The sequence below is a fragment of the Asparagus officinalis genome, chromosome 6, assembly GCF_001876935.1.
Source record: "Asparagus officinalis chromosome 6, Aspof.V1, whole genome shotgun sequence".
Lineage (NCBI taxonomy): Eukaryota > Viridiplantae > Streptophyta > Magnoliopsida > Asparagales > Asparagaceae > Asparagus > Asparagus officinalis.
In genome coordinates, this window is record NC_033799.1 from 7,765,206 (window position 1) to 7,837,294 (window position 72,089).

The following is a 72,089-nucleotide window of genomic DNA, read 5'->3' on the forward strand; positions in this document are numbered from 1 at the left end:
GGTTCTTTGCCTGCGCCGGGGTTAATCCGTGGACCACCGCGCGATCTAGATCCGGTCGGAAATACATGATTTGACGGGTATTATTCCACGAAGGGAATAATAGCCGAGAGGGATTAATCCACCAAGGGAATAATCGCTCGGATCTCGAGATCTAAGACCTATGGGTGGCTCGGCTTTGGCCGAGCCACCCATGGGTGGTTCGGCCTTGGCCGAGCCACCCATAGGTAGCTCGGCTTTGGCCGAGTCCCCTAGGTGTTGTGGTTTTGTGCCATTTTGTCCGGTCTCGTGGTTGATTCGGACTCTGATTTGTTGATTTGATTTGGCAGTAGATCCGATTCCTGATTTGGCAGTAAATCCACTTCTGAGTTTAAGTTCGAATCCGTTCCGTAGTTGGATGACTCGTTGACTCATCGACCCGTTGGCTTGATTCCGCACGCGAATGGATGCATTCCGTTGCTTGCATGCGATTCGTTAACCTCGTCGCCTCGTTAATCCGCTTCGTTGCGTGTCACTTGGCCTCGGCGTTGTGGACTGACACTCGTGTTTGGATATGTCGTCCGATGGTTCGTCGGTTTGTGCCGAGCCGTGCTAAGGGACCTATAAGCAATTTTATACGCCTACAGTCATCATCGTCAAGTTTTCCCGCATCTTTTTTCCTCTTCCTGCCTTCAATCAATAAATACGCTGCTAGCTTCGCACGAACCACCCATGTGTTATGCTCTATGGGCGTGACGTGCAGGACATCTCTACCCTCGATAATCACTTGTACGAACTGGTAGACATAGATCCCACAGTCATACATGCACACAAAAACAAAGAAGCATTGAGACCACTGTTGCTTTCAAACAAAACATAACAATAAACTCGTAACCTTAACAACCAGTTTCCAACATTGAATTCCAACAAGGGTTCCGGTAAACTTACGACCCCTTTTGCTCCTCGCATGAGACTTTGATTGGGTCAAATACGCTGCACAATTGGTTCTCATTGAGCCAGCTTTAATGTAGTTGAAGGCTTTGACGATTTTGAGCACAGGTTCCCAATGTCCAGATCTCTCCTTCAAGGAGTCATAATGCTTAGCAATATCATTTTCGAAATCAAACTCCAGTAGATGCCAATGATCGCCCTGGACAATAGGAACTAAGAGGTTAGTACACCCTGCATCGACCAAGTGTTTGATGTAGATATCATGCAATTCTTGGTAATCTAGTTTCGCCACATGTATCTAGTGTTGCAATAAAGAATTAACCCGATCAGGTTCCTTTTAGCATAGATTATGTGCTGATAGGTAGGAGATCACCATCTAGACATAAACTTACACTAAACCAAACAGGGACCACCCCAAATTTTATACTGGACGGCGCTCTCTTATTTTCACGAACTAAATCAAGCAACGTATCAACAAGCTATCATAAGTTGACAATAAGTAATTAATAATATTATTGTTAAATATGCTAATGAATAAATACCAATCGAAAATCTTACTACATCATCCAGTCACCCACTGCGTAATATATTGAGGATATCAAGCCGGCTAATATACCCCATTGATCCAGTGTACGCTTTAATAAAACTGCAAACAGGGACAAAACAAAAATTATAGTTAGCAACTAACAATTAGCAGCAAGAACAAATCAATAACTATAACAAAAAACCCTTAACCTAAACAACAAAAAATAACCATAACAAAAAAACCCGTAACCATAACAACAAACCAGTAACCTTAACACCAAACCCGTAACCCTAACAACTAACACGTAACCTTAACAACAAATCAACAACTATAACAAAAAACCCTTAACCTAAACAACAAACAATAACCATAACAAAAAAAAATCGTAACCATAACAACAAACCCGTAGTCTTAACAACTACCACGCAACATTAACAACAAATGAATAACTATAATAAAAAACCAGTAACCTAAACAACAAATCAATAACCATAACAAAAAAACCCGTAACCATAACAACAAACTAGTAACCTTAACATCAAACCCGTAACCTTAACAACTAACACGCAACCTTAACAACAAATCAATAACTATAACAAAAAACCCTTAACCTAAACAACAAATCAATAACCATACCAAAAATATCCGTAGTCATAACAACAAACCCGTAAACTAAACAACAAACGTAAATACTTGAGATATGAGGTAAATACTTACTTGTTACATCTACAAATACAAAAATGATTGAGAGTTTTTTCTCCTCTTCCGTCAGCAGTGCGGCAACATCTGCTGACACCTTATAATTATGTACAAATGTGTCCTTGTCGCCCAAAAACTTGATGATGAAGCCTCCTGGAAAGGGAATCCCCTCATTCAGCTTATTCCTGTACATTTCTTCTTCTGAACTCATAGGGGAACTCATGTGTTTTTCCCAGATAGAGTGGGGTTCACTTTGTAGCCGAGCAGGAGCCAACTCTGCTACCTTTTCCTGCACCTGCTCTTCCTCCTCCCCAGCCACTTCTATTATAGCCTTGTCCCCTATGTTGTCTTTTTCTTTCTTCTTCTTCCCTTCAGTGTAAGGGGTGACTACCCATTTGGAAGGCTTCGCCGCTCTTTTGCATCTCTTCCGTGTAAGAGGTGCAACAGCGGCCACCTTCTCGCATGTCCCCTTTGCACTCCTCTTTCTCTTATTCAAAGCCCTTGAAAACACAATAGGAGCATCTTCGTCATCAGTTGATGTGTCAGGTATTAGTGGAGGGGCATCCTCTGATTGCTTTATTTCCATCCCAGTGTCCTCCCACAGAGTATCTGATTCCAAACAATCCATTCGAAGTATAAATATTAAGAACGCCCCTTCTATCTAAACTTAACAATTTCATAGTAACCCTAACAACTGATGCCTAAACACATGGTGAAAAAGTTACTAACCTATACAAGTTTGCGTCTCCGTATCATGTCCTGCAGAAGAGACATCAACCGCCGGCGTTATTTTCCTTCCAGTGTCCTCGCGTTGAGTGCCTGTTTCTGATAATATTTAGAGTATAAACAATCAAAAACTTAGTAACCAATACGTAGACATAACAACCAATCTCTAACGTATAGTGCACAAGCAAGCTAACCTATAAAAGTTAGCAGCTCCTTCGCTGGCGGGGACACCTTCTCTCCCTCGTCTATTTCTGCCTCAAGAGCTGTGTCAATGCAATAGGCCTCTGGTGGAGGTACTTCTCCTGGCGGAGCATCTTCGCTCTCCTTGTGGATATCGGTAAAAAATGGTTGTGGAGAGGCCCTCCTTGTTAGAGGGTCCTCGCTCTCATTATTAGCTTCATCAAATAATGATTGATTAACATCCCGCTCGTACTGTATATCAATGCCACCCACGGTGCCTGGAGTGTCTAATTCAAAAAATAAACAAATGAGCTTAGGTACTTCATTGTTAAAAAAAACATAGCATCAGTTATATAACCCTAACAACTAACCTAGATATTTAACAATCAATCTCTAACCTTGGCAATAAATCCCTAACCTTAACATTAGATCCGTAAAGTTAACAATAAATTCTTAACCTTAACAAAAAATCCATATACTTATCAATCAATCTTTTAACATAACACGCAAACGTAATTGCAAGCCACCTCTAACCTGTACAAGTTTGCGGCTCCATCAATGAGCCGGACACCAATCCTTTAGGGCTCTTATCCTTATATACAGAGAGGGTTCTGGATCGTGCTTCGCTTAGTTCCCCTCTCAGTCTTCTATTTTGAGCAGACAACTTAGCTACATTCACAGAAAGAGCACTTATCTTTACACGGTCTGCAGCAATCATACCCTTGACTTTATTCTCGTTCTCGCGATGTAATTCTTGGTTCATTGCCGCGATGCTCTTCTAGTAGATAACTTTCTGAGGCCATTCCATTTGCTCAACTGCCTTATTTGGCTGCTCGACATCTTCATCAATATATTGTGGCATCACATATGCAATGGACAGATAGAGTATTATTAAAAGGATTAATTAATTAAAAAATAAATGAAATCCACGATTGCTAAATTCTCACAACTGCATCAATTGGGATGTCGTCATCTTCTACTCTCCTCTTCTTCTTGTGAAGAAGGTGTCTTGGGACACGAGCCCTGACGGCGTTTACTGCAGCCGGTCCCTTAATCCTCCTCTTCTCTCTCTCTCTCATCTTCTCTTTCTCTATCTCCTGCTCCTTCACCCACAAACCTCCCACGATTCTTTAAAATTGGCCATGTTGCTGTGGAAGCTTTATTGTAGCTTTGCTTGCTTTAGCTACAACAGTGGCTAATCTCAAAGAACCAGCAAGCTCTCCAAGTCTCACCCAATTTGTTAGGGGAGGCCTCATCGTACATCTAACTGTTGGCTTCTTGATGCCGGTAAGTTTATAGTACCACAACTACACATTAGAGAAATAAAAACTTAACAAACACCTTTATCCGTAATAATTAATAAGTAACCCTAACAATAAAAACGTAACATTAACAACCAAACCGTAATATTAACAACCAAACCGTAACCTTGACAACCAAACTGTAACATTAACAACTAAACCCTAACCTTCACAATCAGTAATAAAGGACATAATTACTTACACAAATTAGAGGGGTACACCCTTGCAGATATAAAGTCGTCTTCCCTAGCTCAGGACCCTTCAGTGCCCTCTCTATCGTGTCAGATGTCTCACTGAATATATAGGTCCCCCAAGCAGTGTTATTGACCTGTTCGATGCTGTTGACGTACTTGAATAAATGCCTAGGAACGCCGGAAACACTGCTTGGACACCAAATCATGCTCAGCTGATAGAGGATCTGTAGCAGGACAAAGTTCTTCATATCTCGGCGATCAGAAGATAGTACTAGCTTCAAGAGCAGGTCTTCCATATTGCATCTGGTGGGGCCTCCTTTGGGGGGAGCTATATTGCTGGAACCCCCGGCCTCGGGTTTGTCAAAAAACCTGGACCAAATCCTATTTTTCCTATCCCGATTATGGTCAACATGAAGCCCCTCATTGGAGAACCATGTATGCTCCATTACCCACTCAAGGTTGAATGAGCAGGCGATCTCTTCTCCATCATTCCTACCAGTGAAGACGAATTTTTTGCTTTTCTTGTCCCACTGACTCAAAATGTGGTTAAAGGTGGGAAGATCGACACCAGGTGGGCCAAATTGGACGTAGTGTCTGAATACACTATCTTCGTAGGCCGTAAAATGCCTTGACCCCATACGCATCACCAAATTCCGCATGAAGTCATGATAGGCACTGAAGCTGGTGGTGGGCCGCAACGTAATAGTTGGCTTTGCCCTTTTTCTACATAACAAAAACACAAGGCAAGAGTATTTTTGAGTATAATCAGTAAACATAACAACTGTGCTGTAAACTTTGCGGATAAACCAACAACCTTAACAACAACCCCATAACCTTATCAACCAAAACCTAACCTTAACAACCAAAGCCTAACCTCAACAACCTTAACAATAAAAGCATGAACCTTGCATGTTAACAGTAACCTCAACAGCTAACAGACACCCGTAATTTTGGACCTTCCCACCAGACTAGGAGCATTATCAATCAAACCATAACATTAACAACATAAAACTTGCGGTAAAAATTATCTTTTAGGTGTTGCCACGTGCTTCTCTTTTTCTCCTCTCTGTAGACCAAGGAGTGCTCTAGTGGCATCGTTGGACGCGCCGGTGGTGCCGGTGCTGCCCTCTAGACCTTCGCGGGGGCCTACACTTAAATTTTGAGGTGAGCTTCTGGGTTGAGAATGGCTGGTTGCGATGTCCTCTAGAACATCAGCAATCGCAGCTCCAGCTTCAGATTCAGTCTGCACTGCAGTTGTATGGGCTCTTTCTGAGATTTCGAACTACTGGGCGTCATCGCTTTTGCTGTGGTCGGCATGGAGGTTGGCTTTGGGGGTTGAATCGCCCGCCATTTTGATCTCTTTGCTTTGATTTGGTTTGCGTTGGAGTCGGTTGATTTAGGGCTAGGGTTCTGAATTGGGTTTCTGGAGTCGGTTTGCTTTTAGAAGAGAGAGATGACAAGGTACGGACGAGGAGGTAACTCATAACGGGGAATTTTAAATGGAAGGGTATTTTGGGCATTTTGAGTGGGGTTTAAACAGAGTTACGCCTGGAGATTCGTTTTGGGGGCTAGAAGAAAATCGCGGGCGATTTTGGGGGCAAAGCACCCGTTGAAAAAGTCTTAGGGGGAAGGGGGGGATGGCATCTTTTGCCTCTAGTGCTCCCTTAAAAACCCTAGGAGCCTAATCCCTAAACTCCAGCATCACTCCCTCTTTTTTTGCCTTCCAACACATTGATTGAACGAAGCACACCATATAAAAGACATGTAAAAAAACACAGGAATATATTGATGTATAAACAAAGTTACACATATATTACGTTTGAACGATAACAATAAGTCACAAAGTTACACATAGAATGCCTTTCTGGTGAATTTTGACCAGCAAATCTAACATTAACAGTCTGATGGATGGCTTCCTGCACAGAAATTGAGGTTAACTAATACCTTCTTGCCAGCATGAAGAGGCTAAGAAAAGCTATTACGAAGCAATTCTTTTTTTTTCCTTTTTAATTATTCATTGTTTTCAGTAGAGATGGGGAGAATTTTCTGTTAACAGATCAGTTGTAGGTAACTCTTAAGAAGTCATGATTACAGAAAACTCGCATGGGTATCCAACGAGGCACAGACTGGAGATTCTCCCACATGAGAAATTGAACAAGAAGTGGCTGCATATATATGCGGTGTGCACTAAGTCACCAAGTCGCTTCATTCTGCAAAACATTGTCATGACATAGCCTACTCGATCTTTTATTCGGTGTTCGTAATTTAAATGTTAATGGAGATTCTCCGACATAAGATACATGCGGTGTGCACTAAGGCACTGGTCCATCAACAGTCAAATTTCCATTTTCTGGCTAATGCCAGACACAAGTGGCTGCATATGTGGTGTGCACTGAACCACTTGGTTCTGCAAGACCTTGTCATGCAGCAAATATTGGTATAAAAGACCGGTCATAGTAAAATGAAAACACAATCTAGTTACTGAACTATGGCCTCTGAGTTTGTTGCCCAAGAAATGCACAAGGAAATTTTCCTTAAATAGCATTATGATTCAACATGAGATCGAAAGTCAATCAATTCATGGCAAGCTTTATGAATAACACAAATGCAAAGAGAATTATGATATTCTATGCAAAGAGAATTATGATATTCTATGCATTACTAGGTACTGGATGGCATGCCATTCTTATAACATTTATAACGCTAGAATTCAAAATGCTGTGTGGATTTCTTCTTAGTATATGGCTGGATTACAGGAAGATATTGCAGTGATGACTCTGGAAATGAAAGTTAGACCGGCTTGTCAAATTCATTGGATTATGTGAATATAGCTAACCAACATAAAGATTTATTTAAGTAAATCAAAACGTCAACTGTAACCAAACCTAGCTCGACCAAGCCTACGAACACTAAATAAAAGAGTAGGCTGTGTTTACATTAAGGAGGAGAAGGATACAAAAGCGAACAAATTTTCACTGTAGCCTGGTTTTAAATTTTTATTATCAAAATCGACTGTGTATCGTTTTATTTACTGAAATCGACCGGTTTTCTCGCCACGTCAGCGTCGTGGCGAGAAAGCTGGTCGATTAATTTTTAATCGTCTTCGTAAACAGTCGGGGTTGGCAACCCTGACTGTTTAGTTCAGCGCCCGCTAACAGCTTCAGTAAATGGTCGGGGTTGGGAACCCCGACCAATTCGTAATAGGACTATTACAAATTGGTCGGGGTTCTCAACCCCGACCATTTAGCAGAGCCCAGCCAACGCTGGGTTAGCCAGGGACGAAATGGTCGGGGTTGGGAACCCCGACCATTTCGAAGCTCATTTTTAATTGGTCGGGGCCCCAACCCCGACCATTAAGCAGAGGGCAAGGGCGAGGCCGAAAGTAGTCGGGTTTGGGAAACCCGACTACTTATTCTGGGTCCCCACCACCGTATAAAAGCCACCGCAACCCCCTTTCCCCTATCCCATCTCATTTCTCCGCCTCCCTCTTCTCTCTTACGTCTGTTCTCCCAAAACCAAAGCTTCAGATCTCAATTTTGAGCTCGTTTCTTCGGCGGAACTTCAAATCAAAAGTTATCTTAAACGTTTTTAGGTAACTTCTTCTACTCCTCTCCTCTTTTAACATGTAGAAATGTAGGATTTTTTTCTTAAAAATAATTTGCTAGGGTTTTCATTCATAAATGAATTTCGTGGGCTAGATTTATCTGTGAAATTCGTTTGTATGATGATTATTATCGATGTAATTAACTTTTAGGGCATATAATGTTCAATTGTTCAATTTTAGGGTTTAGGATTTACAATTTGGGAATTAGGGTTTTTGGTTGAAATTATATAAGATTATTTGCATATTAATTTAATTTTTTTATATTTAAATGATATAATTTTCTTTTGAATAGGTTGAACAATATGATGTTTATTGTTTGTTCTTATGGTGGGCAAATTAATTATGGGATGAATAATATGCCAATGTACGTCGGAGGGGTAACGACGCCATTAATGATCTCGGAATCATATAGTTACTACGACTTGGTTATGGAATTACACCGAGTTACGGAAATTGACCCACGAGAATACCGACTGAAAATTATATGCAATTGGCCCATAGCTATTGATAGAACATCCGCAGTGGAGATCTCGAACGATTATCATATGAGTATTATGTTTAAATTGGGCAAGTCGCAACAAACGGTAGAATTGTTTATTGAAAAGTTACCACATAATCCGTGCCAAATATTCAAACCTCCAGGAGAATTCTCACGCATGTTAGATATGAGAGTTAATTCCGATGGGTTTCTTTCTTCTTCGAATGAAATGGAGCGGGCTCAATTCGGTGGAACGTCAAATATCATGAATAACGAAGTCTCTTATGAAAATATGGGGCCGTTAAGTAGGGCATCAATCGAAGAGGATGAAAGAAGCAATGACTCGGGAGGTGAAGAACAATATAGTGCACCAGTTGATAGCATGCAATTTGTTACCCAAGATGTCGACGATAATCCGGAATGGCCTGATGAGGCTTATGTTAATAATGACTACGTTGAGTACAAAGAACCACCCCCCGACGAGTTTGAAGATGATGAGTGGATTCGTTCTTCCACAGTAAAAGATATGTGCATCGGTGAAAGTTCAACTCGTAGAGGAGATGATGACACCCCCTTTAAAGTTGGTGATTTGTTCGAGACTAAAGACCAATTGGTTGATGCTATTCGTGAATACTCTTTCGAAAAGAATTTCAAGTTCAAGCAAGTTAAAAGCAATCGCACAAGTTATGATGCAATATGTTTTATGAACACACAAAGAACAGGTCTGACCGAGGGAAATGAAGCTGATTACTCATGTCCTTGGAAGTTATATGCATTTGCAGGAAAGAAACACAATTTTCAATTTAGGACCAGTGAATACTGCGGTGTTCACACATGTGTCAATCCAATATTAGAGCAAGATCACAGTGGTGCATCTGCCTCTTACATAGCGCGGTTGATTATGCCAAAATTAAGGAAGAAGCTTGATCTAACGCCCGATAATATAATTGAGAAAGTGCTTGATACCAAGTTCATTAAAATCTCGTATATTAAAGCATGGAATGCAAGAAGAATTGCGATGACAAAAATATTTGGTGATTGGGACAAGTCTTACGCGACACTAGCTCAATATCTTGATGCGATCAAAAGAAGTAATCCTGGATCTGAATACAAACTCATAACCAAAGAGATCGATCCGGGAGTTCATCAATTCACCTCTGTTTTTTGGGTATTTGGGCCTTCGATTGAGGGGTTTAAATTTTGTCGGCCTATTCTTAGCATTGATGGCACACACTTATACGGTAAATACAAGGGTGTACTGCTTGTTGCTACAGGAGTTGATGCAGATGGTGGCTTATTTCCTTTGGCCTTCGCCGTTGTGGAGGTCGAGAACAGTGAAAATTGGGAGTGGTTTTTTCTTGCATTCAATTATATATTTTTAATGTGTTGCCTCCTAGTAAAATTACTTTCATATCTGATAGGATGAAAGGTATTCCAAAAGCATTGTGGAGGAGATTTGGCTCTCATCACCATCATCGCTATTGCTTACGACACATTAGAGCTAACTTCAAAAAGAGCTTTAGTCAGATTCATTTACAAAACCTTCTGTGGCAAGCGGGTTGTACGCCGGAAACATATGTGTATGATCGGATACGGGATCAAATCAAGGCAACATCTCAAGCTGCACATGATTGGATTGAGAGAAGTCTGGGCAGTGATTACGTCGACCGGTGGGCACTCAGTAAAGATGGAGGGAATCGGTTCTGCATGATGACAACCAATTGTTCTGAAAGCTTCAACGGGGTACTTAAGGGGGCTCGGGCAATGCCCATACAGGTGTTGGTTGCGAGGACATTTTATAGGCTCAATTACTATTTTGTCAAGCGGCAAGAGGATGGAGCAATGTGGGCCTCGTTCTTGACACCAAAAAATGAGGCGATTTTAGAAGCTCGAGTTAAGCAGGCGAGAGGCACGAAGATTGTTAGATTTGCTGTAGATGAATGGGAGGTTACAGACAAACATGGTCACAATTACACCGTCAATTTGGGAGGTGCACATTGCACATGCACCTGTAACATACCAGAATTGCAAAAATTGCCTTGTCCACATGTCATAGCGGTTACGTCCAAGCAATCGGGGGGTGCAAATATTTCGTATTACACATACGCTTCTGAGTGGTATCAATCAAGCAACTATAGAGAGGCATATAAGCAGTGTTTCCACCCCGTACATGATAGTCGTTATTGGCCACACTATAACGGGCCGCATGTGGTGCCTCCAAGCTATAAGAGACAAGCCGGACGCCCACGATCAGTACGCTTAAAAGGTACTATGGATGAAGGCCGGGAAGGAGCTCCGAAAAAAAATAGATGTGGATATTGCAGACAAGCCGGGCATAGAAGATCTCATTGCCCGACCAATCCAAGTAGATAGCAATTAATGGGTACAATTTTATACATTTGTAATTTCATTCTAACTCATTTATAGATCAATGCTTATAAAAAACTCAAACAATGCTTATAAATCAATGCTTATAGTAAAATCAATTTTTTTCTAACTCAATTATAGATCAATTAATGTATCATCGTTATATGTGCAGATATTTCAGTTATGGAGGCGGGTCCATTGACACGTGATGTTCTTTATGACCAAGAGCGCCACCGATCCGCGAAGATAGACGCTGGGGAGGTAAAGTGCAATTTTATTATTTTCAATTATATATAAATTTCAATGTAGTTGATTGTTACTGAACATTTGCACTGTTTACTACATGCAGGCCCCGAGTATTACTATTGTCGATCATACCCGTGCACATTCTAGCTGGGAGTTGACGGATCCACAGATACAATATTATGTGCGTCAAGCCGGCTTTTTTGAGTGTTCACAAATTAAATGGGTAAGACTTGATTGGGCACTTTTGACGGCATTGGTTGAACGATGGAGGCCCGAGACAAATACTTTCCATCTGCGCCAAGGAGAGGCGACGATTACCTTATAGGATGTTGGGGTTATACTTGGCCTCAGAGTAGATGGTGATGCAGTGACGGGCACCGATGACTTCAATTATGCGACCAAGTGTGAAGAATTGTTGGGTCACACTCCTACAATGAAGGGGGGAAAGATCAAACTCGAATGTTTAAGGAATAACTTTCAGAATGTACCGATCGATGCGACTGATGAGATCATTAAGCGCTATGCCCGTGCATATATTTTACATATGATCGGTACTATTCTATTTCCGGATTTCACTAAGGATTCCGTGCACGTGAGATGGTTACCGCTTCTTGGGGACCTAGAAGAGTGTGGAGAGTTATCTTGGGGGAGTGCAGTGTTAGCCTACTTGTATAGAGAGATGACGAAAATAGCACTCGTACAAAATAAAGAATTGAAGGGCTGCCTCACTTTGCTGCAGATATGGTCATGGAGCGATTGCATATGGGAACACCTGATTTGAGGGAGGCCCGCGCTCTCGATGGCCATATTCCGTTAGGCTGCAGGTATTATTAAGATGCATGTAATTTTAGTGCTTTATTTCAATATATACTAACCCGTTGTATATAAAATAGATGGAATGTGTCCAGATCTTGGAATTGAAGGGCTGCCTCACTTTGCTGCAGATATGGTCATGGGAGCGATTGCATATGGGAACACCTGATTTAAGGGAGGCCCGCGCTCTCGATGGCCATATTACGTTAGGCTGCAGGTATTATTAAGATGCATGTAATTTTAGTGCTTTATTTCAATATATACTAACCCGTTGTATATAAAATAGATGGAATGTGTCCAGATCTTGGCAAACCTCTCCAAAGGGGCATGAAAACTTTTACAGAAATGAGCTTGATCAGATGGAGGATGAACATGTATAAAAATTATAATATCTAAATATATTCAATTATGCGACCAATTGTTACCGATATCTAAATATATTCATTCAATATCTCATAATATCTTCTTTATAGGTCAAATGGATGCCCTACGAGCTAGTGTTGGAGTCACTACCGGATATTTGCCGAGAAGGTGAGGATGTATGGCGTGCTCGCGTCCCCCTTATATGCTTTGAGATTGTCGAAATGCACGTGCCTGATCGTGTGCTTCGACAATTTGGACTACGGCAACATATTCCAGCGCCTGTGGAGAGAATAGAGAGAGATCCAAGAAAAGGTGCACATCGTGCTAATTGGCAAATAATTCGCCAAAATTACATCCATAGGTGGGTTTTAAGGGAGGAACAGGTAGTGATGGAGAGGGCTGATGCACCTGACATAGGTGTGTACCTACGGTGGTATTGGGGGATTACTCACCGGTGGATATTTCAGGAAAACAAAGCCCCGAAGGAGTACATACCAAGAGGCCCAGTCGAGAGAGAGTTGGTAAGTGTATAAGAAAAATATACAATTATTTTCTGAGTTTTATTTTCTCACCATCCACTTGATAATAATTTTCTTTCGGTTTTTATTTTATAGGTACAAGAGCTCGAAGAGCTTTCTACTATGGCACATGACGCATTGCGCACGACTACCGAGCAGGAGCCGAGGAACATGTTCCTTCGAATGATAAAAAAGATACGGTCGGCTCTTCAGAGGACGCGTCATGCAAGCCGTGATGGACGGGAGGAGCGACCAATTGAGTACGGGCGGCGACGTCGACGAGGACACACGGGGGCGGGATCAAGCTATGTGCATGATGAAGCTGGCGGCTCACAGCAGACTTAGGCCGAATGTTCACAGGCGGTTCAAGACGACGCGGATGTCATGCACTCCCAACTTCACACACAACCGGACGAGGAACTTATCCGAGCTCACGTCGAAGGTGATCGAGGAAGGGGGAGAGGAAGAAGAGGGAGAGGGAGAGGGAGAGGGAGAGGGAGAGGAAAGGGCATTGTTGAAATTTGTTAAGTTTCGATGCACTTGATAGGATGTTTGCGTTTGAGTTGCAATTTGGACTTGATATGTTGTTTGTGTTGCGATGGATTTGATATAATGTTAAGTTTGCGAATATGAATTGTACGTATTATATTTGTGTTTGTGATTGTATTGTGAATTGATAACAGGAGTATGATTGCATTTTAGCATGTGTTATTTGTGATTACATTTTGTACTACAGGAAGTATGAGTTTTCCAAGTAAATGTGGGCTGGAATGGGGTCTGCAAAATGGTCGGGGTTGGGAACCCCGACCATTTTGTGCACCCACACTGGCGTTGCGTCTGGGCTCTGCTAAATGGTCGGGGTTAGCAACCCCAACCATTTCGTCGCTGATGCTTGCTGGGCTCTGCTAAATGGTCGGGGTTGCCAACCCCGACCATTTTGTCCGTGGTTCAGCCCAGCTAGCGCTGGGCTCTGCTAAATGGTCGGGGTTGGGAACCCCGACCATTTCGAAATAGGTCTGTTACGAAATGGTCGGGGTTCCCAACCCCGACCATTTAGTGAAGCTGTTAGCGGGCGCTGAACTAAACAGTCGGGGTTGCCAACCCCGACTGTTTACGAAGACGATTAAAAATTAATCGACCAGCTTTCTCGCCACGATGCTGACGTGGCGAGAAAACCAGTCGATTTCAGTAAATAAAACTTGCTACAGTCGATTTCGGTAATAAAAAGTGAAAAGTGGCTACAGTGAAAATTTGTTCTACAAAAGCTCGACAAAAAGGAACATAAATCCTCTGTTAAGCCCACAAAATTTGAAGAAAACAAATACCAACTATAGTTTGATTTGATTTCTAAGTGGTTAAAATATGTACTCTGATAAAATTGCAGTTAAGCTGTCAAAAAAGAGAGATGAAGTCATTGTTGGATAGCAGGTTCCTAATTTGTTTTGGTAACAGTTTATTAGGATTCCTAATCTGTTTTGGTAACATGATTCCTAATCTGTTTTGGTAACATGTTATTAGAATTCCTACTCTGTTTTGTTTTTGGTTTTAGAATTCCTAGTATGTTTTTGGTTTTAGGATTTCTATATATATGGAACGTTATAGAAGAGAAAATAAGTAAGGGGGAATTTGAGAGACTTCTGAGCTGTATGTTTGGGAGATTTTGTGAGAGATTTGAGAGCTTTGTTTGATAGATTAATTTGTGAGGTTTTGAGTAATTTTGTAATCTCTATTTGTACACACACTCTCTCTAATAATGAAAACACATCTCCTTCTTGCCCAGTAGACGTAGGCAACTTGTCGAACCTCATAAAATTAGTTTGTTTGTTTTTATACCGTTATTTTTGATCTTGTGTGGCCTTCTCTTGGCGTTTGCGTTGATTTCCTCGAATCCCAACAAGTGGTGTCAGAGCCCAGGCTACACTTGGGGATTGGTGGAGGAGTAGATCGCTTTGGAAGCTCGTCTAGGATTTTAATTGGAGACAAAGGTAGGATTTTTATTATTGTGGATCTTGTCTTCCATCGTGTGGGGGTAAGATATTTTGGAGGCTATTGTTAGGGTTTCAATTGGAGGTAAAAATCTACCTTTCTCGCAGTTTGGATCTATTTTTTTCAGTTTGTTCTGCATTAGTTTGTTGGTGCTTTGAGGAAGATGGGGCTAAGAAAGAAGGAGTTGAGGGTGGTAATTCTTGTATGAAGACCGTCCAAAGTTTGAATATTCACTCTATGAAGATAGACGTGGAGAAGTTTAATGACACGAACAATTTTGATTTATAGAGATGTGAAGTCTTGGATGCACTCAACGCGTAAAATTTAGAGGATACTTTATAGTTGGATGGGAAACAGGACGACATTGAAGAAAATGTTTGGAAAAAGATGAATCGAACGGCGTGTGGTGTGATTGGTTCTTGTCTAACTCAAGATCTAAAGTATGATGTGATCAATGAGACTTCGGCAAAGAAGATTTGCGAGATTCTAGAGAGTAAGTATTTGACAAAGAGTATTGATAATCGATTGCATTTGAAGATAAGGCTTTATCGTTTCCAATTGAAGAAGAGAATCTCAACTAGTGATCACATGAACCACTACACGAATCTTCTTACGGATTTGATAAATGTGGATATTATGATTGAAGATGAGGATAATGTGTTGTTGTTGTTGAGTTCCTTGCCTGACGAGGAATATGAGACCTTCGTTCTTACTCTTATTAATGGGAAAGTATCTCTTTCATATAGTGAGGTCACCGCTGCTCTTGTGAATTATCAGCTTAGGAAGAAAGATAAGGAGACTTCAATTGATACAGTAGCGGGGGCATTGGTCACAAGAGGGAAGAGTCCAAACCGAAGTAGGAAGGCGTAGTCTAGAGGAACACATCCTGCAGTTGGTAGGAATCAGTGTGCTTTTTACAAAAAGATGGATATTGGAAGTCTGAATGCCCAAAGTTGATAGATCGAGCCTGGAAGAATAAGGGGAAAGCTATACAAGCTTCAGAGGTGAATGTTGCCAAGGCTAGTGGCGACAATTCAGATTCAAATTCTTAAGATTACTCTTGCTCTGTATTGCTGTCAGTTTATGTTGCCAACTCTACGGAGTGGATGTTAGATTCGGGTGCTTCATACCACATTTACCCTAGGAGGGATTGGTTTTCCAGCTTTGAGGAGTTGGAAAGAGGGGATGTCGTACTCATAGGTAATGATCATGAATGCCCTATTGGTGGTATTAGTATAGTTCGGATCAGGATGTGTGACGGGGTAACTAGGGAGTTGGAGGAGGTGAGGTTTGTTCCATAGTTGTCGAAAAACATCATTTCGCTTAGAGCTTTGGAGGCAGTAGGCTATAGAGTGATCTTAGAGGATGTATCTCTAAAGGTCACATTAGGGTCCATGATTGTGATGAAGGGCATCAGGAAGAATAATTTATACTATTTGATTAGGAGCACAGTGACAGGTGGAGAGCTGACGACTTCTTTTGATTAGGCTAGACGCATTTGAGGCTGGGATATTCAACTGTTGATACCGTGCATGGATTGGTGAGAGGTGCTTTGACCTACAATTTGAATTCCTGTGAACATGTTGGTATGAGCAAGAAGACCGAGGTGGAGTTTAGCACTTCTATTCATCGAGCGAAGGATCTTCTAGGTGGTGCTCATATAGGCATTTGGGGGCCTTCTAAGGAGGCATCATTAGGAGGTAATAGGTATTTAGTTTCTTGTGTTGAGGACTGTTCTAGGCATTTGTGGGTTGCAACCAAGTCCCGTTGGAGTGAAGTCCTAGTAGTCAATAACAGGTGGAAGAAGTGTATAGGCAGAAAGGTAATACTTCATTCTGAGTTTGGTAGGAAGTACAAGAGGGATTCTTTTCTGCATTTGTGCCTAGCTCAAGGGAGTTTGAGACACTTTATTGGAAAGGAAACATTGTGGCAACAAGATGTGATGGCAGATTTGATGAGTTGTTTCTTGCTAGAGGAAGATCGGTGTTTGATATCGAGCGGTGCTTTGCAGAGGAGTTTTGGTGATGTGGCTTTAACATATTGAAGTCATCTTATTTGTAGGTTGTCGTCTGTTTCCATTAGAGTATTTGGACCTGGTGGAACTGCTTTAGATTTTGGGTTGCTTCGGATATTTGGATGCCCAGTATATTGTCACATCGAGGATATGAAATTTGATCTGAATGCACATTTGGGATTCAGAGGCGTGTTTAGTTACCAAGTATGGGACTCTGATATTATTCTAAGCAATATTTTCATATTTGACTCTCAGCAGGTGGAGAGTGTTCGACAGATCATTGGGATATCGCAGCGGGTGGAGAGTGATGCTACTCCACGTTAGATGGAGATTACTCCGCGTACTCCAGATCATTCTGTATTGTTTGGGATTCCAGCTGAGGTGACACGGATTGGGGATCATGTTTGTGTGGATGCAGATGATGAGTTTGTTGATTCGAGTACAGCTGGTAGACACAGTTCTAATTTGGCTATGGCCGTTGGTTCACCTCATGTGGAGGTGTTTAGTTTGCTTCACTTTGAGGCCAGTGGGAGAGTTATCAGCTACAGATTTGTTGGTGATGATCGTAAAGGATTGAGAATCCTTCTAGTTGATTGAGGACCTTTGGAGGCCATTGGGTAAACTACGTGATGCTTGATTCCTTAGGCAAGAGGATACGTAAGCAGTCAATTATGATGCAGCCGGTTTGGTGAGTTGATACTGACATTTTAGAGTTTGTTCGCATTCTCGTTTGGGTCCTAACTTGTTGTGGATTGAGTCTGTTGTCGTGAATTTGTTTTCACTTCATACTGGACGTAACAAGTGGGACCTTTGGTTGGTATTGGTGTCGGCTCAGTTTTGGAAACACTTCGTCGAGGTGGAGAATTGTTGGATAGCAGATTCCTAATATGTTTCCTAATTTATTTTGGTAACAGGTTATTAGGATTAATAATCTTTTTTGGTAACATATTATTGGGATTCCTGATCTGTTTGGTAACAGGATTCCTAATCTATTTTGGTAACAGGTTATTAGGATTCCTACTCTGTTTTGTTTTTGGTTTTAGAATTCCTAGTATGTTTTTGGTTTTAGGATTTCTATATATATGGAACGTTTTAGAAGAGAAAATAAGTAAGGGGGAATTTGAGAGACTTTTGAGCTGTATGTTTGGGTGATTTTGTGAGAGATTTAAGAGCTTTGTTTGAGAGATTAATTTGTGAGGTTTTGAGTGATTTTGTTATCTTTATTTGTACTCTCTCTCTAATAGTGAATACTCATCCCCTTCTTGTCCCGTGGACATAGGCAACTTACTGAACCACATAAAATTAGCTTGTTTGTGTTTGTACTATTATTTTTGATCTCGTGTGACCTTCTCTCGGGATGTGCGTGGATTTCCTCGAACCCCAACAGTCATGTCAATGTATCCCCTATAAAGGAAGTGATAGCTGCAAGAAGGAGCAGAAGAGACAAACTCAATTACACAATGTGGTTATAAGTTTCTAATGAAGTAGTAATATGTAAGCCAGGAATGCACACTGAAAGTGTCAGTTGGGCAATACTAGACATAATAACCCTTGAAAGTTAACAATGATCCATTTCAACTAATATCACTATGAGGGCATGTTCATATTGTGCAAAGCTTCTCTGGATCATTTAATCAAATATTTTGAGAATTGAAGAATTTCTGCACATTAATGAAGAGAAAGCCCTATTGCTTCCAAAATTTACCACACTACTATAATTCTCGTTAGGCTTATGTGAAAAAACAACTTATCAATATTTTAAAATGATTCCCGGCGGTTTTGAATTATGCCATTCATTTATTTCTAAAGGAAGAAAGAGTAACACACTCTACAACATACAGACCTTTGTAACCTCCAGGAATCCTTCGCAAGTATCTTCAAAATTTATCTGCAATACCAAGGGAAAGTTACCGATTAGCTAAGCTGTTTTGATGATCAGATTCCCATATTCTATGCACCAATGTCAGCGCATCCATGAACCAACATATATTGCATTAAAATGAACTAATATTTTGTTGGGACAAATCCGGGGCCCAACAGAGCAGAGTCTCAGCGAATAGTAGAGTGGAAGTAATAAAAAGAACACACAGATTTACGTAGAAAACCCCCTAAATGAATTTGGAGTAAAAACCACGGTCAAGGATAGAAGAATCCACTATGAGGAAAAAACTTTAGAGTTATAATCTCTCTTTATAAGGAGAAACTCTCTCTATTTTTTCTCTCTCACTCTTCTATATATAGAATTGTTTCTGGATGGATTTTTTCTAAAGAGTTTTGGGCCTATTTATAGCGGCTGGAAAAATATTATTCCTAATTTTATAATATTTTTATTGTGTCAATCTTTTGGTGCTTTTCACTTACGTTGCATAATTAGAGTGGTGGGGCACATTCACTTTTCTCCTTTAACAATTTCGTCTGATAATCTCACACTTGAAGATTTGATTGAGTATCAATCATATCTTCACATCATTCTTTCTATCTTATCGTCTTCATGTTGCTCACATCTCCGACAGGCCATAAGAGGATCGACACCAAATAAATTTATCAGTATTGACTGCTTTTGTCAAAAAGTCTGCTAGGTTATCTTTGGTGTGAATTTTCTGCTATCCACTGTTCATTTTTCCACTTTCTCACGAACGAAGTGGTATTGAACTCGAATGTGTTTTGTCTTTGAATAAAAAGCTAAATTTTTGCTAAATACAAAGCACTCTGACTGTCACAAAATAGAAAAATCTTCTTTTTTTCATGCCCGGGTTCCTCCAGCACCATCTTCAACCATATCGCATATTTACTAATTTGTGTAGCTGCTATATGTTCTGCTTCTGTTATTGAAGTAGCCACAACAAACTGTAGTTTTGAAATCTAGCTTATAGCTCCGTCAGCAAGTGCAAACACATAGTCTGTAGTGGATTTGTTATTATCATGATCACCTACATAATTAGAATCAATATATCCATTGATAATAAAATTTGATCCCCCACAACATCATGTAACAATTGAGGTTCCCTTAATGTATCTTAGAACCCTCTTTACAGCATTCCAATGCTTTTCACCAGGATTCTCCATGTATCAACTAACCACTCTCACTGCTTGTGTAATATCTGGTATTGTACAAATCATAGCCAACATTAAGCTTTCCGCTGCTGATGCATACGGTACTTAAGACATCTCCATCCTCTCTTCTTTATTTTTAGGACTCATAATGGAGGATAACTTGAAATTAATAGGAAGTAGGGTAAAAATTGACTTACAATCTTACATATTAAAGCGCAGCAAGATTTTTTTCAAATAATTTTTCTGAGAAAACCAAATCTTCCTATTAATTTTATCTCGGTAAATTTGCATCCCCAGAATCTTATTTGCAGATTCTAAATCTTTCATTTTAAATTCCCTAGCCAACTGTGTCTTTAAATCTTTGATATGATCTTTGTTGGGGCCTGCAACCAACATGTTGTCAACATATAATAATAAAATAATAAAGTTATTTTTACCAAACTTCTTGAAATATGTACAAGGGTCTGAATTAAGTCTGTTATATCCAAGGCTCATGATGAATGAATCAAATCTCTTGTACCAACACCTCGGCGCCTGCTTTAGATCGTGCAGAGATTTGTTTAATCTGCAAACTAAGTTCTCTTTTTATTTTTCTTCAAAACCTTCTGGTTGGAGCATGTAAATTTTTTCTTCAAGATCTCCTTGAAGAAATGTTGTTTTCATATCTAGCTGCTCTAGATGTAAGTCAAATATTAAGCTCATAGCCAGGACTATTCGGACTGTTGTAAGTCGAACTATAGGAGAAAATATTTCATTAAAGTTAATACCATATTTATGAGCATATCATTTTACCACCAATCTAGCACGATATCGCTCCACTTGATCATCGTCATTTCGCTTGATCTTATAGACCCATTTATTTCCAATAGTCTTTATTCCTTGTGGCAGTGACACAAGTACCCAAGTCTTATTCTTATGGAGAGCTTCAATTTCTTCCTACATTGCTATCATCCACAAAGATGCATCGGTTCTATTTATAACTTTATGAAAAGTTGATGGCTCTACATCCTCTGTTAGAAGACAATATGCAACATTACTCTCCGTAATATACTCTGAGTGCCAAGTCATTGGTCTTCTCTCACGAGCTAACCTTCAAACTTCTGGAGCCTCAAACTTGACTGGTTCTTGTACATCATGCTCCGGTATTGCTTTAGAAGAATTTAGATCATTTTCTACCTGAACAGCTATAGTCTCTGAATCCTTCATTGAACTGCTTTCTTTTTCTTCACTTTGTAGTTGATTCCCTATAAATATAACATCTCTGCTGATGATAATCTTGCATGCAGTGGGATCCCATAAGCGATACCCCTTTACTCCATCAGCATACCCTAAGAATATGCATTTTCTGGATTTTGAATCCGGCTTTGTAATTTCTTGGGCATTGTACATTACGTACACTGGACTTCCAAATATATGAAGGTTGGAATAATCAGCTGGCTTGCTGGTCCACATCTCCATTGGCGTCTTTAACTGTATTACAGTTGATGGAGATCGATTTACCACATAACGAGCGATTTTTACTGCTTCCATCCAAAAGACTTTATCCAGATTCGCAGTTGTCAATATTGTTCTTGTTCTTTCCAACAAAGTTCTGTTCATCTGCTTTGCCACTCCATTTTTTTGAGGAGTATAAGCAGTACTGAATTGTATTTTGATGCCTTCTTGCTTGCAGAATGCAAGAAATTTACCGTCTGTGTATTCTCCTCCATTATCTAACCTCAAGCATTTGATCCTCTTTTCAGATTCAAGCTCAACTCGCGCTTTGTAGGCTAAAAGATTGAGAATGCATCTGCCTTCTTCTTGATAGGATACACCTAACATCTCATGGAGTAATCATCAATAAAGGACACAAAGTATTTTGCTCCTCCCATGGATATAACCGATACTTACCATACATCAGAATGAACTAGTTTTAAAAGAGTCTTTCTTCTAGAACTCGATGTGTTGAACTTCAGCCGATACTTCTTACTTGTAACATAATGCTCACAGAATGGAATAGCTATCGAATTAAGTCCAGGAAGTAGCTTCTGATCGGAGAGAATCTTCAAGCTTGGTTCTAACATGTGGCCTAGTTTGCAATGTCACATCTGTAGGCGTCAAAAATTACCTATTGGTTACCGCATGCAGTTTGAGATGAAGGAAAGGTGATGAACGTTATTATCCAAGTCAAAGAGGATTATCTGATACCGCAAAGAAGAAAACAAGCGCACGAGGCGAGTCGGCAAAGCGTACGAGTCAAGGAAACGTCGAAACATGCATAAAATAACGGAACAGGACCAAAACCGAAAAGTCAAAAAATCCCAGTCACCTCAAAGTGACTCGAAATTTTAGAGTCACCTTTACGAAACAGGACCAAAACCAGAAAGTCGGAAAATCCTAATCACCTCGAAGTGACTCGGAAATTCCGAGTCACATTGAGGTGACTCGAAACATTATCGAGTCACATTGAGGTGATTCGCGTAGTGAAGTTCCCAATGACGTGTTTTCAGATGATTTTCTAGGGATTCTTTTGATCTACTGTTTCCCTAACTGCCTTGGAATCATCCCTAAACGTGGTTAAGCTATTATTAACTGAAGATAAAATCAAATCATGAATTCTTATAAAAAACACAGCATCCGAAGCCTATAAATACACCCCTAGGGGCCCTATACATGGGAGATTTGAAATTTAGAGCTTAGAGGTGAGATGCTGACCCTATGAGACCAAAACCCACGAATTTCAGAGAGAGGCTAGCGAGATCTTGGTGAATTTCTGCATAAATAGGGAGATTTTGAGAGATTTGTAACCTTCCGTTTGTTTCCTTGAGATCAGAATAAATTTTAATCTTAAGAAGAGTAGTAATCTCACTTTGTTGAGATTATTTACTTTAGTTTTTGTTTCTTTTGTGAAACGAGATCAATCGGATCTGATACTCGGTGGTCCACGGATCAAAGAGTCACCGGCACAGGCAAAGATCTCACACAAGCAAAGATCAATAAACGATCTCTGTGTGTGTTTTTAGGAGATTATATCTGTTTTTTTTATTTGTGTAGAATAGTCTTATAAAAAGGCTCCTTCTTTTGAATCTTGTAAATTAATAAACGATTGTAATGAGTTCCGCAATGAAATCGGTTTTCGACGTAAACACGCTGGCAACCACAGTGGGAGCCAACAGCCTCTCTGTCGAGGCTATTGTGTAGCAACCAAGGATCAAGATCCTGGTTAATACAGAGGTCGAGTACGAGTTCGACCATTAAAAGTATGAGAAATACCTCTCCTTCTCCTCTCGATCTTCTTCCTCTCGCAAGTGTAGGAAGATCACTTCTTCAAAGAAGGTTCGCGGGTCTTAAGATCTGAAGAAGACCCTAGATGATGACTCTAGCCTTGTTGTTTTTTGTGGTTTCTACCCGCAACGCTCCTCAGCCATCCAACGAAGCCGGATATGCTGATCACAACAACCCCTCCTCAGTCAAGGAGTTAATTGCTGAAGGCATGTCGATTCTGTCGAAGAGGGCTCGTCAGAGGCAACGCCAACGCCTCACACGTTAACTTGCAAAAGCTTTGAAGCCAGTTGACTAGATCCATTATCACGCGGATCTGGAGTCTAGGAGGCATCACACGACTCAACCGCCTCAACAACAAGCTATTCACTCCTCCTCCAAACAATCAACCGGTGAATGGATCCGTGTCAAAAGGACTCGTTCAACTCTTGAGGAACACATTCAGAAGTGCCGCATGTAGGGTCTGAATCTAATACACACTAAAACACTAGAGGGGGAGGGTGAATAGTGTTATTTTAAAATTTATGTAAAGTAGATTATTAATTACAAGAAAGATAGCAACAATCACAGAAAATCACAATCACAAACACAAGTTTTTATACTGGTTCCACCTCCCCGGTGTACATCAAGTCCCCAAGCAAATCCCGCTTGAGAGTTCCATTATGATTTTGAAAACTATTACAAAATCAAAAAGCAAACCTAACTAATATACAAGACTATGCAAATTGCACACAATCTCTTCACCAAGAGATCACAACTCTCACACCCGAGAGAACTTTCCTTGAATCAACAACACAATTCCTATAAGCCTTGAATGTGTAGTGATGTGCACCAGTGGCTTTAGGAACGTTTTTAATCTCTAGAAATTGCCTAAAATAAGTGGTATGTAAGATAAAGGTCAAAGGCTATTTCAGAGAACACTTTTTCTTAACCCTTAGGTAAAAATCTAAATTTAGAACTCTTGAGAATGCATAAATATTAAAGCTTATGCATAGGAATGATTAGTACAAATTTTTAAACTTCTAACATATTTATATCACTTGAAAAGATAAGTTTTTAAAGCCAATTAACCGATCAAAAACGGCGATAAACAGTCACAAAATCAAACTTGAAATGTTAGAAAAATTATCTCTGTAGTCGACTATAACTCCTAGTCATCGACTACACTGAGTTCAAACAGACTCTGTGAAGTCAGAATTTTTCTTAGTAGTCGACTACTCTGGTCATTAGTCGACTACTCTGTAAAGACAGAAAGTCTAGAATTCAGATTTAAATCTTAGTAGTCGACTATACTGTCTAGTAGTCGACTACACTGTAATTTGACAAAAACTTAAAAAATTGAATTTAACCTTAGCAGTCAACTACATATAGTCATTAGTCGACTACACTATATTTTTACAGAAACTTAAAAATCTGTCTTAGTCTTAAGTAGTCGACTATAGTGTATATTAGTCAACTACACTGTTATTTGACATAAACTTGAAATTATGTCTAAGGCATGAGTAGTCGACTACACTATTATTTGAAACTTAATATTTTGATCAGTGTGCATGTAGTCGACTATAAATCTTATTGGTCGACTACTAAGGGGTAAAAATGATATGAATGAAGTATTTTGAGACTCATTCTTTAACTATAAACTCTAATGGTTAACAAAGATGATTTCTATCGTTAACCAATACACTAAGCATGTGTTAGTGTGTTCTAAACACTATGTGTGTGTATGTATTATGAGTGATCAAGGCTTGTACAATAATTCTAAGTAAAGAAAATATAAAATTTACATTGTATATGTTTAAGTACTTCATCTTCTTTACTTCATAATACATTGAGCTCATCTTGCACTTTTGTTCACATATCTTGAGCTTATTTGAAATTGATATCTGCATTGATATGTTAGTGCACAATAATACACATAGTGAATAAATTATTATCATCAAAACTATATCTTAGGGATATGATATCCAAAATTCTCCCCCTTTTTGATGATGACAAACAATGAGAAACAATTTATGCACATGTAAGTATATCACAAATGAATTAAACAATTAAGAACATTATATACTTACTTCCCCTGCATAAAAGCATATTAAAGTCTACAATTCAAGTCTATATCATAGAATAGCATAACATTTATACCATTCTCCCCATTTGTCATTAACAAAAAGAATTGAACATATATCCTAAACATGTAATTATTTCCTCTTCATGAGCTAATACTTCAAAAAGATCATCCAAATTGTGAACGTAATCCATTACTTCACTCATCCAAATTAGAAGGCAAAGATTTGCCATAAAGACCAAAAGTTCGATGATTTCCATCGTTACAATCTGTTTAGAATATATATAGCTCATGAACAGCATATGTATAGAAAATTTTGCATAAACATAACACACTAAGCATGAATACATTGAGCATGATAACATAACATACTAACCATGAATATATGATAACATAACATACTAAGAAAATTTAGTAGCAACATAAAACATAGTAGCAAGTTACAATACATAAGTCTTAAACAAACCAAACAACTAACACATAGTTTTGTTGACATAATTAAACAAACAAACTAACTAAGTACTTAATTGGTTTTGACGCACAAACTGAAACTAGTCCAAGTGCTATATGATGCATGCATGATTTTCTAACTTGAAGGGCCTGGAGGAGGTTGATTTCCTTGGTAATACACACTGAGCTTCAGATCTAAGTTATCCAACTTCTTGTTTATTTCTTTGTTCGTTGGAAATTTGCAGTAAAAAGACAATGAAAGAAAAATTGACTTGTATTCCTCTCAAAATCAATTACAATTTGGATTACGATTACAAAAGAGAGGAGAATGAATTTGATTCTCCCCTTTGTTTAATTCTGGGTTCTTCACGGTGGCAATGAGATGCCTCCCTCGAATGCTCACGTCGAGTTTGCTTCTCGTTGATGATCTGAACATCTTGATTCACTGGAACGTGGTCTTCTCCTCACGATTTGATGCTGTGGAGGACTTGCGTGGCAAGTTTGAAAATATAACTCTTAACGAGTTAATAACTAAGAGCCAGTTTTAGAAGAACTGGCAGAGCAAGTTGGAAACTCTGGACGAGTTGATCACTCTGAACGAGTTTATCTCTATGAAAGAGTTGATTTAAACCGAAAGTTCGGTTAATAAGCCAAGGATGAAGAAGATCCTGTTGCTGGTCTCCAAAACTCCAACAATTCCCCTCAAAAGCTAGCCGAAGATCTCTTCTTTGCTCCCCCCCCCCCCCCCAAAAAAAAGAAGGATCCGAACTCAGTTGAGTTTCCCACTATTTATAGGGGATTAAGGGTGGTAACTACCCCCTTAATCCGCTCCTCAATGGGCTGAGTGGGGTGTAACCGCCCCCTCTTAAACAGCTCCCTAAATCGTGGGGAAAACGGTTTTGAAACCGTTCTGTTAGTGCTTTGAACGAGTCAAAACGCCAATCTGGGCGTTCTTGACCTTAACTCTGCGTCTTAGAGATGAGACGCAGAGTTGGGCGCTTGTTGGGAATTAAAAACGCAAGGGTCGCTTGCGTTCGGACCTTAACTCTGCGTCTTAAAGATGAGACGTAGAGTTAGGCGCTCGCTGGGAGTTGAAACGCACAGGCCGCATGCGTTTTAGAGATGAACTCTGCGTTTTAGGCTAAAAACGCAGAGTTGGGCATGTTTTAGGCTGAAAACGCACAGGTCGTGCTGTTTTACTCTGTGTTTTAGGCTGAAAACGCAGAGTTGAGCCTATTTTAGGCTGAAAACGCACAGTTGGGCCGTTTTAGAGGTGAACTCTGCGTTTTAGGCTGAAAACGCAGAGTTGGGCCGTAACTCTGCGTTTTGATGTTATATCACAAGGATAACCTCTGCGTTTTGAGGTTATAACGCCGGTTCGACCTGTGCGTTTTGACTCTGTAATGCAGAGGCAAACCTTAGGCGGGCTTGGTGAGCTTCAAGCTAAGTCCAATGTTCTGACGAAGTCCGGTCTTGCAGACGGACTTCAGAACATAATTTGCTACGAAGAACAGGTCATAACTTTCAAACCGTAAGTCGGAATTGGACGAATTATATATAAAAATCGGCTATCTCGACGAGACGGGGCCATCTGAACCAAGCCGAAGGTTTTGGTTTGCTTCCTCCGTTTCGTCAAATTCTTTACGGTTTGAGAGATATCTGCATTCTAATATGAAGAGACCGTCAATTTGTAGTCTCTCTTGCTAGAGCTTTGCACAGATCGTCATCTTGTAATCTTCATCTTGGCTCCTTGAGAATATGAGAGTCGTCAGATTGTAACTCCCGATGTTGATTGTGAATGCTGTTGAATTGGGGCCTTCATTAGTTGTTGTGAAGGTCGTCAGATTGTAACCTTCTACGTGAAAGTCCTCAAATTGTAGCGCTTGGTTGAAGGGATTTGCCATGTAGGACCTGTGTGAAGGTATGCGCCATAATCCTGCTTCTGGAATGTGGGGGTGGACCCTGCATTTTGAACTTGAGATGCGGGTTTCACCCTTGCATGTTGAATTTGGAACACGGGTGTGACCTCGGCGTTCAGTTTTTGCATCGCGGGTCTGATCTCAACGTTTTGACTTAAGACATGGAAGTGGCTTCCGTGCATTTTTTTACTAAGTCTTTGAGACTTGTCTTTGGCACATCTGTTTTAAGTCTCGACTCACATCCATTAAGCTGATGGGCCTGCAATCGTGTGTAGGATTTTTGGCAAACCCCCAGCCATCAACGGATTTGATAAGCCTTTACCGACTACCGTTTGAGTCGGGCTAGCATGTGGATTGTCTAAATCCATTCCACATGTAACGTTGTGCTAAGAGAATGAACTCTCTTAGTCTTGATGCTATGATTTTAAATACATAGACTTTGTCATTTTGATGGGAAAAGACTAATCGGCAACGCGTGTTAGGCGTAGGCTTATCTCTAATTAGGGATTGAGATAAAGTCCCTCATACGTGCGAGGCATGGATTTTGATGTCCTTTTCACAGTAAAAGACTAACCGGCAACGTGTGTTAGACATTGACTTATCCCTACTTAGGATTCAGGATAAAATTCCCCATGCGTGTAAGGCATGGATTTTGGCGTTATTAATAACGACCTGCTACGATATTGAATACGTAGGCTTTGCTATTATTGCGGGAATAGGCTACCCGGCAGCATGTGTTAGATGCAGACTTATCTCTAATTAGGGATCGAGATAAAGTCTCCCATACGTGAAAGGTATGGATTTTGGTGCTACGATGTTGAATACGTAGACTTGGTCATTTTCACGGGAACGAACCACCCGGCGGCATGTGTTAGATGCAGGCTTATATTTGTTTAGGGGTCGAGATAGATTCCCCCAGGCATGAATCCTGGTGTCTTTTCCACGGTGAAAGATTAACCGGCAACGCGTGTTAGGCGTAGACTTATCTCTAATTAGGGATCGAGATAAAGTCCCCCATGCGTGAAGGCATGGATTTTTGGTGCTGTTTCTTCCCGTGTTACTTGAAACACTGAAAGAAAGTTAGAAGTGCCAGAGGTGTAGTATTAACTTGGCATGATTTTTCACTTAGAGTGAAATTTAGAAATTTTCTTCACTATCACTAGGATAATTCCAGAAAATCTTTAATCCGCTGGGGATTTTATAATGAAAACTTGCTATTCTTGTTAAAAAAAAGGATTAACAAGTTCATTAGGGGGGTTGACTGTTAGAGGTGTTATGTTAACCTAACAGTATTTTATGGACCTATCGCTCTATTGAAGAGAGTCGATAAGTTGATTTGGTCGTCAGAGGTGTGGTGTTAACTTGACGGGTTTGTGGACCTATCGCTCCATTGAAGAGAGTCGATAAGTGGATTTTGTCAGATGTGTGATATTAACGTGACAAGAAGAATTTGCGATCGGGCAATTTTAAGGACTTATCGTTCTATTGACGAGAGTCGATAAGTTGATTTTGTCAGAGGTGTAGTGCTAACGTGATAGGATTTGTGTTGCGATCAGAGTAACTTTGTAGACTTATCATCCTATTGACGAGGATTGATAAGTGAATTTGTCAGAGGTGTATTGTTAACGTGACAAGATTTGTGTTGCGATTGGAGCAACTTTGGGGACTTATCATCCTATTGACGAGGATTGATAAGTGGGTTGTCAGAGGTGTATTGTTAACATGATAAGATTTATGTTGCGATTGGAGCAACTTTGGGGACTTATCATCCTACTGACGAGGATTGATAAGTGGGTTGTCAGAGGTGTATTGTTAACGTGACAAGATTTGTGTTGCGATTGGAGCAACTTTGGGGACTTATCATCCTATTGACGAGGATTGATAAGTGGGTTGTCAGAGGTGTATTGTTAACGTGACAAATTAGGAGTGATGCAAACTGAATGCATACTCTGTGGGGATTATGATCGTCAGAAGTGTAATGTTAACTCGACGATGTGAAATATTCGTTACTCTTAATCCAGTGGATTCCAAGTAACCACCCCCAGTCTTGATTAAGACTTAGCAGGGGAATAAAAAGAGGTAGACAAGGTACATCGCCTAGTGGGGCACTATCCATGAAGTCGGAATAGAAGCACATCACTTGGTAGGCCATTATCTGAAGAGTTTGGCTATCAGAGGTAATTGTTAACGTGATAGCTTTGTGGACCTGTCATCCTATTGCAGAGGATTAGCAAGTTGATGGACTATCAGAGGTAACTATTAACGTGATAGTTTTGTGGACATGTCATCTTATTGAAGAAGATTGGCAAGTTGATAGATTATCAGAGGTAACTGTTAACGTGATAGTTTTGGCGGATTTCGTGATTGACAAAGGTATTTTATTGAACGTGACAACTCAGAAAATTTATTATTCATAATTCAATGAACTACAAATAAACCAACCCCCAGTCTTGGACAAGTGCAGGGGAAAAGGAGCAGACATGGCGCATCGCCTAATGGGCCACTATATAACGAGTTTGACTATCAGAGGTAACTATTAACGTGATAGGTGTTGGAGACCCGGCATCCTACTGAAGAGGATTAGCTTCAGTGGCCGTAGTATCTTCTCCTTCTGACTGGGAAGAGTGAGCCTGGTCCAGTTGCTCAGGAGAAGATTGGGCTTGGTCTGATTGCTCGGGCTGATCCTGCTTACTTTGTTCTTCAGCTTTGATCCTGGCAATGATTTTTTGAGCCTTCTCGCCTTGAGAGATTAGTTGTCTCCAAGAACGGCATTCTGCAACTCCTATTCGGGCTAGGAGGTCGTTTGCAAGTTGTGTCGATAGGTCTCTACTAAGGTAGACTATGTCATGCCTGACGAACACCGGAGAGCTATAGTTCGGAACCTTTTGACGAAGGCTTTGACAGACTCCCTCTTCTTCTGCTTGGTGGCGAGAAGGGTATGAATGGAGACTTCTGTATCCTCTTCAAAGAATCTTGATAGGAAGAGTCTCTCTAGATCTGTCCACTTTTGGATACAGCCCGCGGGAAGTTTCCTGAACCATTCAAAGGCAACTCCCTTGAGGGTGCCAATGAACAATCGAGCCAGTATGGCATCGTTTGATATTACATTTCTAGTCTGTGACTTGAAATGATAAATATGTTGGTTCGGTGATCCCGTGCCGTCAAAAGTTTGTAGCGTCGGGACTTCAAATGTTGGAGGATAAGGGGCTGCATCCCATTCGACAGGATAGGGCCTGATAACTCCCTCATCTTGGAGCTCGCTTCTGTTAGCAATGGCTTTGAGGCGGGCTTCCAATTCTTCCATTTTGGCAGATTGGAGATTTTTCTCGTTCTCCGTCTCTCTTCCTTCATCAGAGGAAGATTCCAGGTTGTGGGCTTCTTGGTCAGAAGCCGCATCATCAACCCCTTTTCCCTTCCCTTTGCTTGTGTGGGGTCGGGATGAAGACGCTTTTCCTTTCCGGGAAGATTCTTACCTAAGCGGCGAATCTGTCTCCTGAGATTTGGCCTTGTCTGCGACGATTTGAGTCAACATGGCCATGAGTTCATTGATGGCCTCCTGCTGTGATTTGAGCATGGTCTCCTGCTCATGAACTCTCTTTGAAAGATCTTCAGAATATTCTGCCATGTGGGCGAAGCTCTCATGCCCAACGAAAGAGCTTGATGATTGGGACTCCGCAATGGCTGAGTGTTCGTCATCAGAATTAGTTCCTCTGGCCAAACTCCGATAGTTGACAGGGGGAATGGCTCATGTTCGAATCCGAGTACGTTGGTAGATTCCTTCAAACTCGTTAGTGATTTCTCTGACGCTTGGAGAACGATCTGTCTCTGACTCGTCAGAACTAGGGGTTGATAATCTCCCTCTACCAACCATGTTAGAAGTGAGTCCAAGGTATTCATCCTCTAAAGTCTTCTTCCTGTGAGGATGTCGTCGATTATTGAGCAAAACGACATTCGTCGGTTGGTTGAACATCGAAAGCAATTCCCGCAAGTCAGAGACTTGGGATGAACCTCTCACGGAGCGTGAGGGTAAAGATGGAACCCCCTGTCCGTTAAAGGATGGGACTGGTTCTTAGCAAACATGAATTTTAAACCCATGTTGATCATTTTGAACACAATGAATCACATCGTGTTCCAAAGAAGGAACACGAGGGTCGTGTTTAGCTTGATTAACGCAAGACCAAAGTCTGCGTTTTGCTAGTGAAACGCAGTCCTGTGATCTACGTTTGGATTCTGAAACGCACTCCTGAGAGTTGCGTTCAGTTTGTGAAACGCACTCCTGAGAGTTGCGTTTTGGTTCTGGGACGCACTCTTGAGAGTTGTGTTCAGCCAGATCAACGCAGGTTTGATGTCTGCGTTTAAATGTTAGAACGCACTCCTGAGAGTTGCGTTTTGGTTCTGGGACGCACTCTTGAGAGTTGCATTCAGCCAGATCAACACAGTTTTGAGGTCTGCGTTTTGATGTTAGAACGCGCCTCTGAAGGCTGCGTTCTATCTGGGAAACGCACACCTGAGGGTTGCGTTTAGCTTGGCTTATGCAGAGCTCATGTTGAGGCTCACAAACGCGGGGTTCGCGTTGATTCGAGTCTTCTCCTTTAGGGAGTGGACTGTATGAACAGTGCAACCCCCATGGGAGATAGTCTTTAGATGAGTTGGCTACAACTGGAGCTTTAGTCTCCTCGGAAACTTTGTGGATCTTGCGCATAGCCTTGGGGCTAAGGGATCCGGAGGAGAGGGCCTCCTCGTACTTGGCTTGATCAAACTCGATAATCAGAGTTTCAACGGTCGTTCCAGTGAGATGAACGTCGGATTGCGCCATCACTTCTTCATCAGAGAAGCTATTCCCCAGCAGAGTCGCCATCTTTTGTTCGTTGGAAATTTGCAGTAAAAAGACAATGAAAGAAAAATTGACTTGTATTCCTCTCAAAATCAATTACAATTTGGATTCCGATTACAAAAGAGAGGAGAATGAATTTGATTCTCCCCTCTGTTTAATTCTGGGTTCTTCACGGTGGTGATGAGATGCCTCCCTCGAATGCTCACGTTGAGTTTGCTTCTTGTTGACGATCCGAACGTCTTGATTCACTGGAACATGGTCTTCTCCTCACGATTTGACGCTGTGGAGGACTTGCGTGGCAAGTTTAAAAATATAACTCTTAACGAGTTAATAACTCAGAGCCAGTTTTAGAAGAACTGGCAGAGCAAGTTGGAAACTCTGGACGAGTTGATCACTCTGAACGAGTTTATCTCTATGAAAGAGTTGATTTAAACCGAAAGTTCGGTTAATAAGCCAAGGATGAAGAAGATCATGTTGCTAGTCTCCAAAATTTCAACAATTCCCCTCAAAAGCTAGCCGAAGATCTCTTCTTTGCTCCCCCCAAAAAAGAAGGATTCGAACTCAGTTGAGTTTCCCACTATTTATAGGGGATTAAGGGTGGTAACTACCCCCTTAATCCGCTCGTCAATGGGCTGAGTGGGGTGTAACCGCCCCCTCTTAAACAGCTCCCTAAATCGTGGGGAAAACGGTTTTGAAACCGTTCTGTTAGTGCTTTGAACGAGTCAAAACGCCAATCTGGGCGTTCTGGACCTTAACTCTGCGAATTAGAGATGAGACGCAGAGTTGGGCGCTTGTTGGGAGTTGAAAACGCAAGGGCCGCTTGCGTTCGGACCTTAACTCTGCGTCTTAAAGATGAGACGCAGAGTTGGGCGCTCGCTGGGAGTCGAAACGCACAGGCCGCATGCGTTTTAGAGATGAACTCTGCGTTTTAGGCTAAAAACGCAGAGTTGGGCCTGTTTAAAGGCTGAAAACGCACAGTTGTGCTGTTTTAGAGATTAACTCTGCGTTTCTAGACTGAAAACGCAGAGTTGAGCCTGTTTAAAGGCTGAAAATGCACAGTTGTGCTGTTTTAGAGATTAACTCTGCGTTTCTAGATTGAAAACGCAGAGTTGAGCCTGTTTAAAGGCTGAAAACGCACAGTTGTGCTGTTTTAGCGATTAACTCTGCGTTTTGATGTTGAAAACGCAGAGTTGAGCATGTGCGCTTTGACTCTGTAATGCAGAGGCGAACCTTAGGCGGGCTTGGCGGGCTTCAGGCTAAGTCCAATGTTCTGATGAAGTCCAGTCTTGCAGACGGACTTCAGAACATAATTTGCTACGAAGAACAGGTCATAACTTTCAAACCGTAAGTCGGAATTGGACGAACTATATATGAAAATCAGCTATCTCAATGAGACGGGGCCATCCGAACCGAGCCAAAGGCTTCGGTTCGCTTCCTCTGTTTCGCCAAATTCCTTACGGTTTGAGAGATATATGTATTCTAATATGAAGAGACCGTCAATTTGTAGTCTCTTTTGCTAGAGCTTTGCACAGATCGTCCTCTTGTAATCTTTGTCTTGGCTCCTTGAAAATATGAGAGTCGTCAGATTGTAACTCCCGATGTTGATTGTGAATGCTGTTGAATTAGAGCTTTTATCAGTTGTCGTGAAGGTTGTCAGATTGTAGCCTTCTACGTGAAAGTCCTCAAATTGTAACCTTCTGGAAGTTGTCAGATTGTAACTTCCATCATCGGTGTTTGATGGGAGATCAACTATCTATTGTGATTTTTAGACAGCCTACATTCTTCTTGATAGCTCAAAATGGAAGAATTCTGAGCATAGAGTGCTCATTGTCAAGTCTTTAACTCAAGTATACAAGCAGACAATGTGTTATACTGTGCATCGGAGAAGCAAGAGGGTTCAGTTTGCATAGGTGGTGGGATGTGGCTTGAAGAGGGTCCTGCTTCATGAGAAGATTATGGTATGTCTTGGGGAATTTGTTCTTGTGTAGGATGAGGCTCATCTTGGTGAAGTTCGAAGTTAGTTAATTTCATCCAAGTTAAGGCATTAGAATCAAAGAACTCGATGGAACAGATCATAGAATTTTTAGTTTCGAGTTCGACATGAAAAGCCTCAAAATTCTAGTTAGAAAGGCTCCAAATGGAAGAGATCCCTTAGGTAGAATTAAAATATTTTCATAATAAAGGTCGGCCCAATTTACTTGTATATTAGCCATAATAGCATACATGGCCTTAGCTAAGTCAAGTGAGATAAAACAAAAACTTCGAGTTTTCAAAAACAAATTATAGGCAAGAATTCGGGCGATAAACCTAGGGATATGCCTAAGCTTATTGGAGTGATTTAGTGGTTTGTCATGTCCGGGAAGGAAAATATGATTTGAAAGCAAATTTTTATCTGTCATTTTGATACTTGGAAGACTAACACCTTGATAAGGAATTTTGAAAAATTTTCCTAGTTTCTTAGGAGTTAAATTAATTTCAATTCCTTTCACAAGAGTGTTAAGAACGTCAGATTGTCTATCGATTTCAAGTCTAGTGATATTTATGTAAAATAAATGGACCAAAAGAGGATAATATGATTTTTTATTTTTTAAGGAAAATAGATCTAATAGTCCAAAATTTGCAAAATAATCACTGAAATTGTGAGTGATAAAGTCATCAAATTTAACGAATCGACCAGGTAGTATTTTGAAAGTTTGAAATTCTTTGAACTGAGCAATCAAAGTAGGGTCTTTTAGATATATTGAATAGTCTTCTACAACATTAGAAGGACCAGACCTAGGCCTCTTTGATCTAGACATGATTTAAGTTTAAAATTTGAAAGAGATCAAGTGAAGGAAACTTACCAAACTGTTGAAACCCTAGTTGATGGTAGTAGTCGGCTAATTATAAGTTGTAGTCGACTACTAAGACTGGAAAACTTAAGAAACACAAGGAATTTGATGAAAAGTTTGAGAAAAAAATGAAAAATAGAGGATGCCCTAACCTTGAGAACGGATGAACTGGTGAGGAAGAAAGGGGCTGTCAATTTTTTTTTTAGAGTGTGAAGGTGTGAGGGTAAAGAAGTTAGGGTAGTTTTCTTAACTTACAAATCAATGGCCAAGATTAGATCAAAATTTCAAGTGTATGGTTGAGATTTGATCTAAATAGAATTTGATGTATGTCTATGATTCATCAAGTTAAAAAATAAATGGTTGAGATCAATTTTACTTAAGTTTAGCGGGTATTGGGTTTTGGGTTTGGTGGGTAAAGGATCCAATATGTTAAAAAACTGTAAATATGAAACTACCAATGTATGTAGTCGACTATATTATCATGTAGTCGACTACTCTGCAGTTGACAAAGTTCTGTAAATTTATGTAGAACTCAGATTAGTCGACTACTCCTCCTACTAATCGACTACTAAGAAAACAACAGAATGTGATATATACAATGTTTGTGCATGTAGTTGACTACTAACCTAATTAGTCGACTATTAATGATGTGTATGCATATGTATTGATTTTAAAAATTAATTTAAATCTTCAATTGAACATATACCTAATTCCCTTCTTAATTTAACATAAATTTCTTCTTTTAATAGTTTTGTTAGTATATATGTAATTTGTTTATCAGTAGATATAAATTCTAATAAAATATCACCTTTAAGCACATGATCACGTAAGAAATAATGTCTAATGTCAATATATTTTGTACGTGAATGTTAAACAGGATTTTTAGATAAATTAATGACACTAGAATTGTCACACATTATGGAGGATGTGGGACAAACTATACCATAATCAGATAATGTTTGTTTCATCCATAGAACTTGTGCACATGCAAAACTTGCAACAATATATTCTACTTTAGTTGTCAATAATGATACTAAATTTTGCTTTTTACTAAACCAAGATACAACTGAATGTCCTAAGAAATGACACGTGCCACTTGTACTTTTTCTATCAGATTTACATCCGGTAAAATCAGCATCACTATATGATAATAAATCAAATGTGCTATTCTTTGGATAAAATAAACCAAAATTTGTAGTATATTTAAGATATCTAAAAATTCTTTTTACTGCTTTAAGGTGTGACTCTTTAGAATTAAATTAAAATCTTGCACATAAACAAACACTAAACATAATATTGGGTCTACTAGCTGTAATGTAAAGAAGTGATCCAATCATACCTTAATAAAACTTTTGATCAATATTCTTACCATTTTTATCTTTGTCAAGTGATGTAGTTGTACTCATTGGTGTTGGTTTGCTAGTAGTGTTGTCCAATCCAAAGCGTTTGAGTAATTCTTTAGCATATTTGTTTTGGTTGATGAAAATTCCTTCCTTTAATTGTTTGATTTGAAGTCCAAGGAAGAAGTTGAATTCACCCATGTGACTCATTTCAAATTCATCTTACATTGTCTTAACAAACTCTTGACAAAGATCATTATTAGTAGACCCAAATATAATATCATCTACATATATTTGAATTAATATATCTTTATTTATTTTCTTAATAAATAGTGTAGAATCAACTTTCCCAATTTTAAATCCGGAAGTTAAAAGAAAGTTCTTTAGTCTATCATACCAAGCACGGGGTGCTTGTTTAAGACCATATAAAGTTTTCTTAAGTTTGAAAACATGGTTTGGAAAACTTTCATGTTCAAATCCAGGAGGTTATTCTACAAAAACTTCTTCTTTAATAAAACCATTTAAAAATACGCTTTTAACATCCATTTGATATAATTTAAAATTCATAAATCATGCAAATGCAAGTAAAATTCTTATAAATTCTAAACGAGCAACCGGTGCATAGGTTTCATCATAATAAATACATTCTTCTTAATTATAAACTTGTACAACTAATCTGGCTTTGTTTCTAATAACTTGTTCAGATTCATCCAATTTATTTCAAAATATCCATTTGGTTCCTATAATGGATTTATCTTAAGGTCTAGGTACAAGATCCCAAACGTTATTTCTTGTAAATTGGTTGAGTTCCTCTTGCATAGCAATTATCCAAAAATCATCTTCACATGCTTCTTTTATATTTTTAGGTTCTATTGTTAAAACAAATGCAGCATGTGTGAATAAGTTTAATTGTGATCTAGTTTGTACACCACGAGAAATATCACCTATGATCAAATCACATGGATGATTTCTAACATCTATATACGCTTTAGGTAAAACATTAGTATCATTAGGATTGTCATCAACAATATGGGTGGTTGATTAACAAAATCATCATCATCATGATTACTATCATTAATATTAGAATTTGAATTAGATTCATCAAAAGAAACATGTAAGGATTCTTCTATTGTAAAAGTCTTTTTATTAAAAATTCTATAAGCTTTACTATGCATAGAATAACCTACAAAAATATCAAAGTCAATATTCATATCACGGGATTACTGACTGTTCACAAATCCCCTACGTGCACCCAATCCCGCTACACATGCGGCCAGAGGACTATACGTAAACTGTTTTCTGCATGGTCCGAACTCAAGCAAAACTCGGGTGACGAATTAAATTCCCACTGACCAAAGTGATGTAAACACTTCACTTTAGCCCTACAAACCAACCCTAGTGGCAACACCAACCACTGGTGCCAGTCTGGAAGATACGTCAACAGTCACATCCGATCACATGAACAAGGACTTCCCCATCCCAACTCTTCTCGTTTTTCTAAGTCAAACATAATCCACACTATCTCTGATTCACCACCTAAATTCAGTCAACACACCCACACATGTCACTAGGTTTATTCATGATGCACGAGGCCACTAAGTCATGAACTACTGATAGTTCTCAAACACAACCAGGAACAATAAATAAGTCTAACTGGTTTATGTAATAACATGATGACAAGCCTAATACATTAAAATAAAACGCAAAACGTGAAATGTAATTATGAGCAGTAAAAACATGCATGAAGTCTGGTTTCATTAGTATCTTGTTATTCGAACTTCTAAACTACAGTTGTACAAGTTAAAAGGAAAATGAAAATTGTGATTGTTTTGCACATGAAATGTCGCAGTCTACATCCACCAACACAAGATTATAAATTAATTCCAAAAATAATTTAATTTAAAGTATTATAATTTTCCTAAAATAATTCTTTTCACAAATAAATTCCTTTTAATTTATAATAATTACTCTAAATTAATACTTAAAATATTCTTCTTCTTAAAATACTTATTTCTTTTTTTTACTTATTTCTTTTTTTTCTCTTTTCCTATTATTATGACATGTTATATAAATAAAATAATTCCCTAAGAAAAATAATATTAATACCTACATTATTGAAAGATTATTACTAACGATAGAGACTAATATCTTAAACACAACAAATAATTGAAATGACTTTCATCGTGAACATAGTATAAAATAATCTTATAATCACCTAACCGCATAAGCATTATTCATAAGCTATATGCATCATCTGATATAATTAAAATACGGGATGAATTAAACGTAGACAATGAGCATAAGATCGGAAGGGATCTTGCCCCAGGTACGTCGAACGAATCGATGTCGACGGCGCGGATCAGATCTGGCGCGAGAGAGTTAGACGACGTCAGCTAGGGGTGTGGCGCGACGGATCTGAAGTGGCGGCAAGGTTCGTCGGGATGTTTGGGGCAGCAGGGGAAGAGGGGACTAAGGGGGGCGACGTTTAGGGTTGTCGGGGGGCTGTCGGAGGAAGAGAACGAGAGAGTGGAGAGAGGGATTATGATGACGGCTGTGTAAAAATGAACAGGAAAAGAGGGGATATTTATAGGTTAATATTAGGGTCAGGGTTAGTTATTTTAAAACAAAATTAATTAAAAATAATAATTACTTATATTTAAAAATCAAATAATTATCGGATAATTATCTATAAATTAAAATGTGCCGGTTGTATTAATATAACAGTTGATACGCAATAATCGTCATAATATAACAAATTGTACAATTAAACGAGAATAATTAATAAAAACTATATTTACTTATATTTAAAATTAAATAATTATGAGATAATTATCTACACAATAAAACGTACCAGTTGTATTAATACAACAGATAATATGTAATAGTAGAAATAATACAACAAATTATACAAATAATACGTAGTTAATAATATAACATAATACATAAAATAATATGTAATAGTAACAATAATACAACGTATTATTCAAAATGATACGTAATAGTATCGATAACACAACGGATTAATTCCAGAATTTTTTTACTGTATAAAATTTATTTATAAATATTAAAATCATTTAAATAAATATAAAATTTGAACTTTTAAATCGTAGAAATTTCTAGAAAATCGAAAAAAATACAAATACTCTTTTAAAAATAATAATTAAATATTTTAAAATACTAGAAAATTATTTTAACTAGTATCAAATTTAACGATCATTACAGTGCACTCATCAGCCACCTCTAAGTGGCTCACGCACTCGTTAACCACCTCCAAGTTAACAAAACACATGAAGCGAATCGATGAATCGTACAAGTCAGCGAAACGACGAAATACGTGTAATGGCGGAACAGGAACAAATTAAAAAAGCCCCTGGCGACCGAGTCGCGTCAAAAATGACTCGGCCAAGGCCAGTGGCTCGACCAAGGCTGAGCCACTATTTGGTGGCTCGCACAAGGCCGAGCTACCATTTGGTTGCTCGCACAAGGCTGAGCCACCATTTGGTGGCTCACGCCCAGAAACGCTAAAAAAGCGTTTTTCGATAGTTTTCTCGGTATTCTTTCATTCCAGAGCCTCCCTAACTATTTTAAAACTATCCCTAAACATGGTTACGTGGTTTTTAACTGAGAATAACGTCAAATCATCAATTCTTATCCAAAAACACCGCAACCAAAGCTTATAAATACAAGCCTAGGGCCTCATACAAAAAGGATCTAAAATCTAGGCGAGGTGATGTCAAATTAAAGAGTGATCCATAAATTTCAGAGGAGGGCTAGCAGATCTTGGTGAACTTCAGCATAAAGAGGGAGCTATTCGAAGGATCTGAGGCTCGTTTTCCCTTTTCTCCGGATCAAACTTGGTTTTGATCTCGAGAAGAGTCGTAATCTCGCTTGGTCAAGATTATCACTTCTGCGATTATTTTCTTTGTGAAACAAGAGCATTGAATTTTAATTCTATCAACCAGATCTAATCCGTAATGGTTCACGGACTAACGTGTCCCCGGTACAGGCAAAGATCTCACGTAAGCAGCGTGTGATAAACGTCCTTTGCGTGTGTTTGAAGAGAGTTGTATTTTCTTATTTTATTTGTGTAAGCGAGTAGTCTTATAAAAAGATTAAATCTTTTGAATTCATTGTAATCGATAAACAATTATAATGGATTCTACAAATAAACCAACTTTCGATGCAAACACTTGGTTGTCAAGGTTACGGATTTGTTGCTAACTTTAGTGTTTGGTCGTTAAAGTTACGGATTTTTGTTAAGTTTATCGTTTGGTTGTCAAGTTTATGGACTGGTTGTTAAGTTTACAGATTAGCTGTTAAGGTTAGACTTTGGTTGTGAAGCTTAGGGTTTTGTTGAAAGCAGATACGTAATTTTTTTGTAAATATATTATAGATTAAATATTTATTTGTTTATGACATGTAAGTAAGTTATATCATAAATGTAAATATTATAAATGTAAATATTATAAACATAAATATTTAATTGTTTATAAATGTAAATAGTATAAATGTAAATAATTTATTGAAGGTTATGGAGAGGTTGTTAACCATAACAACTAAGCTGTAACCATGTTAACTAGGCAATGACCATAACGACAAAACATTAACTATAACATCTTAGCCATAACCTTAACAACCAAGCCGTAACCTTAACAACCAAGAACTAAGCTTAACAACCAAGTCATAACCTTAACAACCAAGCACCAAACTTAACAACCAATCCATAACATTAACAATCCATAACTTTAACAATTCATAACCTTAACATTCTAAAAGGGTATCATCCAAAATATATTGTTAGATGCTAATACAAAACTTTAATAAGTAATACATTTGTTTAGCAACTAGATAGGCTCGTTGCAAGTTTGTTGGTTGTGACCTTCCATGTGGCAACAGGAGCACTTAACAGGACGGGTGTTCAGCGACCTGTTGTTTATTCGTCTAGTACATGGTCTTCCACGTCTTTTTTTAATAAGTGGAGGCTTTAACTGATGGTCTTCTGGATGCACAATGCTTATCGTAATCTGGAATAGGAAAGAGGATCGGTTCATAAGTTGCTCTGAATGCTTTAACCGTCATGAACCAATCACAATATTGATAAATGTCTCGTACCATCCAATTAATTGTAGCACAAGCGTGCTTGCAAGGAATGCGGGTGATATCCTAAGACCTGCGTGAACATGTCTGATTCTTCAAATCTACACGACAAGTTTTATTAGATTCAACCTCCACAATATCTTCTGTCGAATGCTTAATATGCAAGCAGCTTCCATGATGCATATTATCACTCAACACTAACTCCTCTTCTGGACATAAGTATCCAGACCATTTTGCTGTCATAAGCCTTCTTTCATGTATGCGCTCCATGACTTGCTTTCGTATCGTCTCAACCAAATGTAAGATTCATAACATTTGTGACTTTCTTATCCAACTGTTGAAGGACTTAGCAACGTTCAAAGTAACATGGCCATACCTATAAATCACATGAAAACGTAACAACTAAGAAGTAACCTTAACAACTAACAAATAACATTAACAACCAAAAGTTAACCTTAACAACGAAACCGTAAACTTAACAACAAAACTCTAACCTTAACAACAAAATGGTAAACTTAACAATAAAACTCTAACCTTAACAACCAAAACCTAAAGTTAACAATAAGTCTGTAGACCTAACAACATAACAATAACCTTAACAACAAAACTGTACCCTTAACAATGAAAACCTAACATTAACAACAAATTTGTTGACTTACTGTAACCTTAACAACTAAAATGTAGCCTTAACAAATAAAGTTTAAACAATGTTATCATACCTTATATCGGGAAAATAAGCATTTGCCCATCTCTCCGGGGAGTATTCCATTGCAGTAACATAAGCCCTTTGATCGATCGATGCCAATTCTTGCATGTAATCATTCCATTCGAAAATTGTGTACTTGTAAGCTGCGGTTTGTAATAAATCACCCAAATTTTGAGTGACATTTTCCTTGTGACCTAAATCCCTCATCCTTTTTTTGAAATTATCGACTAGATGCAGAACACACTTTGAATGGAAAGCATCTGGAAAGAATTCCTCGACTGCTACCCTAATACCCTTGTCAGCATTAGAAATCATTACCAGTTGATGTGGAGAATTGTAAGGTTTTTCCCTATCATATAGTATCGCCCACATGTCTTGTAAGAACCATTTCCAATTATCCACATTCTCCTGGTCGTATACGCAATAAGCAAGAGGAAATATTCCTTGGTTGTCATCATATCCCGTGGCACTAAGTAGTATACTTCTGTAGCGGTCTTTAAGAAATGTACCATCCAAAAATAAGAGAGGCCTACACCCAGCAACGAACCATTCAATACAGGCATTATAACTTATGAACAAACGCCTAAACCTTTCGTCATTAGCATCAATAGCAATACGACTTCCTGGATTAGTTGCTTGAACTATGGCTTCATACATGCATATATATAACAACAAAGTAGTAACCTTAGCAACCGATTCATAACCTTCACAACAAACTCATAAACATAACAGCTAATACATAACCTTAATAACCAACTGATATACTTAACAATCAATCGATGACCTTAACAGTCAATCCATATACTTAACAATCAATCGATAACCTTAACAATCAATCCATATACTTAACAATCAATCGATAACCTTAACAACCAAGCCATATACTTAACAACCTATGTGTAAGCTTAACAACCAAAGCATAAGGTTAGCAACCAATACATAACTTTCATAACTAAAACATAAGGTTAAAATAATGTACAATCTTAGTGAATCGTAAGCCTCATCGTCGTCACCGAACAGGTCCTGTTGTGCTCTCTTTTTACTTTGTCACGCTTTATAGTAGTTAATCTTGATGTCATTGTTTGCGTTGAAAGTTGGTTTATTTATCGAATCCATTACACGTTTGTTGATTACAATGAATTCAAAAGAGTTAATCTTTCTATAAGACTACTCGCTTACACAAATAAAACAAAAAAATTATAACTCTCTTCAAACACATGCAGAGGACGTTTATCACCCACTACTTGCGTGGGACTTTTGCATGTGCCGGGGACGCGTTAGTCTGTGGACCGTCACGGATCAGATCCGGTTGACAGAATAAACTTTCAATGCTCTTGCTTCACAAAGGAAACAATCGCAGAAGTAAATAATCTCAACAAAGTGAGATTACTACTCTTCTCGATATAAAAACAAAGTATGATATCAAGGAATGATGAAACGGACCTCAGATCCTTCGAATAGCTCCTTCTTTATGCGGAGTTCGCCAAGATCTGCTAGCCCTCCTCTAAAATTTATGGTTCACTCTCCAATTTGATAGCACCTCGCCTCTAATTTTAGATCCTCTGTGTATAGGACCCTAGGCTTGTATTTATAGGCTTCGGATGTAGCGTTTTAGGATAGGAACTGATAATTTGACATTATCCTCAGTTAATAACTACTTAACCATGTTTAGGGATAGTAACAAAGTAGTTGGGGAGGCTCTGAAACAAAAGAATCCTGAGAAAACTATCGAAAAACCCATTTTCGGCATTTCTGGGCGCTAGCCACCCTATAGTGGCTCGAAATTGTGTGAGCCACCCTATGGTGGCTTGGCCTTGGCTGAGCCACCTGGCCTTGGCCAAGTTGTTTTGATGCGACTCGGCCGCCATGGGCTTTTTCGTTTTGGTCTTGTTCCGCCATTTTGTGCATTTCGTCGTTTTGTTGACTCGTACGCTTTGTTGACTTGTTTCATACACTCGTTAGCTCTTTTACGGCACCAGATAATCTCGTTTGACTCAGGTGATGGCATTCATCGCCTTCTCTTCATTTTGAGCCGTGTGCAGGAACCTATAAGCAATTTTTACGCCTATAGCCATAGTTTGAGAACAAGTCATTCTTGATATTAATTGGACGAAAATCTGGTCTAACCTTCAAAATAGATTGTATTTGGCTTGCAATAAACTTTCTTGATGCCCTTGAGTTGTCAGCATTAGCTCCGTCTTAACCGCAAGTGTGGGTAGAATAGAAATTCTTTATAGACATAATTGAGGAATTTCTTAGTGGATAAGCAAACAACATCCAAGGACAACCCAGCATGTGATTGCATCAGCAATAGACTCTTATACGTCTTTGTTCATTATGGTAAAAATCATATTCGAACCTTTTCGCAATTGAGTAGTATTGAAGTGTTAATCTAACCTCAGCAGCACTATCAAATTTCTGACCAATTTTACGTATGTCTGTGTGTCACTCAGCTGATATTTTGGTTTGGTTGTTAATCATGTCTTCCATCATCGTGATCGAGTTGCCAGTGGGATAGTCATTAGGAATACGCTCATCATTTGGTGAGCGTAGTTGGTGCCCATCATGAATTTTTTCTCGGGATGGTCCTATAAAAGTTAAAAAAACATTAATACTTAACAAAAAAAACTCATAAGGCTAACAAAAATTCATTAATATCTACCAAGGTTAATAACAAACTCGAACCTTAACAACAAACTCGTAACCTTAACAACAAATTCGTAACCTTACCAACTAACTCGTAACCTTAACAACAAATTAATAACCTCAGCAACCAACTCGTATACGTAACGGCCAACTCATAACCTTAGCAACCAACTCGTAAACGAAACAACGAAATCAACAACTATCGCATAAAGTTTAACAACCAACTCATTACCTTAACAACCAACTGATAACATTGTCAACCAACTCATAACCTCAGCAACCAATGCATAAGGTTAACAACCAAACTCAAAACCTATCAACGAACTCATGCGGAAATTAAAAGTGAAATGCTAACACATTTTCTGGAGATGTTTGGGTGTTCTGAGAAGTTGAGGATTCCACAACGGAGGTAGCATACAAGTTTATGTCTGTAAAACCATTACGACGACAATACTTGAACATCAACCTCAAGTCGTCGTCATTATCAATTGAAAAACTAATCCTCTTTTCCCTTTCGGATATGAATTTCAATGAAAGAGATTGCAATGGTAGTTTAAGCCTTTGGGACACTTGATATTCCAAGCTAACGATTTGTGCAGACTCGTTGATAACTATGAAAACACCATCACCCTCGTTGTTGCTTTTTGTGTTTGTAACCATGGAAAGAATGGATCCAGCCGTCATTTTAAAGAAGAATAGTTGAAAAAACGAAGAGGATTTATTGAGGGGAATTAAGTCGCCGGAGAGAGTAGTTGGGGTAAGCAAAGGGGGAGGAGATGGGATTTACTGCGGGGGTGCTAAGGATATGGTAATAATTTAGAGGGAAATGGGTTTTTTCCCTCCAAAACCATATTCTAATCACCATTTAATACTACAGTATAACTGTCCAATCATCGGTATCTGGTTTGATAGAGTTCCGGCCAATTGAGGACATTTTGGGAAAATTTTGTTGTTTTTAAACGAAGGATCACGTGAGGAGGGGTTTTGGGGGCTATGGAAATTTAACACTATGTTTTGGGGGCAATAGGAACGTTGACAAAGTCTTAGGGGAGGACACTTGGAATGCTTTTGGGTGCTAGAAGCAATTTCCCCATTCTAAAATCATGATAATATGATGCACAAATTGTCCTATGATATATTAAAAAGATATGAATACCAGCATTAGCCTGCTACTTGCGGACATGGGTCTGGGCTACAAGTAGAAGATGTAAATGTTACTGGAATTTTATAGTTGCCCATTAGTAAATTGATTGAATGTATGAAGTGAAAAAATCAATCTTAAATATATACTAACATGTAGATCTACATGTTTGTGATTTATTCCTAATATATCTAAATATAACTAACATCATGTTCCTATGAACTACAGTCATGCTCGATTTTCACTGTAAAAATAATAATTAGATTAAATGATAAGAGGGTTATGATTGAGACTAAGTGCAGTAATTGAATATCTGAACCCTAGTACATAGTAATGTTCCAAAATGGAATCAGTGTCAATTACAACATACAACATTCAGAAGTTCCATCCACCATTCAATCAGGATTTGGCCTCACCCAACAGAAAACTCACTCAAACGCAACTTATCAAATTCCCCCAAAGGAATCAAAGCAATGGATCCTCATACCAAATTCTTGTGTCAAGGGTTCACAATGTCCATCATGATCTTTCAGACTAAGCTTTGGGTGATGGCCATCGGCAATGGAGTTGAGCCAGTGTAACTGAGGAGAACTTCTTGAGGCAGCAAGTTGTACTTAATCGACAGCTCTTCAAAAATTCTCTTCAGCTCAAGAACAAGATCAGACCTCCGGCTATTTTTCTCTGGTATGTTTTGAAAGTTCATAGTATGGTTAACATATAATGCCATGTTCATCTTGTTAACATCCACGATGCCCTTGACCACAACGCTGTGATTAGGATGCCAGTGATTTGGTTTGCTATCAATGTACCTGGTGAATTCGCAAAGGAAAGTACAATATTTTGCAAAATGGTTTAATAGATGAAAAATAAAATGATTACACAGATGTATCCAAGTGTGCACAACTATATTATATTCAAGTTTGTTATAACATAATATAAATCTAATTATTTCATGAACTTCTATCATAGCTGCTCATGCATGTGTATCATAATTACATTTCTAATCTTTTTCAAGTAACTAAGTTTTACCAAGGTTTTAAATGTCGGTTATCGGGAATTTATCGGACGGTCAAAATCCTTATCGGATAGCGGAAATCGGGGATATATCGGGGATAAGTAGTATTTATCGGAGTAATATACTAGCAAATAATAAACAAACATAAGCTTAAAAAAATATAATGTTAGTCAAAATGGAATAATAAACAAGCAAATAATAAGATAACATCAAAAATGAAGAACCATCTACACATCTACATAATTATTGTTTAATCATGAGATTCATAAACTAACTTACTAAGTTGATATTTAGTAGTTATGAGCCATTATCAATATCCATAAACAAACATAAGCTAATCACCAATCAACCAAGTTCCAAAAGCAACAAACAGTTCATAATTTGTAAACATTCAAAGAGCAAATCCAAAAGAAAGTAAAAGCTCTCAAATCCTACTTATCGGCCGATAAAACCGATAATTAGAGCCTACTTATCGGCCGATAAGTGCCTTTATCGCCGATAACTAGCCGATAAACCTCAAAAAACGATAACCGATTAAAAATCCTACTTATCCTAGCGGAAAGCTCCCAAATCCGATAACTCGGCGATAATATCGGATTATCGGCCGATATTTAAAACCATGAGTTTTACAAATGGCCAAGTGGACTAGAACAGCTGATGCATGCACAATTATATTAACTAATATTATATTCAAGTTTGTTATAACATAATATAAATCTTAATTCCTGGACTTATATTGTAATTACATTTCTAATCTTTCTCAAAAAGCTAGGACTTCCACAAATAACCAAGTGAACTAGAATAGCTAAAGAATGCATCAAAGATAAGTGTATCCTTTGGAAACATCGAAGTCACTTGTGCAAAAAGAATCATAGGGGTACTAATACAGATTCTAGGTCAGTATATATTAGCCATGAAGAACTTAACTCGAAATGTAATTTTGCAACCATATATTAGAATTGACAAGGCCAAGCAAGTAAAATATTTCGAAAGGCAAAATTTTAACATGCAAATAAATAAAAATGTGCCTGATACTGTATCATGAAGCCTTAAGTTCAAAGATGAGGCATGTAAATATGGTTGAAGAACCTGATCATATTGTGGATGTGGAATCAACTGGAAGATATGCACATATGTTCATCATTTCAAATTGCAAAAATCAACATAGATAACACTAAAAAGTAAAAACATGGCCAAGCTTGTCCACTTGATATGAAGGAACTATAACACATCCACTCGATATCTGCCTCTAGAAATTGCCAAATTGCCACTTGATTTCCAACCAAAAATGTTTGGCAAGATACAGATTTGCCATGAAACCTAAAAGATTGATAAACAGGCAGAGAGTTACCTATCAAGCAAGTAAATTATATTCACAGTGCTGTTGAAATCTCCATAATAGTGTTGAGTCTAGACAAGAAGGAAGAGATGGGTTTGCCATAAACAATTTCTACGGCAGCTAGAGCCTAGAAGGTTCAATATCTAATCTCAAGGCAAGTTGAGGGAAGCTGAAGAAATTTTCACAAAATCCCTAAAGTATCTAAAAACTAGAGCCTAGAAGGAAGAGATGGGTTTGCCATAAACAATTTCTATGGCAGCTAGAGCCTAGAAGGTTCAATATCTAAGCTCAAGGCAAGTTGAGGGAAGCTGAAGAAATTTTCACAAAATCCCTAAAGTATCTAAAAACTACCAGAGTTCCTAGATGATGATGAAAACAGGGGTTTGGAGAAAAGGGTTACGAAGTAGAAAAGACGACAAGCACGAGTAACTCATCCATTTTGAGGCATATAGATAAATAAGGGTTCAATCAATATAATTGGTTGTTGCCAACATAAAGGCTTATGCAATGTCAGTTGACTTACATCTTGATCATAGACTTCAGAGCTCCAATGCTCTCCACCGAAGTCGAAATATCAACAGAGAATTCCACAGCATCACTCATATCTGGACTTCTATAGAAATTGCTGATTGGTTTTGTTGCCAAGACAGAGTTCGGATAGTAGATCTTCTCATTATCAAATTTCAGGAAAACAGTAGTCAATATATTCATCTCTTCTACTATCATCTGCGAGATTAGAGTCAATAATATCATGGCATATATCAGACAAACTCCACGATTTTGTTTCCTTGTTGGGAAAATTACAGAAAATCCCCTAACGTTGTCAGGAATGATGGAAAAGTAGGATAGTAAAGGAGAATTACCTGTATTCCATCAACAACACAACGATCACCAACATCAAAAGGGTGCATTACAAATACAAATATGATAGCTTCGAATGCCATCTTGCAAGAGTTTCCGAACATAAAAACCACCAACAATAGCTGAGAGGAGATAAAAACAAGCACTTGGGTTGTTGCAATGCCTGTTAATATCAGAGTGATGACAAAAACTGCAATGATAACAACGGCTGTTGCAAGTTTGTGCAATTGATTGACTGCAGTTTTGGTGTCGTTTAAGGAATGTGCAAGAGATTTGCGATCAAGGTAGGCTTTCACCTATAAATAAGATACATTTTAAACTTATCGTTATATATGTTGGTGAAAATATTCTTAAACAAACAATGCTAAACCCTTTTTTCACTTTAGAATTCAGGATACATAGAGCAGGACTCTGAGCAATTATAGTGAATTCATGACTTGAGCAAAGGATGACTGCAGACAAACTTAACTCATCACTCGATTATTACTTATTCAAATCTCCAAATTGTAATACCAATCAATGCAAAAGTCCTTCCCTTCTCTCACCATCCTTTTCTAACCCATTTCACAAATAAGAGAGAATATGTAACTGAAGCATCTTAAACTGAACATTCTATTGTAAGTTATTGTTAAAACTAGGTTTAGTTTCACAAAATACACTAAAATTTGGGGGTCTTGCAGATAACCCCCTCTGAACATTTTTACCTCACATAATTGACTAACCTTTGCGGGTGTGCCATAACAACCTCCCCCTAAAAAACCAAATTTTTTTTTTTAACTCCCCCCCTCCAAAAAAAAAACCTATTTTTTTAAAACTTTTCTCTCTAGACCCACCTGTTAGGTCTCGTGTTTTGATGATGATCTACAAAACCCATTATTGATACTAATTGCTTGTCAAGTGATCCTACGCAGGATATGTTTATCAAGCAATATAGTGCCATTAAAGAAGGATGGATAGATTTGCGCTTCAACGATGATATTCATGGAGGTTGAGGCAAGTTGATGAAAAAGCCTTAAAATGCTCAAAGATCAACTCAAGCGTATATGTACTAAAGAAGAGCTTTCAAGCATATATTCAAGAAGAGCTTCATCAACAAAACTTATCAAATATCGACACTCAAGTTTTGAATACTATTGTAACCGATATTTGTATTTTTACTTCTCTCTACATCATAATGTAGGCAAGAAATAAAGTTGGTAACTTTGAAGCATTAGGGGATTACACACACACATTTCAAAAGTCGCATTTTTGACGAATTTTGCAAAATAATAAATTTTCACATATTTATTTTAGAAATTCTTTCTCTAACCTATTTATTTTCATATATATAAACATTTTTCTAAGTTTTACTATTTTTAGAGTTGATTTAATATTTATCAACTTTTCTAGAAAAATCAAATATCTAAAATGTCAGCTTTTCGGTCGACCACTTTTTTCTTTTAGTCGACCGATCAGGAGCAGGTTTACAACATCCTGCAATTGGCCTCCTGATCAGTCGACCGATACAACCCATCGGTCAACCGATAGTGCCTTTTGTTTTTTCAATATTGGCCAACGGTCAACAAATCGGTCGACTAATATGTTTGACCAGTCGATCGATCATAGTCGTCAACAGTAACAGCTAATTTTCCAGAATCCTGTTTTTAAGGGATTTGTTTTTGGATTTTGGATTTTCTAGAGATTTGGGCTGGTATGTTGAGAAACTATAAATAGGCCTCAGGTTTCCATTTATTGTAAATAGAAAAAAAAAAGAGAAAAACTTGAGTTTTGTTTTTGAGACTTCTAAGCTTAAATTTTCTACTTATTCTCAAGCTCTTAATTTTTCGGTTTTTACTTTCATATCCCACAAACCCCTAAGCTTTAACTGTTCATCTCTTCATTCTTGCCATAGGATATTTGTAAAGAGATATTACTTTTCTTCATCTTGTATTATGTGGAGAGCTAGATCTCGAGGAGATCATTGTGTGGAGAGTTCGATCTCGGGGAGATCATTGTATAGAAGTTTCAGCTTCCAAACTGAGTTGTGTAGTGGATTATCATCGGGAGAGGTGGTCGGAGAAGTAGGTCGAGAGTGGTCAAACCTCGTGAATATATCGCCGTCTTCATTGGCTAACTATCTCTCACTCTCTCTCTTTTTTAATTATTGCCTTATTATTATATTTTGTGTCTTGAACATTGGCTAACTATCTCTCACTCTCTCTCTTTTTTAATTATTGCCTTATTATTATATTTTGTGTCTTGAATTGCATTGTATTTTCTCTCACTCTCTCTCTTTTTTAATTATTGCCTTATTATTATATTTTGTGTCTTGAATTGCATTGTATTTTCATTAGTTGCACATTATTGTTTGATTACCATATTCACCCTCCTCTAGGGTAAATTCATTTGGTATCAGAGCTTGGTCTATATTTAATTATGGTTTAATCACCTTAGAGTAAAGATCCTATATGGAATCAAACATGAATGTGCGTGCTCTTAAAGGTCAATCAATTTCTAGACCTCTTTTGTTTAATGGCAATAATTTTACATATTAGAAAGCTAGGATGCGCATTTATTTGAGATGTATTGATATTGACATCCTAGATATCGTTGAAAAAGAATATGTTGAAAAATCTAGTCGTAACATGACCGACGAAGAAAAGCATTTGGCTACTCTAAACGTTAAGGCTATGAATGACTTGATTTGTGGACTCACTCCTAATGAGTTTAATAGAGCCTCCACCTGTGCAACCGCACATGAAATTTGAGAGAAACTATGTGCAACTCATGAGGGAACTCCTCAAGTCAAGAAATCTAAAATTAGTAGCCTCATGCATGAATATGAATTATTTAAAATGCTTCCAAATGGATCAATTGATGCCATGTTTAGTCCTGTTACTAGCATTGTGAATCAACTATATGGTCTGACAAGGTACTTGAGAACCAATAAAAGAACTACAAGATCATTCGTTCTCTTACACCGTCATGGGAGCTCAAAGCAACCGCGATAGAGGAAGCAAATGATCTTGTAAAGCTCACCCTTGATGGCCTCATTTGCAAGCTCAAAGTTCATGAGAAGAAAATCAAGGAGAAAGAAGATGAACCCCCACGAGGAATAAAGATCCTACTCCAAAGATGAAATCAATTGCGCTTAAAGGAGCAATTGAGAATAACTCTTCTTCCTCTGATAGTGAACTTGATGTCTCAAAAGAAGTGGCTCATCTTTCCAAGAGAATATCAAGATTGGTAAGGATGAATAAAAACTTAAAAAATAATCGTTCTAACAAATCTTCTTCTTATGTAGGAAAATGCTTTGAATGTGGTGAATCGGGACATATGGCAAGAGATTGCCCCAAGTTGAAAGAAAAGTACTTGAAGTACAAGAAGAGAGATATGTATGTGGGATGGGAAGAATCTGAACCTAGTGATTCGGATGATGATGAAGAAACCGCTAAGTCTGCATTCCAAGATCCAAATGTGTGCTTCATGGCTCATGATGATGAGGTATTGTCCGATTCCGATCAAGACTCTTTCATCATGCAATGTGAATTGGAAACCGTCCTTGTTGAGTTGAATTTTGAGTTTAAAAATTTAGCTAAAGAACACTTTTCTTCTAAAATATTACACAACTCGTGTGATTCAAAGTTTGAATTATTACAATCTTCCTTAAATGATGCTATTGCTTTAAAGGATAAGATAATTAGAGATCTTGATTTTGAAAATATACAATTAAGGACACAAATTGAAAGATTAAACAATGAAATTAGCTTGTTAAAATCTAATCATGCTTCTTCCGGTCATGCTCACTCTCAATTTGGTAAAAAGTTGTTTCATCAAACTCATGCACCCACTTACAAGGAAAATTTTATTTGTACCTATTGCATAAGATATGGTCACACCTCCACTCATTGTAGAATTAGAAATGATATTCATGCTGATGGGTTGATGTGGATACCCAAGGGTACTAAGAGTACTAACGTTCAAGGACCCAAGATTTGGGTACCTAAACTATCTACTATTTCTTTACTTGTAGGGAACACCTCGCACAAGACGTAAAGAAATATGGTACCTTGATAGTGGTTGCTTTCATCATATGACGGGCAATAAAGATTTTTTTGCAACCCTATCAAAGATGGAAGGAGGCAATTTCTCTTTTGGCGGTGGCGAGAAAGGTAAAATTATTGATATTGATAATGTTGGTAAGAAACCTTCTCCCATCATTGAAGATGTTTACTTAGTAAAAAGACTAAATTATAATCTTCTTAGTATTAGTCAACTAAGTGATATATGCTATGATATTTATTTTAAACCGGATAAATGCATTGTTAGCCTCAAAGATAAATTTATTTTTGTTGCCTTTAGAAAATTTAACGTGTACATTTTTGAGATGAATGAGCTTGTAGATCAATAAGTAAAATGTTTTGCCGCGGTGGATGGTGATCCTTGGATTTGACACAAAAAGCTTGGACATGCAAACATGAAGTTAATTTTCAAGCTATCAAAGAAAAATTTGGTAAGAGGACTACCAAGTTTAAACTTTGTTAAAGACTCCCAATGTGAAGAGTGTGCCGAAGGTAAACAAATCAAAAATTCTTTTAAATCCATTAACGAGGTATTCACCACTAAACATTTGCAATTACTTCATATTTATCTCTTTGGTCTTATGTGTGTTGCCTCACTAGGAGGAAAACATTATGTTTTTGTGAATGTTCATGATTTTCCTCACTTTACATGGGTCATATTTCTAGCAAATAAATATAAGTGTTTTGATGAGTTTTCATGTTTTGTAAAAAGGGTTAAAAATAAAAAAGATTTAAAAATTATCAAAATTCGTAGTGACCATGGAGGTAAATTTCAAAATAAATATTTTAATAATTTTTGTGACCATCATGGTATTACACCTACGTTTTTTCGCTCTAAAAACACCACAACAAATTGGTGTTGTTGAACGAAAAAATCGCATCATACAAGAGATGGCACACACTATGATAAATTTCTTTGATTTACCAAAATATTTTTGGACGAAAGCCGTTAACACAGCTTGTCACGTTTTAAATCGTGTTTTGATTAGGCCTATTTTCAAGAAAACCCCTTATGAGCTTTATTTTTGTAACACACCCAACATTGGCTATTTTCAAATTTTTTTTTGCAAATGTTTTATCTTGAACACTAAAGATCATCATGATAAATTTGATTCAAAATAGATGTTGGAATATTTTTAGGATATGCATCAAGGAGTAAGGCTTATAGAGTTTTAGATAAACGAACACTCGTTGTTGAAAAATCTATAAACATTACCTTTAATGAGACTAATATCGGTTTGCAAGATTTTGTACCTATTAGGGAAGATGATGACATTGAAGAAGGATTGGAACAATTGCAAATAAGTAAACCCCCTTTAACGGTTGCATCAAAGACACAAGAGGGAGAGCTTGAAAGTAATCAAGAAGAACTTCCCAAAACATGGAAGTTTATACTGGATCATCCTAAGGAGCAAATCATTAGAAGCCTCTCAAAAAGCGTTATGACTCGCTCAAAAGCAATTAGCGAATGTAGTAACATTGATTTTCTATCTCAAATAGAACCAAAACGTGTTGATGACGCTTTAAATGATGAGTTTGGATTTTAGTCATGCATGATGAATTAAACAATTTTCAAATAAATAACGTTTGGAAACTTATTCCTAGACCAAAAGATTTTCATGTTATTAGAATAAAATGGGTTTTTCGAAATAAACTTGATGAATTTGGCATATTGACTAGGAATAAAGCTAGATTGGTCGCTCAATGATACAATCAAGAGGATGGCATTGATTATGATGAAAGTTTTACACCGGTTACAAGAATGGAGTCAATACGTATGTTCTTGGCATTTGCTAGCTTTAAAATTTTCAAAGTATTTCAAATGGATGTTAAAAGTGTATTTTTAAATGGTTTTATTGATGAAGATGTTTATGTCGAGCAACCCCCTGAATTTATTGATCCTTTGTTTCCAAATCATATTTACCGAGTTCAAAAAGCTTTATATGATTTGAAACAAGCTCCAAGAGCTTGGTATGCTCGTCTCTCTAGTTTTTTCATTGAAAATAGTTTTTCAAAAGAAAATTTTGATAATACTTTGTTTGTTAGAAAAAGCAAAAGTGATTTCATCTTAGTTCAAGTATATGTCGATGATATTATTTTTGGAGCTACTAATGAATCTTTGTGTAAGGAATTTTTAAAAGTTATGCAAGAATAATTTGAAATGAGTGATGGGAAAGCTCATATTTTTTTGGACTCCAAGTCAAACAATGTGATAATGGAATCTTTCTCATAAAGCAAGTATGCAAGAGAGTTGGTGAAGAAATTTGGGATGTCAAACTCCAAGCACGCACCAACTCTAATGAGTACCTCTATCAAGTTAGACATGATGAAAGTGGTGAGAAAGTAGACCAAAAGGCATATCGAGGTATAATAGGAAGTTTATTTTATCTCACTTCTAATAGACCAGACAATAATGTTTAGTGTTTGTGCATGTACACGGTTTCAAACTTCTCCTAGAAAACCTCATTTAATTGCGGTTAAACGTATTATTAAGTATATAAATGGTACAATTGATCTTGGTTTGTTTTATCCGAAGCATGCTACTTTTGATCTTTATAGTTATTATGATGCCGACTTTGCCGGATGCAAGGTAGACCGCAAGAGTACTAGTGGCACGTATCAATTTTTAGGCAACTCTCTAGTTTTTTGGTCATCCAAGAAGTAAAATTGCGTAGTCTTATCCACTACGAAAGCGGAATACATTGTCGCCGGTTTATATTGTGCTTAATTATTATTGATTTAATAAAATTTGGTTGATTTCGATTTACATTTTCATGATACAAAAAATTTTTGTGATAATACTAATGCTATAAATATTTTAAAATTTTCAATTCTTCATTTTAGAACCAAATATATAGATGTTCGACATCATTTCTTGCGTGATCATGTAGAAAGAAAAGATGTGTCCCTTATTTATATTGATACAAAATCTCAACTAGCGGACATCTTTACTAAGCCTCTTTGCGAAAAAACTTTTTGTCGTATAAGAGGTGAACTAGGCATGTGCATCCTTTGATTCATGATTTGCTTGATTATTTATTTATCTTTTTCAATAATGATGTTTTACAATCTTTTTTGGCTTACCTAGTTCTATGAACTTGCATGTTTTTTTCTTTTTATGTTTTTGATTGGAAAATTCTTATCTTGAGTTATTTTGATATTTTTTCTTTGTGTACCTTATTTTGATGTTGCCAAATGTGAAGAAAATCTTATGTGCTTTGTGCACATAGATAGGGGGAGAGCCTTATAGATAGGGGAAACATCTATCTATAAGTAATATTTTTATTTCTTTATTTTTATGATCTTTTATAATGGTGGATTGTCATCATCAAAAAGAGGAAGATTGTTAGGTCTCGTGTTTTGATGATGATCTACAAACCCTATTATTGGTACAAATTGCTTGTCAAGTGATTCTACGTAGGATACGTTTATCAAACAATATAGTACCATTAAAGGAGGATGGATGGATTTGCACTTTAACAATGATATTCATGAAGGTAGAGGCAAGTTAATGAAGAAGTCTTAAAATGCTCAAAGATCGACTCAAGCATATATCTACTAAAGAAGAGCTTTCAAGCATATATTCAAGAAAGACTTCATCAACAAAACTTAGCAAATATCGGCACTCATGTTTTGAATACTATTGTAAGCGATATTTGTATTTTTACTTCTCTCTATATTATAATGTAGGTAAGAAATAAAGTTGATAGATAACTTTTGAAGCATTAGGGGATTACACACACATTTCAAAACTCGTATTTTTGACGGATTTAACAAAATAATAAGTTTTCACAAATACGAAATGCTATTTTAGAAATTCTTTCTCTTACATATTTATTTTCACATATATAAACATTTTCCCAAGTTATACTATTTTTAGAGTTGATTTAATATTTTAAATTAAATTTAGAAAATCAATTTTTCTGAAAAAATCAAATATCTGAAATGTCAGTTTTTCGGTCGGCCACTTTTTTCTTTCAGTCGACCGACCAGGAGCAAGTTTACAACATCCTGAAGTTGGCCTCCTGGTCAGTCGATCGATACAACTCATCGGTCGCCCGACAGTGCCTTTTGTTTTTCCAATATTGGCCAACAATCGACAAATCGGTCGACTGATATGTTTGACTAGTCGACCGATCGCAACCATCAATAGTAATGACTAGTTTTTCAGAATTCTGTTTTTAAGGGATTTGTTTTTGGATTTTGGATTTTCTAGAGATTTAGACTGATATGTTGAGAAACTATAAATAGTCCTCAGGTTTTCATTTATTGTAACAAGAAAAAAAAGAGAAAAACTTGAGTTTTGTTTTTGAGACTTCTAAGCTTAAATTTTCTACTTATTCTCAAGCTCTTAATTTTCCAGTTTTCACTTTCATATCTCACAAACCCCTAAGCTTCAACTATTCATCTCTTCATCCTTGCCATAGGATATTTGTAAGAGATATTACTTTTCTTCATCTTGTATTGTGTGGAGAGCTAGATCTCGAGGAGATCATTGTGTAGAAGTTCTGGCTTCTAAATTGGGTTATGTAGTGGATTACCATCGGGAGAGGTGGCCGAGGACGTAGGTCGAGAGTGGCCGAACCTCGTGAACATATCGTCGTCTTCATTGGCTAACTATCTCTCACTCCTCTTTTTTAATTATTGCCTTATTATTATATTTTGTCTTGAATTGCATTGTATTTTCATTAGTTGCACATTATTGTTTGATTACCCTATTCAGCCCCCCCCCCTAGGGTAATTTCACCACCTACCTGTAATTGGCAAATGACTCACATTTTCCTTGAGAGGAAAAAAAACTAATTTAGTCATTTACAGGCAATGTAGCCCATCCCCCTAATTGAGGGTTTTATTTCTCTCAAGGAAATTTTAGTTATTGCAAATTATAAGTTGGGGATGTTAGGTGCAAAACCCTCCCAAAGTTTAGATGGTTATGTGAGATAAAAAAAGTTCAAGGGGGTTTTGTAAAAGTAACCGTGAAAACTAGTACTTATAAGAAATTAGGGTAAAAACAAGGGAAATGAAGGTTACCACCCAATTTCTCAAAGCAGATTTCTTGATCTTTCCAGTCTCTGCAGCTCCTCCAAAAAATGGAAGCAGATACTCCACCTCCTCCCTGCTTAAAAACCTTTGGAGATCCTCAACATTTATGTACCTACAACCAAACTTAAGAATAGTTACAACAAGCAAAAGAATATAGAATAGACAACAACAATAATGATCAATAATCCTCACTTGTGAGCAGGCCTTGCAACGTTCTTAAATATCCGATACGCTGCTAGCTTTGCTTCCCATTCACTAGTTATCTCCCTCTGCTCTTCCTCCTGAAAGCTCTCATCAATAGTATTAGAAATTGTTGAGAGCCCTGTAGCACTAATCACATTAACCAACCCCTTCATTGTCCAAGCTGACACCTTTTCTTGCTTCATTTTATAAAGCTTTGAAACATCAATCACTTCTTGCTTCTCTTTCCCCTTTCCTTTCCCTTTCCTGTTACTTCTAAAGCTCATTTGCCCTGGATGTGTCGCATTGCTTCTCTTTCCCCTTTCCTTTCCCTTTCCTGTTACTTCTAAAGCTCATTTGCCCTGGATGTGTCGCAGTCCCAATTTTCTCAGCTAATTCCATCTTTCCTGTTACTTCTAAAGCTCATTTGCCCTGGATGTGTCGCAGTCCCAATTTTCTCAGCTAATTCCATTAATGGAGGACCCGAAAGGGTCTGGAGTATGTATTGATGAAATATCGATTCTTGAATTCTATCAAAGAACCGGTTCATGTGAAATGAAGAAGCCAATATCTTCACCAAAAGGGTTTTTATTACCCAAATCAGTGACCCGAGCTGGAGCGAAAATAACAACCGAGACACAATAAAGACAACTTTTTTGGTTTTGGGTGATCTACGATCTCCTTGATGGAACACGAAAGACCAACTGAGAAGAATAAGAAATAACCACATAAAGATTTGAACACTCTTCTTCAATCCATACACAAAGTAGAGAACTTTTTTCTTCAAAAGGAAATTCCTTTCAATAGCAAACACTAGAATGTGAATAAGCCAATTAGTGACCAATCTCCCACAGAAAACTACAGCAATCATTAAGCACCACCTCCAAATCTCCAACCCCCAAATTACGTATCCCTCCAATTTTTTGACCAACAAGCTGGCGACAAAGCATGCAATAGACAAAACCAGTATGGACCATTCAATCAAATTCCAAACACTAATTTTCCTTCTCCTAACTTTGCCATTGCTTGATTGTTCGCTTTTGTAAACCTCCTCTTCCTCCTCCTCCTCTTCATCTTCTTCATCATCATCTTTCGGGGTCTTTGGAGTCCCCGAAGCCCTAGGGTTTGGGGACCCAATGTAGGTTGAGCTCGACGCATCGTGGATTGGGTTGGCCACGGGCACGGTTTGCTCGACGAACCTCGATTTGGGTTTTGAGAATGCAGATGTGGGGATCGATTTCCGACGAACTAGGGTTTCGGATCGTCTGGCTCTCGGGGGTTTGCCCGGGCTAGGGCTTGACTTCAGTACAATTTCAGGGGTGGGGGATTGGGGTTTATTGGTTGAGGCTTCTTCACAAGATTCAATCTTTAGGCCTTTGGAATTGGGTTGTTCCTCTCCTGAGATCAGTAACACTACGTCTCCTTGTTTCTTCTCTGTGGGTTCTCTATGAGGATCCATGGGAGTTGGGTTGGTAGGGGAAAAACGATCACTTCATAGAGAACAGTACAAACCCATCAGAAAGAATCAGACTTTAAAAGTACAAGTAAGATTCAAAGACAAAGTTTCTAGCTTTATCAAATATATAAACCGTGGAGAAACATTAGAACATGAGCTTTTCAAGAGTTGATGGTGGGAATAGGATCATACCTAAAACCCAACCTCTTAAAGCAGTCAAAACACCCACTCAAAGTCAAACTGGGGACCCTTAAAACACACCTTTTTTGGGCAATTTTCAACTTTTTCTTTTAAACGGATCTTTCTGATTTTGTTTAGTTCTGGCTTGGGCATTTCCAATATTTTTTCTCCTTTTTTTATTTGTTTTTTCTTTTTCTTTTTTCTTTTTTTAAAAATGATAGAATATGAAAGGGTGACACTACAGGCACACCCTCAACCATACCTTGGGACACACCTTCTCTCTTAGCTATAGTGCACGGGGCTCACTTTAGATTTTTTTTAAAAATCCAAAGTGGGTCTCGCGAGAGAGTGTGTACCTCAAGGTGTGGTTGGGGTGTGTCTACAGTGTTTTCCTATGAAAAAGTCGAGTAGCCGTTTTGAGTAGTGCAATTACTTTTTAAATAATGAAGTACGTGTCATATAAAAACATAATAATGAAGTGAAACTATAGATCTTGAACTATTGTTCTAACATGCAAGCTTGCAGTTCTCCACGAGCTGAATGCCACGTGTCTTTTTCTTTAAGGGTGCGGGTCTAGTGAAACTCTTTGGGTTAATGTCGAGAAGCTCCCTCAACTTCGTGGACCTTCGCAGAAAACCCCCTTAAATATTTACTTTAAAAAACTCTCCTTAATTATGGAGTTCTTATAGATAAGTCGGGTGTTAGTCAATTGAAATATTTTCATACAAAATGGGATAATTGTTAAAGTGGAATAAATTTTCGCTAGTAGGATATTTTAATGGGATAAATAGGAACACTTTTGTGAAGCGAGATATTTTGATAAAATAACGTGGGATAAATTTTTATAATCATGAAATATATATTTATGCATTTTGAAGATATAAATTATATTTATGTATTTTAAACTTATTATTATTGATTGATAATTGCTTACAATAATGTTCTTTACTATTAAATAACTTTTGGTTAGACTATAAGATATTGATAATTATTATTATTATGATGGTCTAATGATAGTGATAACCATAATAGGAAAGAAGTAAAGAAAAAAAATATAAAAAATAACAAAACAAATATGGGTTCTAGATTTTTACCACCTAGTTCCAAGCTAAAACTTGGAATAATTTGAGAGACTAGAACTCTCATTGTTGTATAGAAAAATAAAAAAAGTGGGATAATTTTGTATAATTATCTCAATTCTAATTTTGTTAGAGTTCTACTTGACTAACACTGTAAAATTTATTCTAGTTTTAGTTCTATGTGACTCACACCTTAAAAATTTATCCCACAGATTATCTCAGTTCCAAGTTTAAGTTCTAGGGGACTAACCCCCTTATTGAAAGATGATTTTTCCCCTCAACTTTTCTCACTTAAACCCCTAAACTAATATAATATAATTAAAATTTAAAGGAAAAATTATTTTAAATGACCATGCTATTTCTAATACATTAATTTTTTTTGTCATAATGTTCCCTTTTAATTTTTTTGATTAAATTTTTTTACTTCCCCTCTCTTCTTATTCTTCCATTTTCTTTGCTACGTTCACATGCAAAAAAAAATTAAACACTAAACTTCTTTTATTTTTAGGTAATCTGTGCTTGTAATATTTCAAATAATTGAAACTTTTAAAAAAATTAACAGATTAGTTTCCTCATCAAAACTCATTGAATTGAAGTCTTGTTTGGGTTGGGTTTTTAAACTCACATGATTTTTTTTTTTCAAACAGTGGTATTTTAGTCGTTGCATATTCTAAATTAATAATAGTAAGGGGATTATTTGAAAAAACTAGAAAGACAGATAGGGTTTTTATAGGACACGGTGTAGTTAATTGGGGGTCTAGTCATACTTTGAAAGTTGAGGGTCATTCTCTGCAACACCCTCAATTGAGAAGGATTTTCTAAAATTAAAATAGCTGAGGTGGTTTCTGAGAGTGGGGGTATTCTAAAATTAACCCAAACTTTTTTGCAAGATGTGGATTGTCAATAACATTAACCCCTTTTGTTACCATCAGATTTGTACCTCTATCATATTTCTGTAAAGAGATTAAAATCAGAAATTATGAACACACCCTATTATTTTTATATCTTACTATCAACACATGGAAGCTTAGGTTAGAAAAATAACAATTCTTTGCATTTCGTTTGGAGATCTGAAGTAGCATATTGTATATTTTACATTTTGTTTTTGTGATCCCTCTCTAAAGAGCTTGAATATGATGAATCACACAATTCGGGATTCATTACCATCGGTCTATTGTATTTGGAACCACTAATGTTGCGTGTCATCGTGTTCACAAACCATTAATACAGGAGATCAAGTATTGAACGAGACGAGAAGAAAAGCAGTCGATCAAGTGTTGGACGAGACGAGAAGAAAAGCAACCGAGACGACATCAGCGAATGACGACTCGACATTTCAACTCGAGTCGAGGCGAGAAGACGAGACGACACACCCCAGTCAACACGAAGGGCGGTGTTAGTCAACACATGTTAGTCGACACGAAAGGCGTTACTACTCGCCACACCTCGTGTCGACTCGGAGACAGATTAGGAAAGTTTCATATTTTTTGTAATTTCCTTTTAAATTCGGACTTTCCTTTTTATTAGGGTTAAGATATGGTTAGTTGGCTATAAATATTAGTTCCTTTTGTAAATCGAGAATTAACTTTTCAATTATTGAATCAAGAGAAATTTATCTATTGTTTTCTTCCCTAAACTTGGAAAAATTAGGGCTTGTGGATTCAAGCTTGTTATCTACATGTTATTGTCAGGGCTCGTCAACATCGTATCCGATCGGCCTCTCCGTTTCTACGTATGCGTCAAATGTTGTGTGTCATCTAGTTCACACTAACTCCTCTAAGACATGAAACTAGACTATGTGCTCTAAATCATTGAATTTTATAGAACGCCCGTTGTATGTTCCTCATCAAATCTTACCCAGCATTCGAAAAGGCCTGAAAATAATTTCAAGTCATTTCTGTAAAATACGTTGTTAGATTATCGAAGAAGGTGTTTGGTGTTTTGTTTGCCAACAGAAGATGATGAAATCAAAACATAAAGTCAGAGGCACAAATGACATTGACTGCTGCGTCATACCGATACAGTATCGTGGTGCTGCTGCGCTAAAAATGAATAGACAATCGAGGGACGCAGCATCACTCGACGAGCCCCGTCTCAAGAATTGAGGACTTTATGCATCGGTACCACATTTAATAGCAATCATTATTGTTTGGTTAACGTGTCATGTCAACTCATACCTTTGTGAATACGCACTAAAAAAAGGAAGGATTATGTGGGCGTGTTTGGCGACTTTGCTTGTAACTGTTGGAAGAAGGGGTGTAGATCCAAGCCTTGGCCAGCTTGAGCGACTTCCGGCGAGGTCCAGTCGACGACGCAGGCGAGGCAACGAGCTTCTGGCGAGTCGACACAGGCGAGGGCGAGGCTCTGCAGGCGAAGTCGACGACTAGCGCAGGTGAGCTCGAGCAAAGGCCCTACAGGCGAGGTCGACGCGAGGCGCAGGCGAGCTACAGTTGGATCTCGCAGGCGGAGCGAGCGGACTGCAAGCGAGTTGACACATGCGAGCTTCGAGCGATGAGCTCGCCTGTAGGCGAGGTGCAGGCGACCTCCTGGAGAGCTACGTGAGCTCGCCTGGCGTGGGATCTCGCCTGCATTGGTGGAAGACAGGCTGTCTCCAACTGGCACTAGGGTTTCCCTATAAAAGGGAACCATGTGCACGAGATGAAATTGAGAGATTCTCGAAGCGTTTTTGGCGAGAGAGCTTGGCGGTTGAGAGCGTCTTCTCCACAGAGATTTCAAGTTGAGATTTTCAGAAGAAAATCTCATTATTTCCTGTAGCTCCTTTGTAGCGATTTATTGAGGAGAGAAAGATTTTTCCTGTTGGAAAATCTCATGCATTTAAGAAGAACAGAGAATTTCTGTTGCTTCTCTTTTAAGTGATCTCAAGTTTGAGATCTGCTCTTTGCAAGCTTGTAATCTTCTTTGATATAAAGAACATTATTTGTGTGGCTCCCGAGGACGTAGGTAAGTTGCCGAACCTCGTTAAAACTTGGTGTTCTCTTTTTTGTAATTTTTTAATTTGATGTGATTTTTTCTTTCTATTGTCTTAACACAAGATCAAGTAAGGCAAATTCAGCAGAGGGTTCATATTTGACAGGTGGTCAAATAGTCTACATTCCTCAACAACTGGTATCAGAGCCCTTGTTCAGATCTGTGTGTGTAAGAAATGGTAGAAGAAGGCAAATCTAAAATTAAGAAGTTTGACAGATCACATTTCGCCTACTGGAAGTCACAGATGGTGGACTATCTGTACCAAAAGGACCTTTACCGTCCGTTGATGGGTAAAACAAAAGGACAGAAGAAAGAAAAATCCGATGAGGATTAGGAAATATTAGATCGAAAAGCCCAGGGGCAGGTCCGATTAGCCCTCGCAAAATCTGTAGCACATAATATATTAAAGGAGAAGACGACGGTGAGGCTTATGGAAGCGCTCGCAATGATGTACGAGCAACTGTCAGCTGCAAATAAGGTGCATCTCGTCAAAACGCTATTCAATCTCAAAATGGCAGAAGGATGTTCTTCACGATGCATCTCAAGAGTTCAATACGGTTGTTGATCAACTCATCTCAGTCGACATCACGTTTGATGACGAAGTGCAGACCCTATTGATACTATCGCAGTTGTCGGATAGTTAGGCAGGTTGCGTGACCGTAATTAGCAACTCAGTGGGGAAGGAGAAGTTGAAGCTGAATGAGGTGGTAGCTATGATTCTATCCGATGAGGTTAGAAGAAAATCGAATGAATCAGAAGGTTCAGGTTTAGCCCTAAGTCTCGAGCAGAGAGGCAGAAACCATAATAGGAGAACCAAAACAGGAATCAATCGAAGTCGAAGAAGAAGATGTCAAACTCAAAGGTGAGACTTATCAAAGGAAAAAGTTAGAACTGCGACCAAGAGAGCCACATATCTTCTACCTGTAAAGCACCAAAGAATAACAAAAATGAGCAGGAGGCTCATATTGTGCAAGATGCATTGATTCTCGCTATGGATAGTGATTCCAATTCATGCGTCATTGATTCGGGAGCCTCTTTCCACACTACTGCTAATAGGAAACTCTTTCAGAACTATGTAGCAGGGGACTTTGAGAAAGTATAGTTGGGGGATAATGAACCATGTAGTGTCATTAGAAGAGGTGATGTGCAAATACAATTGAAGGGCTCCAAGTGGTCTCTGAAGAATGTCAGACACGTACCGAAGCTGAAGAGAAATATTATTTCAGTTGGCTAGCTTGGAGTAGAAGGCTATGTTACAACATTCATCGGAGATTCATGGAAAATCTCCAAAGGTATAATGGTGGTTGCCCGTGGCAACAAGATCGGTACCCTCTACCTAACTTCACATGCAAGTGACACCCTCGCAATTGTAGCAGGCAAGGAGAGTGCAGATCTGTGGCACAATAGGCTGGGACACATGAGTGAGAAGGGTATGAAGATTCTACACTCAGAAGAGAAGCTAACCGGCATCGATTCGGTAGAAGTTGGTGTTTGTGAAGACTGCATCTTCGGAAAGCTGAAGAGAGTTAGTTTTTTGAAGGGTGGAAGACCACCTAAAGCTCACAAGCTAGATCTTGTTCATACAGATGTATGGCGTCCAGCTATCGTGTCTTTTCTTGGCGGTTCGGCGTACTACATCACCTTTATCAACGATCACTCGAGAAAGTCATGGGTATACTTCATGAAGCACAAGTCAGAGGTGTTCAACATCTTCAAGAAGTGAAAAGCCATGGTGGAGAATGAGACAGATCTGAAAGTGAAGTGTATGAGATCAGACAATGATGGAGAATATGAACTAGAGGAGTTCAAGAAGTTATGTGCTTTGAACGAGATTCGTTTGGAGAGGACTACTCCAGGGACACCATAACAGAACAGCGTAGCAAAAAGAATGAACAGAACACTGATAGAGCGTGCGAGGAGCATGCGTCTACATGCAGGTCTACCAAAAACCTTTTGGGCAGACACAGTGCATACAACAGCGGACCTAATAAATCTCGGGCCATCAGTTCTGTTAAACTTTGGGATTCCGAAAGAGGTTTGGAGTGGCAAGAAGATTAATCTCTCACACTTGAGAGTATTTGGTTGGGTGGCATATGCACATATCAGTAATCATGTTAGGGACAAGCTGGAAGCTAAGTCACTGAAGTGTACAGTCATTTGGTACGGTATTGATGAGTTCGGGTATCTTCTTTGGGATGAGAAGAATAGAAAAATCATCAGGAGCCGAGACGTCATAGTCAATGAGGAGGTGATATACAAGGACAGGGACAATGCCAAGACTAGCTAAAAAGTGGAAGTAACATTACAGATGCGGGCACATCCGGGTACATGGATTTGGAGGAACTTTCAGATCGGGGAGACAATATCAATTCTGACGGAAGAACGGAGGATACTCCAGGTGCAGAACCGACTACCCAAGGCGAGGAGCTTAGGAGGTCATCCAGGGTACCCAAACTGAATCTCATGTATCTTTCGTCACTAGACTACCTACTTTTGACAGATAGCAGAGAACCAGAATGCTATGAGGAGGCTATACAAGTGAGTGAATCTCAACAGTGGGAGCATGCAATGTAAGAAGAGATGGATTCTCTCTACTCTAACGAGACATGGGAGTTAGCCCCGCTACCTGCACAGAAGAAAACCTTACATAATAAGTGGGTCTATCAGGTCAAACAGGAGAGTGATGGAAGGAAGAGATACAAGGTCAGATTACTCGTGAAGGGTTCTAACAGCGGAAAGGAATGAATTATACAGAGATATTTTTCCCCGTTGTGAAGCTCACAATCATCAAGGTGGTGTTAAGCTTGGTAGCTGCTAAAAATCTCTACATTGAGCAGTTAGATATGAAGACTATATTTTTTCATGGTGACTTGGATGAAAAAATCTACATGAAGCAACATGTTGGCTTCATTGAGGAAGGAAGGAAGAGATGTTGTATAGGCTCAAGAAGAGCTTATACGGATTGAAACAGGCCCCAAGACAGTGGTATAAGAAGTTTGATAACTTCATGCAGAACAATGGCTATGACAGATGTAATTCAGATCATTGGTGTTACTTCAAGAGGTTCGAGTCCAGCTATATCATGTTATTGTTGTATGTTGATGACATGTTAGTTACAGGATCGTGTTTATAGGAGATAAATAAGCTGAAGGAGCAGTTAGCAAAAGAATTTACCATGAAGGATCTGAGTGAAGCGAAGCAGATTCTTGGGATGCGAATCAGCCGAGATATGGCTGAGGGGATGCTGTAGTTGAGTCAGTCTGAATACATTGAGAAATTACTTCAGAGATTCAATATACAGAATGCTAAGGTTGTTAGAATACCCCTTGGAAGCTAGTTTAAATTATCTAGTGAGCAATCGCCCAAGACTGATGCAGAGAAGGAGCACATGAGAAAGGTTCCTCATTCATCAGCCATTGGTAGTCTGATGTACACAATGGTTTGCACTAGGCCGGATATTTCCCATGCAGTGGAGTTGTGAGTAGGTTTACAAGCAACCTAGGAAAGCAGTATTGGGAGGTCATGAAGTAGATATTATGATATCTGAGAGGGACTACGAATATGCCACTGTGTTTTGGGAGAAAGAAGTTAGTACTGCAAGGATACGTAGATGCAGATTTCGCTGATGATCATGATACAAGGCAAAGCACCACGGGGTATATTTATACTTTAGGGTCGACACCAGTGAGCTAGGTCTCACGTTTACAGAAGATTGTGACATTGTCCATAACTAAGACAGAGTATGTCGTAGTGACAGAGGCAAGCAAGGAGATGATTTGGTTAACCGAGTGTCTGGAATAGTTGGGTCTGAAGCGGGAGAACGAAGTTCTTTAGTGTGATAGCCAAAGTGCTATACACCTTGCCAAGAACCCAATATTTCATGCCAGAACGAAGCATATCGAGTTACGTTACCACTTTTCATACGCTCGATGATTGAGGATGAGAAGTTACAGTTGGAGAAGATTTTGGGGAGCCAAAATCCTACAGATATGTTGACTAAAGCAATCACCATTCAGAAATTAGAGTTGTGCGCAACTTCAGTTGGCTTTCATATGTAGGAGATGAGGGCAGAGCAACACAGGAGAAGATGTTTGTTAAGAGAAAGCTTGTTAATGGCAGTTTGATCTCCAAGTGGGAGATTGTTGGAAGAAGGTGTATAGATCCAAACCTCGGCGAGCTTGAGCGACTTCAGGCGAGGTCCAGTCGACGGCGCAGGCGAGGCGACGAGCTTCTGGCGAGTCGACACAGGCGAGGGTGAGGCTCTATAAGCGAAGTCGACGACTAGGGAAGGCGAGCTCGTGGCGAACTCGAGCGAAGACCCTATAGGCGAGGTCGACGCGAGGCGCAAGTGAGCTTTGAGTTGGATCTTGCAGGCGGAGCGAGCGGACTGCAGGCGAGTGGACACATGCGAGCTTCAAGCGATGAGCTTGCCTGTAGGTGAGGTGCAGCCGACCTCCTGGAGAGCTGCGTGAGCTCGATTGGCTTGGGATCTCGTCTACGTTGGTAGAAGACAGACCGTCTCCAACTGGCACTAGGGTTTCCCTATAAAAGGGAACCATGTGCACAAGATGTGATTGAGAGATTCTCGAGACGTTTTTGGCGAGAGAGCTTGGCGGCTGAGAGCACCTTCTCCATAGAGATTTCAAGTTGAGATTTTCAGAAGAAAATCTCATTATTTCCTGTAGCTCATTTGTATTGATTTATTGAGGAGAGAGAGATTTTTTCTGTTGAAAAATCTCACACATTTAAGAAGAACATAGAATTTCTATTGCTTCTCTTTTAAGAGATCTCAAGTTTGAGATCTGCTCTTTGTAAGCTTGTAAATCTTCTTTGATATAAAGAACATTATTTGTGTGGCTCCCGAGAACGTAGACAAGTTACCGAACCTTGTTAAAACTCAGTGTTCTCTTTTCTTATAATTTTTTTAATTTGCTGTGATTTCTTCTTTCTATTGTCTTAACACATGATCCGGTAGGGCAAATTCCGCAGAGGGTTCATATTTGACAGGTGGTCAAGTAGCTTACATTCCCCAACAGTAACCCACAGATGAATTATACGCTAAGTAGAATATGAGCTATAGTGTTTGGTTAAAAAATTTAGGTTATAACTTGCTTTTAAGAGGAGAGTGTTTTGCAAATTGATGAATTATAATCCATCATTGTTGTCAAAATAACCAAATTAGATATGAATCTAAATTTAGTTATTGAATACACTTTAAAACTATCTCAAATGTTGAGGGGTAAACTTGTTACTTACTTGGTCAACCTATATGGTTTATAGGCCACCGAAAAAATAAGCTGGATTAGTGGAGCTTTTTTTATGCTTATAAGTCAAAATAAGTCGGTTGTCAAACATGTTGCATGGGTCTATAAGCCAATTTGACCGGTTGTCAAACATGTCCATAATTAGATAGCTCAAGGTATGATGTCAGAATATAATTAATATAATTAATTCAAAAAGAAAAAAAATTGAGTTAATTATAGAAGATAGTTTGCGTCCTAGCACTATTGAATTCACAAACTAATTGATAGAAATATAAGAAAAGAAGATGGAAAAAATTGTGTTAGCTATTATTTAATGGGCTGAAACCTAGAATCAATTTGCGGTGCTAATTTTTTTTTAAAAAATCTATTTAAATTAATTTGTGATAGGTGTGATTTGACCCTGGGTTCCTTAGTATTATCTTAAATTAAGTCATTATAACCATTACGTCAAAACTCTATAGTTATGATGTGGGTTGATGATTATAATTTTACATTCTGATACTCTCTTTCTTTCTAATAGTGGATTGTCTTAAAACAAATTGTTGATTTACATAAATTTTTTTACCAATATTTTCATAATTAATATAGAATTTTATATAATGGATGCTTCAATTAAGTGCTCTAATTAATAGAACAAGCAGAATCATAGTAAACATAATAGAATTTTGTTGAAAGAGACTAAGAAAGAATATGACAGTGATTAATTATTGAAAAATAAAATCCAAAATTTATTGGAAGAATAGGATTTCTGTAGTTTAGTACCAACAGTTAGGAAAAATGCTTGCCGTTGTTTTTGTTGTATAGAAAAGTTATAGACTAGAAGTTAAGTGTGGCAAAATTTTAGTGTAAGCATCGAACATAGGTATTACTAATTGAGTTATCCTTGGAATATTGACAATATATCTCAATGCAGTGGCAAAGCCACATAGTATTCAATGATGTTATAAAACACAATTAGATTGGCTACATTATACATATTTTCAGTAAAATTTTTACTTTTATTTACTATTTGGGACAATACTAACATTATGATAGAACACCGCTAACAAGAACAAAACTGTTAAACTCTCGGTGTAGATTCTAAAAATACAAATGTGATAAATTATACAGGTCCACTACTGAGATAAGATTCTGGCTACGGGTCAGTCGATGCAGCTTGCAAATCGTAGACCTAATAGCTTGATAACATACATATTGTTTCACATAATTAAAACTCAAAGGTCCACCCAATATGGTGTAGCTAAGTTGATAAATTGCCTATAAACAGTACTTTAAGGTCTCAAGGTCGACTCTACTGAAAAGCACTCACATGAATTTAATTTTCTTTGAGTGCCCAACGCCGGGAAAAAGGGCAAAAACTCATAGGTCCGAATATAAGTTGATATTTCGATAATGGATCCGGGCCTATTCCTGCCCAGTTATGATTTCGACTCAACCGGCCCACAAGACGCTACAGAATACAAGCCTTTTATAATTAATTAACGGGTCGGATCTAAATGGATGGCCAGGATTCTTTGTTGCATAAATCACAAACTATAGAGATCACCTATATACTCTCTTTTATGTTTTCGTTTCCCCCTCCTCCCAAACCCTAGAGCTCCGCCTACCTCCATTTCTCTCGACTCAGTCAAAATGGCGTAAGCATTCAAAACCCTAGATTCCTCTATTCTGCTTGCTTCTGTTATCATTTTGCTATGTTTGATTAAATATGACGTTGATCTTAAACTTCTGCAAACAACAAAGTTTAGATTTTATGTTATTTTATTTTTTGCTGTGAAAGTAGATTCTTTACATATTTTCTGTAGTTTTAGGGCGTAGATTGAGATATCGGTCGTCCATGGCAGAAAATTTAAGAGAAAGGACCAATTTTGAGATCATTTGTTTGTTTATTTTAACTAATAACAGTTTTATTTTGTGATTAATAATTAGTCCGGGATTACTGCAGTAAATCGTACGGTTCGCTTAATGTTCCTAAATTGTGTCTTTGTTGATCTCATTGTTTTTTAAATTATGTGCAGTGTCGTATTTGCCTTGCACATGTGATTGAAACAAAATTTACTAGGATTTAATCATGTAATATGTCTAATATCTGTTGCTTAGCTAATAATTCTTCCACCGCTTAAAGTTTTCTAAGTCTTCACTCAAATGCCTTGAGCAAATGAATTATGAATCGGAATGTATTATAATGAAACGAATTATCATATGCTTATATTCACTGAAAGATTGGATGACTGTATGTGATGGAATGTATTATAATGAAACGAATTATCATATGCTTATATTCACTGAAAGATTGGATGACTGTATGTGAGTTATCATTACTTATTCTGGTGCATGCTT

At 38.1% G+C, this 72,089-nt stretch overlaps 4 protein-coding genes across 5 annotated transcripts in view; 3 read left to right on the plus strand and 1 right to left on the minus strand.

Moving 5' to 3' along the window:
- LOC109845695 lies at nt 8,865-11,008 on the plus strand. Its single transcript, XM_020414964.1, has 2 exons — nt 8,865-9,985; nt 10,057-11,008. The coding sequence occupies exons 1-2, from the start codon at nt 8,865-8,867 to the stop codon at nt 11,006-11,008; spliced, it is 2,073 nt and encodes a 690-aa protein (XP_020270553.1).
- LOC109845148 (serine/threonine-protein phosphatase 7 long form homolog) lies at nt 11,998-13,432 on the plus strand. Its single transcript, XM_020414361.1, has 3 exons — nt 11,998-12,072; nt 12,348-12,945; nt 13,039-13,432. The coding sequence occupies exons 2-3, from the start codon at nt 12,544-12,546 to the stop codon at nt 13,285-13,287; spliced, it is 651 nt and encodes a 216-aa protein (XP_020269950.1). The 5' UTR covers nt 11,998-12,072; nt 12,348-12,543; the 3' UTR covers nt 13,288-13,432.
- Nucleotides 46,572-60,530, minus strand: LOC109845358 (mechanosensitive ion channel protein 10-like). Its single transcript, XM_020414606.1, has 6 exons — nt 59,221-60,530; nt 58,795-59,080; nt 58,591-58,714; nt 49,501-49,794; nt 49,161-49,363; nt 46,572-47,092 (listed from the first exon to the last, which is right to left on the minus strand). Exons 1-6 carry the CDS (start codon nt 60,239-60,241, stop codon nt 46,813-46,815), a joined length of 2,208 nt encoding a protein of 735 aa, XP_020270195.1. The 5' UTR covers nt 60,242-60,530; the 3' UTR covers nt 46,572-46,812.
- The window catches only part of LOC109845192 (40S ribosomal protein S12-like), a 2,878-nt gene continuing 2,075 nt past the window's right edge, over nt 71,287-72,089 (plus strand). For both annotated transcript variants that reach the window (XR_002248251.1, XM_020414412.1), the window contains exon 1: nt 71,287-71,386. Coding sequence is in view for 1 of the 2 variants with exons in the window: in XM_020414412.1 (XP_020270001.1) it covers nt 71,382-71,386 (5 nt within the window). In the remaining variant the exon portion in view is untranslated. The remainder of the gene's footprint in view (nt 71,387-72,089) is intronic.

Bases quoted from the DNA above. Each gene is read 5' to 3' on its own strand.
- LOC109845695 (XM_020414964.1), top strand. From the start codon at position 8,865: ATGGAGCGGGCTCAATTCGGTGGAACGTCAAATATCATGAATAACGAA. The intron at 9,986-10,056 runs GTTTTTTCTTGC...CATATCTGATAG, and splicing joins AACAGTGAAAATTGGGAGTG to GATGAAAGGTATTCCAAAAG.
- LOC109845148 (XM_020414361.1), top strand. From the start codon at position 12,544: ATGCCCTACGAGCTAGTGTTGGAGTCACTACCGGATATTTGCCGAGAA. The intron at 12,946-13,038 runs GTAAGTGTATAA...TTTATTTTATAG, and splicing joins GCCCAGTCGAGAGAGAGTTG to GTACAAGAGCTCGAAGAGCT.
- LOC109845358 (XM_020414606.1), bottom strand. From the start codon at position 60,241: ATGGATCCTCATAGAGAACCCACAGAGAAGAAACAAGGAGACGTAGTG. The intron at 59,081-59,220 runs ATCCAGGGCAAA...GCAATGCGACAC, and splicing joins GAAAATTGGGACTGCGACAC to ATCCAGGGCAAATGAGCTTT. The intron at 49,795-58,590 runs GTAACCTTCATT...TCTTATTTATAG, and splicing joins CTGCTTTGAGAAATTGGGTG to GTGAAAGCCTACCTTGATCG.